Consider the following 71,710-nt stretch of genomic DNA (forward strand, 5'->3'; position numbering starts at 1 on the left):
GTCAGTTTGATTCTTAGTCGGCCTAAAGGACCTCGAAGGGGACAGGGTACTCTTGCCCCCCGACAACCGCGGCACAACACCAACAGGACGTCCGAGTCAAGCCCCGAGGCACCACACTTCTACACTTGCACAGAAACCCGCACGACCGCGTGAAGACTCGCGGGGAAGGGAATGCGGAAGAACGCACGCCGGGAGGGCTACACATGCCGCAGGAACGGGAGGGGCTGACGTGGGGATGGCGGCAGTGCAGACAGGAAGATAAAACGGGGCGTCGACTCCGGAAGGGGTTGGCTCGACACCGAATTCCCGGGCAACACGTGCGCGCCCTGCGACCTTACGCCGGCGCGAACCATAGAGACGGGGACTCCTAGAGGGGCACGGCGCACTTCCGGGAGCGGGGTTTCCGGGCTTCCGGGAGCGTGCGTCTGGCTTGTGGCCGCGGTCCCCGGGGCTCAGGGGGCCGCTCCCGCACGCGGGGTCGGCTCCTGGCCTCCGTGCCGCAAGAGTGAGGCCCCTCGGGCTGTCCGGGCGGCCGCGAACCATAGAGAAGGGGACTCCTAGAGGGGCGCGGCGCAGTTCCGGGAGCGCGGTTTCCGGGCTTCCGGGAGCGTGCACCTGTCCTGTGGCCGCGGTCCCCGGGGCTCAGGGGCCGCTCCCGCACGCGGGGTCGGCTCCTGGGCCTACGTGCCGCAGCCGTGAGACCTCGCGGGCAGTCCGGGCGGCCGGGCTGGTCTCTGGTGGACTCCCCACCCCCGGGCCCGCCTTGGCGGCTAGGGTCTGCGGCGCCGTCGCGAAGCGGAGGACTCCGGAGTGTAAGGAGGGTGGCTGTCCTGCAATCCGGTGGGTCCCTAACCTTACAGAAAACGGCTTTTCTCCAACCCCTGGGGTCGGAAGTGTTTCGGAACCCGAGTTTGGGGGGTTTTATTTAAAAGCATGGTGCTTGTGTGGTGTTTTGAATGCCTAGCTCCCCAGGAGTCCAGGGCGGCCCGTGTACACGCGTATTAGTAGTTGTGTCACGAAACATGACTGTTCACACTAAGACTATAAGCTTCATGTCATTTCAGCACAGGTTTTGTTACTGAACAAATCTGTTACCCTGAGTATGGCCTTCCAATGACTTAAGGGAAATACTGTTGGTTTTCAGAGCATGGAGGGAGTTCACGATTGTGGAAAAGGGGTTGTGGACCTGTTGTAGTTACTGTTTTCACTGCTGTGTTTGTGTAATCAGATTTGTTTATCACACAGCATAAAGTAAACAATTCCCGAACGAGGTTTGAGAAAGTGTTACAGTTAATGCATTTCATTCGTCTTCTTTCCAGCGTAGTTATTGACGACTTATACGTATCAGGCAAGATTGGCACCGCCTAGAGTGCGGTGTAGAGAACAAATAACGCACTGCTCACATTATCGTGGGGGTAACAAGTAGCAAGTAAGTGTATGACGTCAGGTGGTGGTGGGTGTCACAAAGAGCAATGTAGTAAGGGTCAGAGGGTGGTAGTGGTTGGAGAGCTACTTTATATAGGGCGCTCTAGAAATGTCTCTTTCAGGAAAAGATTTTTGAGCATGCTGTCATGAAAAGAAGGAATGTCCCATGCTAATATCTGGATAAGAGCATTCTGAGCAGGTGGAATGCATTGACAAGTCTAAAATTGAAGAGGATTTCACTGGAGTAGAGTGAGCACAGGAAGCGTTGGTAGGAAAAAGGTTGCTCTTAATTTCTAAAATAGTCTCATAAATTTTCATTAGCAAGAATGTCAGATCCTCAAATCATCTATATCACTGTTAGCAAAATTTCAAAAACCTCTTCTGTTGTGTTTTTCTTTAAGTGTCCTGGGCAGCCTTTAATAGTACGTAAAGATTTTCTTTTTTAACTGGTGGCAATTTTTCATTTTGATGCTGGTCTCTATTTTGTGATGGGGACTCTCCTTGGGGTGTAAAGCCATCTACAGGTACCCTTGCCCTGAGAGAAAATGGCTGCAGGTCTCATCATCCAGGATGGAGAACAAGAAAGAACCTGGGATAGTAAAGGTGGAGGAAGATAACTTTTTTGTGCAAGAAATTGACTTGCAGAAGAACAGCCAGTCCCCTTAGGAGGCCTTCTGCCAGCGCCTCAGGCAGTTCTACCAGGAGACACCTGGGCCCTGAGAGGCTCTTCGAAGACTGCGAGAGCTTTGCCGACGCTGGCTGCGGCCCGAGACGCACAGCAAGGAGCAGATCGTGGAGCTGCTGGTGCTGGAGCAGTTCCTGACCATCCTGCCCGAGGAGCTGCGGGCCTGGGTGCGGGAGCAGCATCCACTGAATGGAGATGAGGCTGTGTCTTCGTTGGACGATTTGGAGAGAGAGTTTGATGATCCGGGATTCCGGGTGGGAAGAGGTGTTCTGTGGTGGCAGTGTGCAGCATCTACTGGTAGGGTTCATAGGAAAGCAGTGAGGGCAGCCGTGAGCTTTTGTCCCCGTCATGTTTCATAGTTTCTGTTGGTTCCTTTTTCTGTCTCATCTCTCCTTCTTCTTCTTTTTTTTTTTTTTAAAGATTTTTTATTCATTTATTCGACAGAGATAGAGACAGCCAGCGAGAGAGAGAACACAAGCGGGGGAGTGGGAGAGGAAGAAGCAGGCTCATAGCGGAGGAGCCTGATGTGGGGCTCGATCCCATAACGCCGGGATCACGCCCTGAGCCGAAGGCAGACACTTAACCGCTGTGCCACCCAGGTGCCCCTCATCTCTCCTTCTAAACCTGTTGAGTCCTTTTTCCCTGTCCTGTCTCTCCATGGGAAGTGTTTCCTAAGGTTTTACTTCTAGTTCTCACAATAGCGTCTTCCCAAGCCCTATGGTCCCTCCTTGTCTCCAGGGCACATCCCAAGCAGAGGGACAGGAAGTGCTCTGGGAGGAGGTGATGTCCCTGGGAGCTGCACCCTGGTCACCAAGTTATCAGCTCCAGCACATGGAGACCCTGCTCCAGCACGCCTCTCTGGAGTCTCATTCTGTACAAGAGAGAGGTGAAGAGAAAGAGTAGGAACCGATCTGGGAAGGTGGGTTAGGATAGCAGGCTCCTGCTTGGCCAATCAAAGCCATCCTTTACAGCTTAATCATGAGTGTGTCTACCCTGACCCTCACCTGAAATGCTCACTGTCTCATCTGCCTCTCTCTTTACAAAGTACAACCTTTATTCTTGGCCTCTTAAGCAAAAGGTTTTTATTTTATTTGTTTTTCACATACCCATCTTTGCTTTTTATTAAAGCACCGAATGATCACATCATCTTATTGCTTCTCCTTTACCATCTCCTTTACAGTTGTCTCCCCAGTGTCTTGCCCTACCGTCTGTCTCTTTAAGTTTTCTCGACCCATCAGGGATGAAGCCACCTTTAAAACCTTTCATGTTGACTGCATTTCTCCTATCTTTCCCCACATTAAATTCCCTCCTCTTTTCACACTGGTACCTTCCCCTACGTGTTGCTCCAGTGTACATTTGGTACGTTTTCCTTTCCACATTCTCTACATGTCAAAGGTGCTTCCCATTTACAAAGCTACCCCCTCCTTACATCCCCATCTCCTTCACAGTCTGCCAGAAAATAGCAGTAAAGTGACCAGAGCAGCCAAGAAATCAGTCCTTTTCCACTATTTCCTTTGAGTGCAGGTGGAATGCTCATTTTAATGAGTTTGATGGGACATTTATCTCCCTCAGGCCAAATTTCACTAAAACTGTGTTTTTCTATTGAATTCATAAAGGAATTCTGATCTTAGTTAATATAAGGTAATTACTGGTTTATACTGAATCTGCAAGCAATGTCCTATTTGGGGGAAGATTAAGACAAAGAATTTTCTTTCCAACCAATAGAATAAATACACTTTTGCCTTTCCCCTGTAACTGTATTTGAATGCAGTTTGAAGTACTCTTTATACACTTAGGTTTTTAACAAACGCTTTAATAATTTGTGCCCTTTTCATGGTAAAGATTGTTCCCATTATTCCCTTAATGAATACAACATAGGTTATTTATTCCAGAATATGTCTGTTTCACCTTTCCTCTCTAGCACTTTCCTTCCTTAATTGAGCTGAAGAAATATTTATCGATTGTTGGGGGGACATGACTAAAAAAGAGAAAAATGGTCCCTTGGGGTGTAATAGTCTATCAGTTCAAACAGGTGACATTTCCATTTTATTTACTTCTATATATGTCTAAAATTTTCCATAATAAAAAGCTTAAAAAGAAAGTGACATTTGAATGATCCATTTCCTATTTTAGATAGTGAGACCAAGCCTGAGACTGGGAAATTGGCTGGAAAGCAGGAAGTATCCAAGGGGTTGGAATCACAGAAGATGGTACTCTGTAGAATCTGCAGAGGCAGGAACATTTTCCGGAGGACCCATTTTGGAGACCTTCATGAACGCAAGGACAGGTTTGGCAGGCATCAAGGAAATTCAGAGGAAGGACAGCAACACAGGTGTGATCAGTGTGGGAAAAGCTTCAGGCACAGCGTCAGGCTAATTGGACATCAGAGAAGCCACACAAGGGAAAAGCCCTTCAGTGTCAAGAGTGTGGGAGAGCCTTTGCTCAAAACAGCTCTTTTTAAGCACCTCATAAATCACACCGGTGGAAAACTATCAGTGTCATCAGTGTGGTAAAAGTTTTAGTCGAGGCTCAGTCTTTATCAAACATCAGAGAAATCACACGGGGGAGGAACCATATGAGGGCAGTGACTGTGGTAAAACCTTCAGTAACAACACCGGCCTTGCTCGGCATCAGAGATATGACAGCTTAGTAAAACGTTACCAGTGCACTGACTGTGGGAAGCTTTCAGGGAAAGTTCAGACCTCACTCAACATCAGCAAATTCATGCAGGAGAGGAGCCCTATGAGTGTGATGAATGTGGACAAGCCTTCAGTGGAAGTTCTGACCTTAACAGATATCACAGAATTCACACTGGGGAGAAACCCTATGAGTGTGACGAGTGTGGGAAGGCCTTCCTTCTGAGCTCATATCTCACTGAGCTCCAGAGAATCCACAACAAAGAAAAACTGTACGTGTGTAGTAAGTGTGGAAAATCCTTTAAACAGAGGTCAGGTCTCTTTCAACAACAAAAAAACCCCCACAACTAATCAAAACTGCATTGCTTAAAATGTAAAAATGTTAGTAAAAATGTTGAGCAGCATTTGTTCCTGGCAGAATTTAGATGAGCTGGGTGAGACTCTTGGTATCTGTCACTTTCCCAATCTCCTGACATCACAGTATCCACAGATTACATTTCCCTCTTTCAGAATGAGCCAACCCCATTATCTGTTTCAGGGCCTGAAGGCTGGCTAATTAGAAGTGCAAAGCCTCAGAATGGCCACTTTCATCCTACTCACAATGAAAGTACACACAAGCGTACTATCCACTACACACTATGTGACCTTTTAGGCAAGTCACCCATGCTTTCTGGGCATCTGTGAATTATGGGATTAAAATACATAATATCTCAAAGGTCCCTTCCACCTCTAAAATTAAGTGGTTTTTTGTGAATACCAGCAACCCTCTATATTTAATTACTAAACATTCAAAGAGTGTCCTCCACAAATTTGTCCCAGGATTTCCAATGTTACTTTCCTTTACTGTCCTGCAGCAGCTCTGTCGTATTGGTCTCATTTTGCCTGGCCACCCCAAGTACACTCCAGCTTCCATGTCTTTGTCTTCCATTCTTCACCCCTCATGCCCTGAATGCCCTGTCTTCCTTTGTTGAAGAAGTTTTACATATGTCCGACTGTAACCCCATTTAGAATAAAGCTTTCTGAGTGTTGAGCCTCCCAGAGGTTGCATCACAGTGCTCATAATGTGCCACTAAAAATGGCGTGGCTTAAAGATTAATGACCCTGTTGAGTATCTACCCTTAAGATCATGACGTGAGCCAAAGGCGGACACTCAACTGACTGAGCCAATCAGGAGTCCCTAAAGGATATTTTTTAGAGAAAAAATTCCTCTAGATTCCTACCTTCCCAGTTTGAGAATTACTTTCACTTATTTACATTGTCTATTTGGAGAGATTTTTATACACACACACAGGGAGAGAGAGAACATAATTTTAGATGTGTTTCAAATTTTTCTGATCTGTGCTATTTTATCAATCACCCTTATTTAAATAAAACACTCTGTATTTCTATATTATCACCTTAGGGCTTGTATAATAATTTTAGGTTTCTTTTGACTTTAAAATGTATATATCTCCACCTCTGTCTATTTGAGAAACATTTCTGGAATAGCTGGGTAAGAAGATTATCATATATATGTATCTAAGTATTACTAGTAGCTCTATTTTTGTCTAATGGACACTGTGTTAAACTCGCAACAAAAGAAATGGCCCCTTTAAGACCCACATGCAAGGAGTCCTAGCTAAAGGATCCTTCAGGGCTAAGGAAGCTACCTAATCAGGAAACCTGGATTTAAGTGCCGGCTCTGCTGACCTCAGTCATGGAATATGCGTGTATTCAGCTTAGGAGATATACCAAAGAGTTTCCCCAAAATAATGTTACCAATTTACACTCTCATCAACAGCCTATGAAAGTTCTCATTGCTCCATAATCCTTGCTAACATGTGGCTCTGTGAATCCTTTTTTTTTTTTTTTTTAATCTACGAATGGGCACTTGGGCTTCTTCCATAGCCTGGCTGTTGTAAATAATGCTGCAATAAACATAACGGTGCCTGTATCTTTTCAAATTAATATTTTTGTTTTCTTTTCACAGATACCCAAATGTGGAATTACTGCATCATAAGGTAATTCTGTTAATTTTTTGAGAAACTTCCATACTGTTTTCCACAGTGGTGGCACCAGTTTACGTCCCCACCAACAATTCACGGAGGGTTCCTCTTCCTCCACATCCTCACCAGCACTTGCTATATCTTGTCTTTTTGGTGTTGGCCCAGAGTGTGTGTGAAGTGATGTTGTGGTTTTGATCTGCATTTTCCTGATGATGAGTGATGTTGAGCGTCTTTTCACGTGTCGGCCATCTGTGTGTCTTCTGTGGAAAAATGTCTATTCATGTTTTCTGCCCATTTTTAATTGGATTATTTGGGGGTCTTTGGTGCTGAGTTGTATAAATTCTTTATCTATTTTGGATATTAACCCCTTATTGGATATGTCACTTGCAAATATATTCTCCCATTCAGTATTTTGCTATTTTGTTGATGTTTTCCTTTGCTGTGCAAAAGCTGTTAATTTTGGTGTGGTCTTGATAGTTTAATTTTGCTTTTGTTTCCCTTGCCTAGGGAGATATATCTAGAAAAATGTTGCTGGCTCCAGTGTCAAGAAATTACTGCCTGTGTTTTCACCTAGGAGTTCTGTGGTATTGGCTCTCACATTTAGGTCTTTAATCCATTAGCTTATTTTTGTGTATGGTGTAAGAAAGTGGTCCGGTTTCATTCTTTTGCATGTAGCTGTTCAATTTTCCCAGCACCATTCATTGAAGAGACTGTCTTTTCCCCATTGGATATTCTTGTCTCCTTTGTCCAAGGTTACCTGACTACGTATGTGTGGGTTTATTTCTGGGTTGTGTGTTCTGTTCCACTGATGTATGTGTCTGTTTTGTGCTGGCACCATAACATTCTGATTACTAGAAGTTTGTAGTATACTTTGAAATCTGGGATTGTGATACCTCCAGCTTTGTTCTTTTTCAAGATTGCTTTGGCTATTCAAGGTCTTTTGTGGTTCCATACAAATTTTAGTATTATTTGTTCTAGTTTTGAGAAAAATGTTGTTGCTATTTTGATAGAGATTGCATTAAATCAGTAGATTGCACTGAGTAGTACGGACATTTTAACGATATTGGTTCTTCCAATCCATGAGCATGGGATAGCTTTGCGTTTGCTTGTGTCATCTTCAATTTCTTCCATCACTGTTTCATATTTTTTGGAGTATACTATGAATCCATTTTGACAGGGATTTCAGCACTGGGGTTGTGGTTGCTTAAGAAATACATAATGACCTGTCATATTGACAAAATACAAAAGTCTGAGAACATAAGTTGGGGAGGCTGTTTGAAAACAGGCACTCTCACTTTGCTGTTGAGAGTACAAAATAATACAATGCTTGCAAAGATGCTTCCTTTTCTCTCTATTCCCTCCTTTTTCTTCATTGTTCATTGTAGCATTATTTGTTTAAACAAAATATTGAAAACAATCCGAATACCCATTCCTTACAGACTGGTTGGAAAAATTATAGTACGGCCACGTGTTGGAGTACTATGCCACTGCAAGCAAGCAAGCAAGCAAGCAATAAATAAATAAATAAATAAATAAATAAATAAGGGATATTTCCATGAACAGATAATTTCCAGGTGTTTTTTTTTTTTTTAAAGATTTTATTTATTTATTTATTTGACAGAGAAAGAGACAGCCAGCGAGAGAGGGAACACAAGCAGGGGGAGTGAGAGAAGAAGAAGCAGGTTCCCAGCGGAGCAGGGAGCCCAATGCGGGGCTCCATCCCAGGACCCTGGGATCAGGCCCTGAGCCAAAGGCAGAAGCTTAACGACTGAGCCACCCACGCACCCCATCCAGGTTATTTTAGTAGGTGATAAAGCAAGGTTCAAAAGAATGTATATAATATGGTAATTCATAGTGTTAAAGAAGGTAAGTGCTTATTTTTGTAAGAGAAAAGAGAGTAGAGAAGAGAGGAAGGAAGGGAAAGAGGAAGGAAAGACAGGATAAATTAAAACTAATGAAAATGGGGCATGATTATACAGTTGACACTTGAACAATGCAGGGGTTGGAGTACTGACCCCCATGCAGTCAAAAATCTATGTATAACTATTGACTCTCCCAAACTTAACCACTAACAGCCTACTCTTGACTGGAAGTCTTACCAATAACATAATTAGTAGATTTACACATACTTTGTATGTTGTATGTATAATATACTATATTCTTATAGTACAGTAAGCAAGAGAAAATAAAATGTTAAGGAAAATACATTTATAGAACTGTCCTGTATTTATTGAAAAGATCTGTGTATATGTGAACCCGCACAGTTCAGACCCATGTTGTTCAAGGGTCAACTGTAAAGGGTTAGGGATGGAAGCGGAGCTCTGGATATATCCTTTTATATCACTTACATTTTGAACTAAGTGTTTTTGTATGTTCAGAAAGGAAATGAAAAGGGATGAAAGGAAAACAAACCCTGAAGTAGAAAAACAAACAAATAGATGATCCTAACTGTTTATCAAGTTTATAACATAACTATAAAGAGAAAAGAATTCAAGTTAGTGTACGTATACAGTGCTCTGTATTCCCCCAATGGGATGTATTTCAAGAACCAATAATCCAAGCAAGCGGAGAAATTGTGAGCTCCACACAGCAGGTGTCTTGGTGCCGGTGATACCGGCGCAGTAAATTTGAAACCACTTTGTTTATACTGTAAGACAGCAAATTGAATGAACACACGGATGCTATTGCGAACCAGGTTTTCTGTGGGGAAAAACAGAAAGGAAAAGGAAAAACAAACGTGCAATGGTGAAAATGAAAAAAAAAAAACAACACAAAAACGAAACAAACAAAAAACTATGTGGATTTGTATTTGAACTGGAGACATTGTATAAAATCCTGCAGAAAATATAATCATCGGTAGGGCCTAGAAGTATTGATATGTCCCAGTGCCAGTGAGCTTCTCTGTTGGTTTCTGTGTCCCATTCTCCAGGGAAAGGAATCAGAGCTTCATGGAACAATGGTAGATTCTAGGTCTAGAGCAGGACAAGTATAAAAGGAGCCTGGAATGTCTTGTGCAATTAGGTAAAATGCACAAAAACTGTTTGGTGGATGACAACTAACAAACGCGGGAGTAATGCAAGTCCGTTTTCTCATTTGTTTAATGGGGATAATTGCACCTAGCCTACAGGGTTGCTGTTTAGAATGAATGAGTTAATACGTGCACAGCTCTAAGCGGGCTGTTATTACATTTGCCCCCCTGGGGGACAGCCTGCCTCCCCGCGCATCACTCCACTGGAGAGGAGATTCCGCGAGGCGATCACAGAGGCGTGAGACCTCCGGGCTTGCTAGAAGGAACGCGGCCGGAAGCGCTGTCCCCGGGAGGCGGTCCGCGTGACGCACTTCCGGCCTTTGTAGCCGGTCTCTCCTCACGCTACGGTTGTCAAGGACTCGGAGGTGGTGCGGTGTGGCCGGGTGGCCTCTCGTCCCACGGATGCCCGGTGAGCTTCGGAGTCGGGCTCCGCCGAAGGCCTTCGAAGGGGCCGGTGTGGGATGCGGGGCGGCGGCCCGGACCCGCCCCCGCCCCGGGGTCTCTTCCCAGCCCGTCCACCGCCTGTCCCGGGGCCCCGGCCGCTCGGCGCTCTCCCCGTCGGCCTCCTCGGATGTTTTCCCGCGTCCGGCGGGCTCTGCTGGGGACCCCTTGAAGCGATGAGCGGGGGGCGTTTCATAATCCGCCGCAGCATCTCGTAGTCTGGTCTACCGACGGCAGAGGCTCTTGCCTGGTGTCCATTTTCCTTTTTGTAGCGAGTGTTTAAATAGCAGTTGTTATGTTCCAGGCAGGCGTTGTTGAAAGCACTTCCCAAATATTAACTAAGTCACTTCTCATAACTCTAGGAAGTAGGCACTGGTGTTATGTAAGCTCCCCCGCTCTTCCCCCTTTTTTAACATCGAGGGGAAAAAATGAGGTCAAGTACCTTTCCCGGCGTCATGCAGCTGCTGTCATCAGGGTGCGAATCCAGGCTGTCTGGCTCGAGTCTGTTTGCTGCCCTGACTCTGCATTAGCGTTACAGCCACAACCCGGGAGGTTACTTCTCTCTCTCGAATCTGATATGCACCTTTTGGACCTCAGTAGTCTTGGGCTTCTAGTTAGGATTTAAGATTGGAGAAGAATAGATCTGAAGAGGTGTGTATTTTTGAGAGTATGTCTGCAAACTTGGTGAAACCGCTATTTTATTTGTGTGTTCACCTGTGTAGTGCACGTTTCCGCACCCTTTCACCCACGTTGGGCTTTGGGCAGCAGAGAACATGACCTTGTCCCCAGGGGTAGGTAGCAGCGATTGACTAAGCCATCTTAAACCAAAAATTGCACATTATCTCTTTAGAACGTGGTTAATTTGCAAGCTTATTATGTGCCAGGCTTTGTGCAAAACCAGTTTATCTGCATTATCATTTACTACCTGTGACAACTTCGCAAAGTAGCTGTCCTCGTTTTGTACATGAGACAGGGTCAGAAAAATCAATCAGGTAACTTGCCCAGGATCACACTGTTAGTAAGTCAGGATTCACAACTAGACCTGCTACCTCATACTATTCTACTTATTGCAGATAAATAGGAAAGATAAGAGCTATGTTGTGTGTGTGTGTGTCTGCGAGCGCGCACACCCGTGCCTGAGATTGAAGATGGACAGAGAAGGTCTGAAAGAATCCATTCTAATTTTTAACAGTGCCTGCTTCTGTTGAAGGACTTCTTTATTCTGTACATTTTGGATTTTTTTTTTTTTTAATGTGAGAAGTAACCACAGGATAGATTGTGACTGAGGGTAAAAGGTGGGGCTCATGATATAAGAGCTGGAAGGAGAAAAAGGGTGGATGGAACAGATAAGGAAGACCTCAGAGGATGTGAGAGTCAAATCAAGGTGCAAAGATTGGGTGGGGTTTGGTTAAGTGTAGAAGGCAAGATCGTAGGCATGGAACACGATGAGGAAAGCCTGATGAAACAATAGTGAGAAGAAAAGCCTAAGTGAAGCCGCAGTTTTAGCATGTGGAATAGAGGAAAACAAGAGTGGACCCCACAATTGAAGCTAGAGTTGTGACTGGTCTTGAGCCAGGCTTGGGAGTGTGGGGATGCGTCCAGTAAGTACTGGGGGGCCTTAGATGGTGACATCGGAGGGGAGAGCGTGGGGATACGTTATGATAAAGACACATTTGTATTGCGTGCTGCTTGGTCTTCACCTACATGCCTGTCCTTGGTAAAGAGCATTTTTCCTTGAGAGTCATAGTAGATTTGGGGGTATTGAGCTTTCTGGGGCTCTAGGAAACCAGCTTTAAAATGCAGATTTTTTTTTTAAGCGTGAGAGATTATTATGCTAATTATATACCTGGCAGGTACAGATGATCCCCAACGACAAAGGATGATTTTTCAACTTAACAATGATGGGAAAGTGATTCACGTTTAGTACTACAAATTCTGAGTTTTGATCTTTTCTTGAGAAAAAATTATGAGAAACAACTGATAAACATACAGCCATTCTGTTTCTCACTTTCAGTACAATATTCAGTAAAGTACATGAGATTTTCAACACTTGATTACAAAATAGGATTTGTGTTAGACAATTTTGCCCGACTGTGGCTAATGTAAGCATTCGGAGCACATGGAGGTGAGGCTGAGCTAGGATGTTTGGTGGGTTCGGTGGGTTCAGTGCACTTTCAAAGTGTGATATTTTCAATTTTGATGGGTTTATGAGGACATAACCCCATTGTAAGTTGAAGAAGACCTGTGCAATGGGGTGGTGAACCTAAAAGAGATTAAATACTGTTTGTGACCAGGAGGGCAGGGTTATAAAACATTTGGGAAGCGTTTTAGAGGCACTGGGTTCAAAGAGGAGCTACAATGTGCTGCTGTGAGGCAGTGGGATTTTAGGCCACCAGACAGAAGCAAAATGAGGAGAGGAAAGCAAAAGGGAGCCTAGGCTGTACAGATAATAGAGAGGATTGATCGTAGTAAAACTGAGTTAAAGATTTGAAACACCATATAGCAGAAATGATTTTTTATGAGCAGAGCTCAAAGCTTTAGCTGCATTTTCTGTGAATAGAAAATCTTTGAGTTAAAACGAGAGTGGAGGGCAACAAATAAGAAAAAGACATTTTTCAGGGCCTAGAAAGTTGACAAAGCAGGAGGGCACAAGTAGCTGTTTAATCCTTTGAATGCATGCTCTGTTACTTGAGTGACTGAGAGCACACATTCTTCATTGCCCTATTTGATATTTGCACCCAGAACTGCCTCACCCTAGAGCAAACTCTGCAGACCGTACTTTATGCCCCCATCATTGCTGCCTGGATTATGAGATAGCTTCTCTTCCTGCTTCCACTTCTTAAAGTCTGTTGTCACAGTGGCCAGTTATACTTTTATAGTAAAACTTTAATTTTACTTTTTAAGTAAAATTTGGCCACCCCTCTGCTGAAAACCTCTGATGGCTCTCCACATGTCTTAGACTAGAGCAGAGTCCTTACAGTGGTATCTCAGTCTGTTCCCAACCTGGCTTTATCTCCCATCACTGTACCTTTCACTTTCTCTTTTGTAGCCACATCGTTTGTCCAACTGGCCGTTCCTGGAAGAATCCAGGCATGCTCCTACCTCCAAGGACTCAACCTTCCCTTTGCACGGAACAGTCCGTCTCCAGATAGTCACATGACTGCTGCTCACGTCCCTCAGGTTTCTGCTCAAACTTTACCTTCTCAACAAGGTAAAGATCCCTGAGTCCTCCATACAGAGACCTTTCTTTCCCCTGCTCCCTATCTCCTTTACCTTCATTTTTCTCTGTAGGATTTATCACTGTTTGACATCTGTTTCATTACTGTCTGTGCCTGTCGGCTCCTTCCTTCGTCCTGTTCCCTTCTTCTGCGGACGTACAGGAGAGAGAGGGGTGGTGGTTGCGACTGAATTCTGAAGTCGATTTGCTGGGTTGGAAATGCAGCGTCATCGCTTACTGTGTGTGAGACCTTGGGCAAACGACTGAAACTCTTTGGGCCTCGGTTTTCTCATCTGTTAATATGTGTGTGATAACAAAACCTTGCGGTTTTTTCAAGGAGTCTGTGAGTTAATATATGTAAAATATCTAGTACGGTGCCTGGTACCTTAAAAGCAATATAAATGTCAGCTGTTATTGATATTGTGATTAGAATGTAAATTCCATTAAAGTAGGGACTTTGTTTTGTTGGCCACTTATCTCTAGTGCCTAGAACAGTACCTGGAATATAGTAGGCTCTGAATAAGTATTTGCTAAATGAATGAGTGGTGTGTGAGAAGGTTTGAAAGAAAAAGATAATATGGAACTCAAAGTGATAGGGAGTCAGCACCAAGAAAAGTTGGGGGGGAAATAAGAGCTCAGAGATCCTGTCCTTGGAGGGAAAAACCCTCTTGACTCTTCCTGGGGGTGGCGACTGTAGAGGTCAACGAAGTCACAAGTGTTAGAGATTTGTGGGGGGATAATGTTCACAGGTTACCCAGAAGGATGCTTCCCCACCCCAGTGGTTTTCCCTGCTTGGTAAGTATAACTGATAGTGGCAATATGGATTGAACGTTCTTGTAGTGTGAGCCGTGTCCAGTCATAACTTAGATACACTGTCCTTAGTTTTTTTCTTATTTTTCAGTGCATGCCAATACCTAAGAATAGTGTTGGGTTACACTTATGGTGAATTATAATCATTTTACTTAGATTTGGAACATTTATAAGGCTATAGGTCATGGCTCATGTGGATCTTGAAGTCTGTGTGGTGGACTATGACCAGGGTTTTTTGCTTTGGGGTTTAAAAAAAAAAAGCAGGATTTTAAAAACAGTAGTATGTGTCACATAATTCAGGATTCATAGTGTTTTGTGAAATTATTATTATTTCCGTTACTTTGTGTGTGTATCTCATGCATACATACATTCATGTGCACGTGTATGTGCGTGTTCTGGGTCTCAGTATAAAATGTTTCTTTCTCTTTTTTTTCGTTATAAAATATTTCTTAGGGTCCTGGTCAAAATCACTAGGCTACATAATATTCTTTCAGAAAATTGCTTTCATGGGGACACCTGGGTGGCTCAGTCGGTTAAGCATCTGCCTTCACCTCAGGTCATGATCCCGGAGTCCTGGGATCAAGTCCTGAGTCAGGCTCCCTGCTCAGCAGGGAGTCCACTTCTCCCTCTCCCTCTCCTTCTGAGTGTTCTCTCTCTCTCTCTCTCTCAAATAACTAACTAACTAACTAACTAAATAAATAAATCTTAAAAAGAAAAGAAAATTGCTTTCATTACTTACTATCCTGGTTAAAATTTTATCGTAAGCTTTAAGTGGTCATAGACACTTGTCTCTTTATGAGCACTAATTTTATTTTACACACAGTTGCCCACTCTCCATCCTCAAGGGGATTAAAAATTAAACAATTTCCAAGAAATTAAAGGACAAGAAACAGCTCAAAGGGGGCGCCTGGGTGGCTCAGCCGTAAGCGTCTGCCTTCCGCTCAGGTTATGATCCCAGGGTCCTGGGATCAGGCTCCCTGCTCAGCGGGAAGCCTGCTTCTCCCTCTCATACTCCCCTTGCTTGTGTTCCCTTTCTCGCTGTCTCTCTGTCAAATAAATAAATAAATCTTAAAAAAAAAAGAAAAGAAAAGAAACAGCTCAAAGTCTACCTCTGTTTTAAAATATCAGAATCAATATTTCTTTCATTTTAATACCTCTGACTCAAGACCAGTTCAGTTGGCTACTTTCTGATTCTTTTGCCATAGTGTTTTGATCACTAGGATCCATTTTGTTTCCCTTTTCTCCTATTCTTGGCGTCCTCTATGACCACTTGGCACCAAAATGCTCGTTTACCTCCATTCAGCTGAAAATTTACTCTGAGTCTCCTCTTTCAATTCAAATGGAAACCCTGTGTGTTTCAGCTGATTTATTTGAGCTTAATTCATTCAGGATGATCCAAATGGTCCCTTCTTTTGATAAAACTCTGTGTGTGTGTCTGTGTGTCTGTCTGTGTGTGTATGTGTCTGTGTTGGGACCGGGGTTGGTGGGGAGAGGTGTTTTTTTCCTGCTTTCCTTCCAGTGTCACCTGCATCAGAATTTGCTTAGTCCTTAGCATTACTCGTGCATTCAGTGTTCTTCACTAGACAGTGACTGCTTTTGTTACACAGACTCCCCGTGCCTACCAGCAGAAAAGATTTTCTACATTTTAGTATTTTTTTCTCTGCAATTATTTTTTAGATTTTGGGATTTCCAGGAGAAAAGCTCAAAGAGGAATCATCAAGAATAGACTCTTTTTCTGAAGAGTTAAGCCTAAGATGGCCACAGCCTTGGCCCTTCAGACTTCAGAGATGCAGGAAGGACTTCAGACAATAAAGGTAGAAGAGGAAGAGGGGGATTGTGCCTGTGGGCAGGAATCTGGCCTGTCGAGAGATAACCCTCATACCAGAGAGATCTTTCGTAGACGCTTCCGGCAGTTCTGCTACCAGGAGACTCCCGGGCCCCGCGAGGCGCTGAGCCAGCTCCGGGAGCTCTGCCGTCAGTGGCTGCGGCCCGAGACCCACAGCAAGGAGCAGATCGTGGAGCTGCTGGTGCTGGAGCAGTTCCTGACCATCCTGCCCGAGGAGCTGCAGGCCTGGGTGCGGGAGCACCGCCCAGTGAGTGGGGAGGACGCGGTGACTGCGCTGGAGGATCTGGAGAGGGAGCTGGATGAGCCGGGAGAGCAGGTGGAAGATGGGAGAACGGAGGTTTGTACCTGCAGGAGCAAGGGTGAGGTTTCAGTGCAGCAAGAGGAAGAGGAGGAGGATTTCTTTGTGCCTCACATGGTCTATTGTGGGCTGTCCATCTCTCTGCCTCTTGTCGCCAGTTTCTTGGTGGTATTTTTCCTATACAGTGGACCTGGGAAGGCCGCCTTACAATGTGTCTCTGATATTTGATTTGTGACTGTCCTTAATTTCCACCAGGTCCCAACCTATGCTTGTGAACAGGGAGAGTTTGCGAAGGAGAAAGCAACTCGGGGAGCAGCCCAGGAGTTGTCAGGTGGCCCGCTCCAGCCGTTGGAAGAGCTGCCTCCGAGCAGTTCGCGAGAGCTGTGCCCGGTTCAGGAGATCGGTGAGGATCAGAATTGCCTCGGGAGGCCTCCCTCACTCCCTGAGTGTCCATCCGTTCAGCACATCTGTTCAGTGTGTGCTGTGCGTCAGGCCATGTGTTTGGTCCTGGGGATTCCGTGACAAGCAAGGTAGACATGCTCCCTGCCCTCAGGAAGCTCGCAGCTTGGCAGGAGAGGCAGACAGCACACGAGCAGTTACAGTTCAGTGTGTCTTCTCCCTGAGGGCAAAGTAAAAGTAAACAGAAACTGTGGTTATTCGTCCCCTGCCACCCACTCTCCCGGCTGGTTTTTCCCTTTTTCCTTTGGAAACGTAATATTCACGTGATCCACAAATTATTTCAGGTCATGAGGCTGGGACTTGGAACGTGGAGTTAGCCCCACAGAGGGAGCTTTGTAAAGAAATGAGATCTCTTGTGGAAGTACCTGAAAAACTGAATGGTGATATTACTCAGATGCCTGAACGTGGAGACGACTGTGACCACGAGGGCAGATTGGAAAGGCAGCGGGCAAGCTCTTCCGTGGAGAGACCCTATATCTGTGGTGAATGTGGGAAGAGCTTCACCCAAAATTCCATCCTTATCGAGCACCAGAGAACCCACACGGGGGAGAAGCCCTACGAGTGCGATGAGTGTGGGCGGGCCTTCGGGCAGCGGTCAGGCCTGTTCCAGCACCAGAGACTCCACACCGGGGAGAAGCGCTACCAGTGCAGCACCTGCGGCAAAGCCTTCAGTCAGAACGCCGGGCTCTTCCATCACCTCAGGATCCACACGGGGGAGAAGCCCTTCCAGTGCGGTCAGTGCAGTAAGAGCTTTAGTCGACGTTCTGTCCTCATTAAGCATCAGAGAATTCACACTGGGGAGAGGCCTTACGAATGTGAGGAATGCGGCAAGAACTTCATTTACCACTGCAACCTCATTCAGCATCGGAAGATCCACCCCGTGCTGGGTCCAGCCGGCCCCTTGGAACAGGTAGGGCAACATTTCCCGACGTCAGGCCACTAGCGCGGTCGCAGGGTAGGCTCTTACTTTGTCCCTGAAGCAAGGTAATGGTAAAAAATAGTTTAATCCTCTTGAGGAGGAAGCTCCAAGGAGAGCCAGTGATATTGTCCGTACTTTTATGCTGAGAGAAGCATAATATCTTAAGTACATCTGTCAGGATCTGACAAGTCAACAACACCCACACTTTGCAATACTGAGTCTTGTTGTGTAGACTTTATCAACATAGTCTCCAGTCTCACACGCTCCTGTGCAAAAAGTTTTCTAGGTGTACTTCAGGAGAACTTCATCCTGGTTTTAAGAAACTTTTAAAAGAGGTTTTTAAAAATTATATGCTGTGTGAAATTATGTTAAATGAGTATTTAAAAACTAATTTAAAAATAATTGCAGTAAAACCTGTAATGTAAACGATTCGACTCTTTTCTGTTTTCATAAAATATCATTTGCTTTTTGACCTACAACGGGGGGCAGATGAATCCTCCCATAAATACACAAAAGGCTTTTCCCTATAGGAGAACTCTGTAGAGTTCCAGTAACTCGGCCTCCGGTTAGGATCCAAGGAATTGAAGCAACCATGTGTTACTAGTAGCTCAGTGGCTAGACGTAGCTGATACTGCTCCAGATTTTAAATTTGTGCGGACCAAGAAACTTAGCTAAAAATCTGATATCTCACTTCCGATCTTTGTTATGAAAATATAGGCCTCTTTGCATTTTTCCTGTGACTTACAAGTGTTTGCAGTTTTTGCTTTCTTTCTTTAACCTTAGTTATGGAGAATTTCAAACACATACAAAAAGAGAAAAGTATGATCAGTCTTCCATGTTGATTGTTTTTTATAAGCTCCAGGCTTCTCAGCATTACCTGCTGATTACCACCAAGGTCATGCATAAAAAAACTTCTTTCCCTTAGCAGTTATTGAGTGTTTCCTTTATACTTAAGCCCAGGACACACACAAAGGAAAATCTCTGGAGATGACAATCTGTATCTGAGTACCAAATACACAGCAGATCACTCAACAATAATAGAAACACTGTAAGGGACCTTAGAGATCACTTCTCTGTCCCCTTACATGATTGATGCAGAAATGGAGGCTCTGGGAAGTAGCTGTAAGGTCATACGGACAGCTGGTTAATGGAGCTGGAGCTGGAGCTAGAACCCTGTCTTCTAGCTCCTTGTGCTCTTTCTACTAAGCCACTGGAGGCATTTTATCTCCAAACAGAAATTACTAGCATATGGAACTTAGAAGATTTAGAAGGCACTGAGCTTTTGCTTTTTAGCTCAACAAAGCCTCCCATCTGTGTGTTTCAATAAATGCACAGCTCCTCTGTTCAGTTTACAGTGGAGTTCCAGGAAAGACTCACCACTTACCCCTCATTTGGGGCATTTTATTTTTAAGTAATCTCTACACCCAATGTGGGGCTCAAACTCACAACCCCAAGATCAAGAGCTGCGTGCTCCACTGACTGAGCCAGCCAGGCAACCCAATTATTTTTAACCTTTAAATTTTAACTTACTTAGAGGGACTTTTCAAGAAGGGTAACTCGTTCTTCATCCGACTCAAGTATCAGAACAACATTAAAAAGGGAGCCTATCTTTTCCCTTATAGGTAGCCATTTCTCTAGTATCTTACATATCTTCAGTGTTTCTTTATGTAAATACAAGAAAACGTGAATACATATCACCTTATTTCCTCTATTACCCAGAAAGATGGCCTCCCGTTTGCACTGTGCTACCCCTTGCCGTGTTTGCCAAACAGTACAGTCCTTAGAGTAACAGAGCTTCCTTGTTCTGTTTACAAGTGGACAGTATTTCATCTGTTGGGGCTCCACAGTTTTTAACACATTCCCGTAGATGTACAATCTCTATTTTAAAAGGTCGCAAATTGTTTCATTCTTCTCCCAAATGTGGTTCAAGCCAAATTCTGTTTAAAAACAACAGCTTCCACATGAGCTAGGAAACAGGGTTTGGGCAACTAGAGTTGTACCTAATTCTTCTGCAGAGAAATGCAGAAGTGATGGCGGTGGTTTTCAGTCTTGTGTATTTGGCTCTATTATGTATCCTAGTCATAATATTTCAAACCATTTCTGTCGCCATTTGTGGCTAATTGTAGGTCTTATCAAAACTCTTACATTTTCTCAACAGTGTATTTTACTGTGTGTTGAGGTTAAATTATTTCCAAAAGAAATACATATGGATTTTAAAGTGAAGTTAAGGAAAATATAGTAGACAAGTTTGAAATAAAAATCAGCTTCTCCAGTAATTACATACTCCATGTAGTAATATAATACATATGCTATTATAACCTGAGTTCGTAAGTACCTCAGACGCCGCTGCATATGCCGGAGCAGCATGTTTGGGTAATTCGATTATATCAGCTCTTAAAAGATTTAAAATATGAACAGATCAGGATTTTAAAGGCTGTATTTCTAATGGACTGTTTTTACACCTACAGTTGAAGATTGGATGTTTGGTTTGTTTTGTGCTTGTCTTTTTGTTTTGTTTTGTTCACAGCTTCTCAAAAATTCTAAATTTTCTCAACAACTGGTGAAATACCAAGAAACAAAAGCTGTCATATATGCTGTAGAGACATACACCACTTAGAATGCAGTGATGGTTGACATCATTAAATGACTTACAGTTCACCAAACTACTTGTTCTCTGATACTAATTGTTCTAATTCGCTTATGCTAATTCTCTTATCTAGGGTGCACATTTGTCATTACTTGATCACTGATGTTTGCCGTAGCCTGTGGATAATGGCCTGTAGGGCCGCACACTGTTTCTGTCTCAGTTGTCTCCCTTTTACATTCCTACGTTACCCTCACTTCTCTCTTTTCTGTGTCTACCCTGGCTCTTCTTATTCAACCCATGAAGTCTCTGGCATTGATCTCCTTTCAGGTGATCCGTAAACCAGTAGCCATCCCTCCCTATGCCTTTGAAAGTCCAATCTGAAAGAGTAGTCAATTTTATGGCTGAGCAAGGTGTAAGAAATACTGATTCATATCCAGTTATGGTTCTTGGGGGATGGTCCAGCACCGCTCTGAGGACTGTTAGGAGATTGGACACTGTATGTCAAGAAATGGCTGAGAATTTTGCAACCAGAATTTGTCTAGGGCTGTGGGTATAAGAGCCCTGAAGACACTATTTCACTGTAATTTTTATTTGAAGGTCAGGACTCAAGGAGAACCAAGTCTCTGTCCACATTTTATATTTGGAAATGACTCCTGTTTTCTATATCTGACAATACTTTTCCTTTAAAAAACATAATTTATAGTAGAACATTGTTTTATATTTTTCCTATAAGACAAAAGTTATTTCTGAGGATATTTTAAAATACAAGTATATCTAAAGTCCAGGCCCCTGGGTGGCTCAGTCAGTTAAGCATCTGCCTTCAGCTCAGGCCATGATCCCAGGGTCCTGGGATGAGCCCCATGTTGGGCTCCCTCCTCAACTGGGATTTTGCTTCTCCCCGCCCCCCCCAACTCATGCTTGCTCATTTCTCAAATAAATAAAATCTTAAATATGTTTTCTTTTCTTTTCTTTTTTTAAAAGATTTTATTTATTTATTTGACAGATCCAGCGAGAGAGGGAGCATAAGCAGGGGGAGTGGGAGAGGAAGAAGCAGGCTCCCAGTGGAGCAGGGACACCAATGAGGGGCCTGATCCCAGGACTCCGGGATCAACCCTGAGCTGAAGGCAGACGCTTAACGACTGAACCACACAGGCGCCCCTTAAATATGTTTTCTTTTAATTTTTTTAAATTTTGTTTATTAGAGTACAAACAGAGCAGAGGCTGAGGGAGAAGCAGACTCCCCACTGAGCAGGGAGCCCCGATGTGGGGCTCGATCCCAGGACCCTGGAATCATGACCCTAGCCGAAGGCAGGCACCCAACTCACTGAGCCTCCCAGGTGTCCCTAAATAAATAAAATCTTAAAAAAATAGTATATCTAAAGTCAAAATTATAAAATATGAAGTACTTTCTCAGGAGCAGTTTTGAAATATAAAATCTATACTAGTATACGTGTGTGTCGGTTAAATGTTGAGTTAGAAGTTGGGAGAAAAGTAGATTATTTGTAGAAGGACATGGAGGATAGAGGAAGGTGTTTTAGGCAGAGGGAACAGGGTGAGGAAGGCCCAACTAAGGTATGCTCAAGAGCCAGGCGTTTTCCAGTTTGGCCAGGTCATGGAGCTCCTGCAAGGAAGCGCAGGAGTGGGGGCCAGGTTGAGAGGGCCTTGAACACTTTGCTGTGCGTTTGGTCTTTGTTTGGTAAGCATAATGGGGTCACTGAAAGTATTTTGTTGTGCTATAGGGGCTTTTTAACACAGAATCAGAGATGTTACCCTTAGGAAGAAATTTTGAGTGTACCCATTTCATACCTACCTGAGAAAAGTGAAGCCCTAAGTGGTTAAATACTTGTAGTGATCTTTTTTTTTTTTTTTTTTTTTAAAGAATTTATTTATGTGTGAGAGAGAGATAGTGAGAAAGAGCCCGAGGGGGTGGGGAGAGGGAGAAGCTCAATCCCAGGACCCTGGGATCATGACCTGATCTGAAGGCAGATGCTTCACCGACTAAGCCACTCAGGCCCCCCTGTAGTGATCTATTTTTTAATCGCATTAAAATTTTTAAAAACAAAACTATGAAAGTTTCATAGACACTTAGACTTGGAGCCTGGGACACGTTTTAGGCGTCTGCAAATAGCAACAGCAGCAACAAAATGGGAGGGAAAGAGAAAGGGGAAGAACAAAATGTGAGAACATGAAAAGGACTTCGGCAAAATTACACATTAAAACTGGATGAGACCAAAGAGAAAGTAAAAGAAGAAGACGTGGAGACAGTGTTGCCAAGAAATGTGCTTTATCTTTATACTAGCTGTTATTAGAGATCCCTCTGTGTCTCAGTTGGTGCACGTGTCTTAGCAGTGAAAACAGCCACTGCTCTTTGTTCCTCACCCATTTCAGTGCTTTACATAAAAAAGAGAAGGAGGAGAAGAGCACAGTGTATAAATTACTGATTTTTGTTTTTAGGTCCCTGTGGACCCACACCCAGTTTGCCATGCGAACGTCTCCGCTCTATGATGAAGCCACTGTTTTCTGAATGTACACCTGTGTTAGAATCACCTGCGCTGTTTGAACTCCAGTTTCCTGGGCACTACCCCAGACTGGCTGAATGTCTCTGAGGGCAGGACCTGGGAATCTGCATTTTAGCTAGCTTATCAGTGGTTGTCAGACATAAGGTACCTAACCATATATAATTTATTGCCCAGTCTGGGACACTTGAGAATGAAAGGGTATTAATAATTACACCCAGACAAGAGGCGGAACAGGATGGGTGGTCTTTCCACTTCCGACTTTCCCAGCTGAGGAGATAGAAGATGAGAGAATCAGAAAGAATACAGTGTTCTCATGAAAGCTCAGGTAGAACATCTATGAAGGAGGCTGTGGGAGATGGCGGTGTAGCCACCACCTGCCTGGTTTGAAATAATTCTTATTAACACATCTGTTGGGTTAGGTAAGAAAGGGTGGGTATGCCTACAAAACCACACTCCCCCTAAAAAGATCCCCCCAAAACAACAACGATAAAAACAGTTAAGATAGCTAGTTACCGAACGTGAACCTGTTGAGGTCATGGTTTACCAGACAAGGTGGATGACCTCTCAGAAGTGTAAGGAGCATCTCGGTGAATAGGGACTGATGGACTAGTGTGGGATGCTCATTTGTAAACTGGAGGAGAAGTGGGAGTATAGGGCACCAGCGGAGAACCTTGCGGGAATGAGGCAGAGGGTGAGCCAGCTTAAGCAAGATGAATGGGGACCGGATCCTGTGCCAGGTAGCTTCGTAAGTTACCATAACTGACGCACGTACTTCACTGGCTGCGGAACCAGAGCCGTGTTCCGGCCGCAGCTGATCCTGCCGCCATGTCCCCAGCACTGCGTGCCCTTGGCTTTCTGCTGACGTGGTACAGTGGGGGATCTCTAAGTGGTTCCGGTACCCAAAGGACAAGCCCTGAGACGGTGGAGAGCAAGCCCGCGTGCCGCTTTGCTCGGGGTGGTGCTGATTATTGCTTCGGACCCTGGGGGCCCATGGACAGTGGGCTCTGCACAAAGGGGATCTGCAGGGACCCTGCGGGCTGGGACCGCGGACGACCAGAGTCTTGGGGGAACGGAAGGCAGCGCAGCATTCCGTGAGAGCGGACAGGTGTCCTCGGTCGGGCAGAGAGCTGGGGGCCCAGGCAGAGTGGCCGCTGGCCACCTGGGGGACCGCTTGCCGGAGGCATTCCCAGGCCGCGGCGCTGGCGAGGGCCCCACGCCGGAGGTGCGAGCCCAGCCACCACTGAGATGACGGGTCCTCTAGGCTTCCTAGAGAGGCGGCGAGGAGCCGGCGGAGGCGCGCCCCGGCGTCGTGATGTACTTCCGGGCTGCCGTCGCGTGCCGGGCTCGGCGCTTCTCCCTCGCGTGGGTCCCCTGGGTCGGCGCTCGCGTGCACGAGCGGGGCGCGGGTTTGCGGACGCTGTGTGGCCGCGGCCTTGAGGCCGGCGGGTGGTTTTCTGTTCCGTGGGCGGGTCTCCTGGGGTGATGGCCCACGGTCTTGCATATTGTGCGGTGAAGGCTTGGTGCCCTCAGGTACGATGACGGGGTCCGCGCCGACTGTTGCGGGCCGGAGCGACGTGCCGGGGGCGCTTCTGTGGCAAAGGAAACGGAAGCCAGCCCGTCCCTCAAGCACACACTTGTACGTGCCGCTCGCCGTGGCTCTGGAACGGGGACGCGCCAGATGACAGGGGCGCTGTGCCTTCCAGTGTGGGGAGGACGGCGGGTGAACTATCGCAAAGCAGCGTGAGGGCCTCGAGGAAGTAAAACGTCGCACACTCGAGGGCCTTTGGAGGTGCGGGGTGGCGAGTTCGAGGCCAGACCCCGAGCAGGAGACAGTAAGCGGAACGAATAGGAAGCCACTGGCACGGACGGCGTGTGACGGAGCAGAAAACTGCCGCGGGGGACGTGGGTGTGGTGTGGCCGGGGCGGAGGGGGAAGTACGCAATGACTGGACTGCTCCAAGAACGCAGACGTCAAAAGGCAGTGGCGTCTCCATTTCTAATGTAACAGCTCGTACCCAGACTGTGGGCACACTGCCCTGCGGAAGAGCCCGCGCCCCGGGCTTCCGCCCTCGCAGCTCTGCTCGGCCACCTCAGTAGAGTTCGTCGGCGTGCCGGCACCCCGTGAGCTGCGGCATGGCCCCGTGGGTGGGAAGGGCCGCTCCGCAGAGAGCGGACAGCTGTCTAAGCAGGGCAGTAACGTAATCCTGCTAGGCTTCTGGGACCATTCTGGGAGCAGCGTGGTGGAGGAATGGGAAGGGAGCAAGCCCGGAGGCAGGAGGGAAGAGACGTGCAGCTGTCGCAGAAAGAGCCAGTACTCTAAGTTGGCGAGAGTAAGGCGGTGGCTGTGGAGATGAAGAGGGGTGGAGTGGAATTACGTGGGAAAGGTAGATGTACTGTGCTTGATGACCAAGGACTAAAAAGTGCTGAGCACACTGCCTGGCATATACTAAGCATTACAAAACTTTTAAAAGAATATATAGTCAGGGAGGGGCCCCTGGGTGGCTCAGTAGTTTGAGCCTTTGAGCGTCCAACTTGATTTCGGCTCAGATCGTGATCTCAGGGTGGTGGGATCCAGCCCCGTGAAGGGCTCCACGCTCAGCGTGGCATCAGCTTGTCACTTACCCTCTGCTCCTCCCCTGCTCTCTCTCTCAAATAAATAAAATCTTTAAAAAATAAAATATATTCAGAGATAGGTTTTTGGATTAGATGATTAGGTGAATGAATGTCCCCCCCCCCTTTTTTAAAGTAGACTCCATGCCCAGCATGGATCCCAGTACAGGGCTTGAGATCACAATCCTGAGATAAAGACCTGAGCTGAGATCGAGAGTCAGATGCTTAACTGACTGAGCCACCCAGGTGCTCCATACATGTGCCATTAAAAAAAAAAAAAAAAAGGGTCCAAAAAAAGAAAGAAATGGATAATTTTGGAGGAGGCATTGATTATAACGGGGGAAATGAGTTAATTTTTAGTGGTGTTGAGATGCTTTTAAGACGTATAAGCAGAAGTGTCTACTACACCATTGGACTATAATGGTCTGGAGCTCCAAAGCAAGATTGGGATAAGAGAATCAGATTTAGGAGTTCTTAGGTGACAGCATCTCAGTTCTCAGATGCTACTGAATGGACAATGTTGCCCAGAATGAATGTGGAATGAGAAGGAGGCTGGGTCTCAACTTAGGATAACCAGACATTCTTGGCAAGGTGAAGAAGAGCCATAAAGTAGACTTAGGAATGAGCTATTTGACAAGCCCTTATTTAATACTTCCTGAGCGCTAGGCATTGGTCTAAGCACTTTACAAAAACCAACTCATGGAAAACAGCCAGAAGACTGTAGTTCTTACCAGACTGAGAGTGGCTAGCAGCGTGAGGTGCTGCAGAGGCATCTGGGAAGCAAAGGACTGAAAAATACTCACTGGGTTTGTGTACAAAGCGGGCCTTGGTTAATTGACTTGGGACCCCTGACTCAAATGTGGGACACATTGACTGACACGCACACTGTTTTTTTCTGAAACTAAAAATGCTTTTGAAAGTATCTGGCACAATTCTTGGCACAGAGAAGTTGATTTGTAACTATAACTGACTTAATCTGTGGCAGGCAATTTAAGCAGGCAAAGCTGTTTGCTTTGTTTTTATTCATTATCTGAGTATTTCACATTATCTGAATTTGTCACTGAATTTTCTAGATCTAAAAGCCACTAGTATTGTTCTTTAATCCTAAAGTAACTGAATTGTTTTTTCCTTAATTTTCTGACATTATTCTAATGACATTTTGTGCTTGTTTTATCTTTTACAGAGCATGTTTACCTTCAAATCATTGGCCTGACCACAGCGATTCACCCTAAGTATGTTCTTAGTTTGGCGTTAATCTCTTAACAGTAATGTGTTATGTGTTACCTCCCCCTACTGTTGTAGTGAGCCAGTCTTCCGAGCAGTTTGCTTAGAAATGGATTCAGTCAAGCCCTTTTGGGCTGCAAACAGAAGGAATGTCAACTAGTTACAGAATTTAGCTTGCACAGAATTGGTGCTTCTGACGGGAGTTCTTCAGACAAAACTTAAGGCAGTTCTGCTGGGAGGATTCCCTTCAGCTTCTGAAGTCCAGCTTTAGGCTCTCTGCGGTCAGTGGCTGTGGCCGGAGACCCACAGCAAGGAGCAGATCCTGGAGCTGCCGGTGCTGGAGCAGTTCCTGACTGTCCTGCCCGAGGAGCTGCAGGCCCGGGTGTGGGAGCAGCCCAGAGTATAGGGAGGAGGCTGTTCCTGGATTGGAGGGCTTGTCGAGGAAGCTGGATAATCTCTGAGGAAAGGTGAGATAAGAAAGAAATGATCTATCATCAGAAGGCGGGTATTCTCTCCAGAGAGAAGAGAGTTGAGATCTCTCAGGAGAAGTGAGGGAAATGGCCAAGATATACTGGCCAGAGTTGCATTCCTCTCCCTGTCCTTTTATTCCCTGCCATTGCAGGTCAAGGGAAACTCTGCTTTCTGTCCAGCGGTTCTATGTTCTCCATTAATGTTGGGATCGAAGCTCTAAAACTCTCAGCATGTGTCACCCTGGTCAAATTTATGTCATTGTCCCTGCGTCCTAGTCCTCCTACAGGGACAGGAAGGGCCCAGGGGCAGACAGCTTATCTGGCGGCAGGAGAGGACTCACTAGGGGTCCAGCTCCCACCAAAACAGGTGGGCTCAATTCTGAACCTTGGGAGCTGCCCCCTGTTTAGGAGAAAGGTGAAGAGATTCCATTCCCCCCGGGGGGGGGGGGGGATAGGAAATGTCTTCTTGTATTTTTCCAAATGAACCTCATCACTAAAATTTTTGCCTACCTTTCCCTTGATCTTTTGTTCCACATTTAACCTGTTCCTCTAAGCACACCATTTTAACCTTATGCTTCTTCCTTCACTTCTTTGTACTAAAATTTTTGAAAATCCTTCTCCTATTAAATGGTTTAGTTTCTTCATTCTAACTCAATTCTACCAACTTCCCTGACCCTGACCTCTTATCCTAAAGGCAGGAGAACAACTTCTACATTGAAACCAATGGAAAATGATTCAAAAGCCACGTGCAGTAGAGAAAATTTTAAATGTACATTTAAAAAAAATTAGTATAGGAAACAAAACTTACTATTTTTATGTGCTTGTTGGAGAAGCACACGTATATGCCCAAATATAATCGTACTGAACATATCAACTGCCACTGCTTTTAAATTTAGTATTACGTTCTGGACATATTTCCGAGTTACATGTAACCCATATATATAGCGGACATAGGTTTCATTGTGTGGGTATCAAATAGTTTTTTATTTTTTTGCTTTTGATCAGGTCTTTATTCAGAATTTGCTGTCCAAAATGAGTCAATAGTTATGGAACAAACAAATTCAAGTTTATGCAGCCGGCTTCTTGTCTTCTGTGGTGGGTTTCTTTCCTACAGGCTTCTTCTCAGCTTGCTGGTTTCTTGGTAGCTGTGGCTTTTTTTTTCCCCACCAGAGGTTTCTTCTGCTCCTGAACACCAACAGCCTTCTTTCCTTTCTTCCCTACCACAGGCTTCTTTTCTTTTTCTTTCTTTCTTTTTTTTTTAAAGATTTCATTTATTTATTTGTCAGAGAGAGAAAGAGCCCAAGCAGGGGGAGTGGCAGGTAGAGGGAGAAGCAGGCTCCCAGCTGAGCAAGGAGCCAGAAGGCAGATGCTTAACTGACTGAGCCACCCAGGCGGCTCTCTACCACAGGCTTCTTGCCCAGAACCCCCTTCTCATCCGATTTGGCTTCTTAGGCTGCTGCTGCCTTATCCATCCGGAGCTTGTGATTCTTGGCCTGGTGAAGAATGGCGTTCAGCACGTGGTCTTCACGTTCAGGTTTAGCTTCAGTGTGATTCCAGGCTTTTAAGTTGGTTTCTGTCTCTTTCTTTCTTTCTTTCTTTCTTTCTTTCTTTCTTTCTTTCTTTCTTTCTTTCTTTCTTTCCCTCTTTCTCTCTCTCTCTTTCTCTTTCTTTCTCCCTTTCTCCCTTTCTTTTTTTTTTAAGATTTATTTATTTGAGAGGGAGAGGGAGGTGTGGATAGGCAGAGGGAGAGAATCTTCAAACAGACTCCCTGCTGAGTGCAGAGCCCAACACAGGGCTTGATCCCAGGACCCTGAGATCATGTCCTGAGCCCAGACCAAGAGTCAGCCGCTTAACTGAGCCACCCAGGCTATAAGTTTCTTAAAATGCAAAACAGCCTCCTTGTCTTCTTGTAGCCTTCAACTTTGTCTTCAGCCAACAAAGGAAGTTCAGGAACTTCTTCAATACGTGACCTATAGACATGGCCAGCGCTGGAAAGGCTCATGCAGCCAGGGCAGAGCAGATGGCATATCGCTTCTGTGTTGTTTTGGTTGGTGCAAATGTGCGGCCCCCACGACACATATTTGCAAAAGTACCCTGGCCACAATAGCAAGTCCCATCACCTCGTACTCTAGGAATTCGAGCCACGGCTTGGCCAGTACCCCAAGACTGAGCACTGGTTTGACAGTCTGCTAATTCACTGACAGCATAGAGTCATCTGTTGTTTTTGCACAAGTTGGTGTGAACAGAGTTTACAATATCAGGTCAAATGGGAGCCTTGAACACAGCAAGCAAAGTACCATTTTTGCCAGATGACTACCCCTTTTCAGAGTACACATATATCAGTGGATGAGCACACACCATGGCGGGGAGAAGAAAGGGCCAGGCTCTTCTCAACCTGGCGGCTCCTACAGGAAAAGCCCAAATTGTCTTTTAACTAGGAGGGTTTGTAAGTTGCTTCCTTTTTCTTTTTCTTTTTTTTTTTTTTTTTTTTTTTACACACTACCAACTAAAAGCCCCAAATTCTTATCTTTTTTATTTTTTTTATTTTTTTTTTTTTTTTTTTTTTTAAAAGATTTATTTATTTATTTATTTGACAGACATAGAGACGGCCAGCGAGAGAGGGAACACAAGCAGGGGGAGTGGGAGAGGAAGAAGCAGGCTCCCATCGGAGAAGCCTGATGTGGGGCTCGATCCCAGAACGCCAGGATCACGCCCTGAGCCGAAGGCAGACGCTTAACAACTGAGCCACCCAGGCGCCCCCTTTTTTATTTTTTTTAAAGATTTTATTTATTTATTTGACAGAGAGAGACAGCCAGCGAGAGAGGGAACACAAGCCGGGGGGGGGGGGGGGTGGGAGAGGAAGAAGCAGGCTCTCAGTGAAGGAGCCTGATGTGGGGCTCGAACCCAGAACGCTGGGATCACGCCCTGAGCCGAAGACAGACACTCAACCACTGTGCCACCCAGGTGCCCCTCTTTTTTTATGTTTTATTATTATGTTTTATGAAAGAGTACAAATCTATATAAAAGAATTGTATAATGAATCTCCATGAACCTGCCACCCAGTTTCAACATTATCAAATCATGACCATCTTGTCCATTTATAACTCTACTCACTTCCATATTATTTTTTCCATATAATTTTGAAATATATCTCAGATATATTCTTTCAAATGTAAATATCTATATAGCTCAAAAGATGAATTCTTAGAGGCATGACTTTAAGGAATTTCTTTAATGTAACCATAATAGTATTATCACACCTAAAAAAATTAGCAAAAATCCCTTAATACCACGTTTCTAGTTGTTTCAAAGATATCATGGATTTTTAAATCTTGTTTTGGCTTGTATGTTTGAGTTGGGAATCCCAAGAAGAAAACACATTTTGATCGGTTGATATGTCTCTTAACTTTCTTTTAATATATAGGCCCCTCTTCCTTCTTATCTCCCCACTTGCAGTTAACTAAAAACATCAGGTTGGGGGGGGTGCCTGGGGGGCTCAAGTGTTTGAGTGTCTTCCTCCGGGTCAGGTCATGATCTCCAGGTCCTGAGATCAAGCCTTGTGTCGGGCTCCCAGCTTGGTTTGGGGGTAAGTCTGCTTCTCCCTCTCTCTCTGCTGCTCCCCACTGTCTGTGCTCTGTCTCTCCCTCTCTCAAATGAATAAATTAAAAATCTTTTAAAAAAAAAATCAGTTTGGGGGCACCCGGCTGCCTCAGTCAGAGGAGCCTGTGACTCGGTCTCAGGGTCATGAGTTCAAGCCCCACCTTGTGGGTAGACATTACTTAAAATAAATAAATTAATTAATTAATTAATTAAAAAAAACTAAGCACACAGGTTGTTTGTCAGATAGAGTCCCATAGTGAGGACTTTGCCATCTGCATCTGGTGCTGTAGTTTAATGTCTTCTGTCCTCTCCGTTTTCTATAAATTGCAGTAAACTGGGGGCTTGATCAAAATCGAGTTTAAGGTTTGGGAACAAGGGAAGTTTAACTTGGCAAGGTGGTGTGTTCTATCAGGAGCTTACAACATCTGGTTGTCTCTTTTTCTGTGATGTTACAGCTCGTGATCCTCAGTACCTACATCTGTGAATCCATTAGCGGTTCCAGAATGTCGATATTCTTACTGTGTTGTCCTTCATTTAACAAAGCTAGAATATTTATATAAAGAGATACTTCCCCTATATTCTTACTTGGTTACCCAGTGGTTCTTACAGAAGAAGCAAGATGATTGATTAACTCCCTCCCCACTACCTGTTTTTTGGTTTTTTTAAGATTTTATTTGATAGCACACAAGTGGTGTGGAGGGGCAGAGGGAGAGGGAGAAGCAGACTCCCTGCTGAGCAGGGAGCCGGATGCAGCACTGGATCCCAGGATCCTGGGATCATGACCTAAGCCGAGGGCAGATGCTTAACCAGCTGAGGCACCCAGGTGCCCCTCCCACTACCTATTTTTAAAAATCAGTTTCAAAACAATGAATTCATTTTGCTGTCATTGTCTAAAACAGTGGCCAATTGTTATTAATAATAGTATTTAGAACTCATGGATTTAAATATATTTCATATTTTTCAATCCATTGTACTTAGCTATCCATATTGAAGCTCATTGGTCTCATCTTTGGGTAGTAGGAGCCTGTTGAGTTTGACTCCTCTATTTATGATGAGTCTAGGCATTCCGATAGCTTTCTTGCCGTCTGGTATAACAAGAGGTACAGACTCAGCTTCTGATTCCTTCCCACTCCTGGAATCAGTCATTTTTCCAAGACCCCTTGATTCTGTTTAGTGGGAAACAGTATGTCAAGACCAAAAATAAGGTACTAGGAGTGTTCGTTGCTTTATTGGACGTAGTTCCTAGGCCTTTTCAGTACTCAAAGCTAAGAAAAAATTTAAGATAAACTATGTATTGTGAATTCATATTGATAGTTCCAGTTCAAATTCAGTATTTCAGGGGCTTAATCTGTCTTTCATCTGTATCTCCTTTTGGAAAATTCTCAAAAGACATCAGGAATGGTAGAGTATCAAACACTCATTTGCTTTATCCCACATTATATACACAATAGCCTCAATTAAAATGCTGGCATTACCATCAGCTAGTATGATTATTATAAACAGCTTCATGCTTGTGCCTGTGTTTTCCCATTCTTTTTGTTATAGATCTTTGGGTACATACAAAAAAAATTACTGTTCTAAGGACACTGGAAATAATTCATCTTTTGTGTACTTATGCCACCAACAGGTACACATTTAAAATCAGTTTGTTTCACTTCTTGTTCAGTGTTTAGGGATTATTTTATTTTATATTTTAAATGTTTCATTTTTAAAAATTATATGAAATATAAAATTTTACATATGAAATCTATAAAATATTTTCAAGGAGTTCTCTTCCTGTTCCTTCTCTTCCCTCTCTTCCCCATAGGTAAGCTTTTCTTCCTCTTTACTTTTATGGTTTATCCTTTTATTATTTATTTATCATAAGCACATGTATACATTCGTACCCCTCACCTTTAAAAATAACACAGTATAATTTAAGTCATAAACTCAAAACACATCTATCTTACATAAAACATTTTGTTTCCTTTAGCATGTACTTTTTTTTAAGATTTTATTTGAGAGAGAGCAAGAGTGAGAGAGCACAGGTGGGGGGAGGGGCAGAGGGAGAGGCAGAAGCAGGCTCCCTGCCAACCAGGGAGCCCGACGTGGGACTCGATCCCGGGACCCTGAGATCGTGACCCGAGCTGAAGGCAGACGCTGAACCAGCTGAACCACCCAGGCACCCCTAGCATGTACTTTTAATGAGTGCTTGTTCAATGAACAAGTAATTGAGTAAGGTATGTGTGAGTGGGTGAATGATGCTGAAATGTTCAGTCTCCTCTTTCAGATGATTTAGTTGAAATGGAGAATGAGAAGATGCTTCCAAAGTAGATGAAATCTGAAGAGATAACATGCCAACAGAGACACATTGTCAGATTAGATGGAGGTGTTCCTCAGCGCTTTGATACGTAGAACTGCAGAAATATCAGAGAAGACTAGAAAGATATCCATGATGGCCTAAGTGTGATGAATGTGGAATGAGTTCCATCCTCATTCAGCATCCGAGCTACACACTGAGGAGAAATGCTATGAATGTGATGAATGTGGAAAAGCTTTTGGTGAAGAGTGGAGGCTTCGCTGAAGAGAGTTCACACTGAATTAGACCACAGATGTGGTGGATATGGGACAATATGCAAACACTGGACTAGTTCATCACAGAGAAGGCACCCTGGAGAGAGACCTTATAATAGAAGTGACTTCACACCAGTGAGAAGTGTTACCATCTGAACAACTGTGGGAGAGCTAACAGTTGGAACACAGAGCTTTTCCACTGTGTCAGAATTGTGTTGGAGGAAAACTTTTAGTGTAATCAATGTAGTAAACATTTTCCTGGATGTTTCATTCCTTATTCAATATCAGAAAACTCACTCGAGAGAATGTGGGAAGTTGATAAATATGGATGGAAAGGATGTGAATAGTAAACACTAAACTTTTAGCTAACACTAAAACCTTCTAAGTGTCCAGCGTCTGAGACTGGCAAAGGCAGAATCTCGTCATACCAGACCTCTCGGTGGTCTTTGATGGGAACTGACCCTTCAGAATGTCCCTCAAAACCTGGTCAGATTCAACAAAGCAAGCCAGTTACTTTTTCCTTAACAGCCTCTTCAAAACAAGCTACATTATTTTAGTGATTCAAAGTGCTGCCTATGGACCACCACTTCAGATTTCCAGATGTTTAATAGTTGTTCCTAAATGCAGTTCTTACGAAGGCTTGGACTGTTGTTTAAGTTTTTTTAGTGACAATTTAAGCTGTGTACAAAATACAAATAGGAATATTACTAGTTAATGTATTTTAAATGTTGCTGCAGTGATTTCTCAAGTCAAAAAAAACTTGTTCAGCATTTTTTAGTGACAACACGGTGAATCCTTGGGCCTTCCATTCCTATCTAAGTTATGATGTATGACACATAGCCCCCAGCCAAGACCTCAAACGAGAAATATGCATCTTCTTTTTAAATAGAGGTATATTAATTTGCATTAGGAAAACAAACAGACCCAAGTTAATCTTCAAGGGAGAATAAGCAAACTCAAATGCCCAGGGGACAAGCAGGTAATATAAATAAATAAAGCAATCCTAGAGTCAAAAACAAGGAAAAAACTAAAACCATGATTTTATTTACATTGCATTAAGTTCAAGGAAATTGACAGGATTCTCTATTGATTTTGAGTTCTTAAGGAGAAAGGTGATCAGATTAATTGTTCATTGTGACCACCGTAAACATGATCTTTTCATACATTTGAGTATAGTACAGTTGACCCTTTAACACTATGGGGGTTGGGGCACTGACCCCCTTCATGGTCAAAAATCTGATTATAACTTGACTTAACTACTGATAGCCTACTGTTGGCCAGAAGACGACTGATAACAGTTAATTAACACATATTCTGTATGTTACATGCATCATATACTGTATGTAAAGAAAAAAAATTTTTAGGATTTTTTTTTTTTTTTTAAGTAATGTCTACCCTCAATGTTGGGCTTAAACTCATGACCCTGAGATCAAGAGTCACACATTCTACTGAATGAGCCAGCCAGGTTCCCCAAGAAAATGTAAAGAAAATGATAAAAAATACATTTACGGGTGGCCCCTGGGTGGTTCAGTCAGTTAAGCGTTGACTCTTGATTTCAGCTCTGGTCATGATCTCAGGGTTGTGGAATCGACCCCTGGGCAGGGCCTCGCTCAGCATGGAGTCTGTCTCTTTCTCTCTGCTCCTCCCCCACTCACTCCCTCACTCTCTCTCAAGTAAATAAAATCTTTAAAAAAAAGAACAGAACATTTATGGTACTGTACTGTATGGGGAAAAGTCCATGTATAAATGACTTGCATAATTCAAGCCCTTTGTTCAAGGATCCAATGTGTTCAGTAGTTCATCAGTTAGATGCAAATTGGTTGTTTTTTTAAAAAACAACTTGTTGTGAACCTGGAACTCAGAAACATTAGGCATTTTACCTTTTAAGTAACATTTTGTAGAACTATTTGTAGAAGTATTTGAGTTGCTTAGAGCCAAACCCTGGGGACTCTTTGTTAAGCCCTCCCCTCCCCCTTTCCTTACAGCTCTCATTGCCTCCGCATTGGTCTATAAACAGGCTTTGTCTCCTCTCCACCTTTGGTGCGGGGACTGAGAGGCAGTCCTGGCTGAGACATTCATGCCCTGGCAAGGTGGCAACCACGGAATTTCGTTGCTAACCCATCAGTTTCTTGTTCTTTTGGGGAGGTCAAGGCCAGGCCCCCACTTGGCTTGAAGGGACATTTTCAGAATTTTCTTCCTGTCACTGGGGTGTCTCTGCCTCTCATATTTCCCTAATAAACTCCTCAACTTAAAAAAAAAAATGTAGCATGTCCTCAACACCTTCTTCTGGTTCTAAGTCAAGAAATGAATTACAAATTTAAGATTCCTTGTAGACTATACCATCTAATCTAAGGAAATTTAATATCCTCAGGGAATACTCCAACCAAGCTGTTTTTGTAACATATTGCTGCAAAAAATTTACCCGAAAACAATGGCTTAGAATAACCATCCCATGATGTTTTGGGCCAGGAATTTGGGGACGACTCAGCTGGAAGTTTCTTCCATTACATGTGGCATCTTCTAGTGACACTTGGTGTTCATCTGGCAGCTGGATTTGCCTGGAAAGTCCAAGAGAGCTGCACTGCCATGCCCAGTGCCTTGTGGCTGGGGCCGCTAGAAGGGTGGGCTCAGGGCCTCCTTGTGTGATCTTTCCAGCAGGGCAGTCAGACTGTTTCTGTGATGGCTAAGGGCTCCAAGAGCAATTGTTTCAAAAGACAAAAAGTGAAAACTGCTGCTCTCTAAAGGCTCAAGCTGGGAAATTCAAGCAGCATCACTTTTGCCGTATTTTATCAGAGCAGTGATGAAACCCACTCGACTCAAGGGGAAGTGACATAGACCCCCACCTCCTGATGGGAAAAGTGCTGAAGAATTTGTAGCCATTTTTAATTTTCCAAAACAAAGCCTGGGAGATAATAATAAAGTTCTTTTTGGATTCCCTTTTCCTAAATAATTGTTTGACTTTTTTCTCCTTTCTTGCCTCCTTTTCAACTTCCCTCAATACACCCAACATGATTATGAGCTAATCAAGTGTATTTATAGGTTTATTTCTTATACACAAAGTAACAGTAATCTTCTGACATTACAGTTTCACCATGTCTTTCTTGAGTCCTGGATCTCAAAGTCTGCTGTATCCCTACATCCGAGTTTCCCCCGTGTTCTTGGGCCCGCCCCGTGTCTGTGCTTGGATGCTCTTTCCTGTGGCTGCATCGCCCCTGTGGCCCAGGCGGACTGCTTTGCCCATATTCTGGTGCTGGCTGACTCCTTCACTGTCAGCCTCTTGTAGAGAGCCACGCACTGTGGGGCCGACACTACCAAGGACATTACAGAATGGAAAACTACGGGCCCGTATTTCCCACGAGCAGAGATGCAAAACCCCCAATAAAACACTGGCAAGTTGATCCTAAGTGGCACCTACTCCAGGTGTGCCAGGCCTCGCCCACCATGGGGCGGGGGCAGCGGGGCGGGGGGCGGGGGGCAAAGCCTCGGACAGAGAGCTGCGACACCTGCCAACTCGCCCGTCTAACTTCCGCGGCCTCGCCCCCTCCCTACGGCTGCGGCGGAAGTGCGCGAGCGCCGACCCAGCTCGCTTCCGGCCTTTGTGGGGCGCTGTCGGCGGTGTAAGCTCCGGACCGCTTGGACGCTGCGGCCTTTCGTACCCCAGGCGGGACCCGCGTGCTGGCCTCCCCGGGCCGCGGGGGAGCGAGCGTGCCGCCCTGTCCCGCTCTCGGAGGGCCGTGGGACGCGGCGTGAAGGAGCGGGGGAAGGAGCGGAGGCAGCGCAGGAGGGGCTGGAGTCCTGCGGCGGCTGCGTTGCTGACCGCAGGGTTTCCGCCGGACGTGCGGCCGTTCCAGGAGAAAGGAGACCGATCGAGGATGTCTCCACGTTTTATGGTTATTTATTAGCTCTAAATGTTGGATGTACTCCCTTTGAATGCCCTTTATTCTAGGACTCAATGCAGGTGCTTCCTGCCAGGCCGTGCTGTTCGTTTGTAAAATCCTCAGGCCGCTTCACACCTTTTAATCTTTCTCTTTAGATTAGTCTGTTCTTAAGTCTTTTGTAATCGGAGTATTTCCTTGAGTATCGTAAATTAACCTGGAGGTGGCTTGCAAAGCACAGAAGTAAATGTTTAGAATTCTCAGTTTTTGCTTATGGATGTAGCTTGTGTTGAAAGTGACGGCTTCTCCCTCAGGTCCACCCAGGGAGAACTTAACAGGGAATCTTCCTTGCAGCACTGATAAAGCTTTTGCACAGCTATGATGGCATCTGCTTGGGCTCTCCAGGCCCACGAGGACCAGGATGAGCTTTTGGAAGTAAAGATCGAGGAAGAGGAGAAGGAGGAGTATAAGGACACCACCAGGCAGGATCAGAGCCTGCGGAAGAACAACACCCGCAGCAGGGAGGTCTTCCGACAGTACTTCCGGCAGTTCTGCTACCAGGAGACATCTGGACCCCGCGAGGCGCTGAGCCGGCTCCGGGAGCTGTGCCGACGCTGGCTGCAGCCCGAGACCCACAGCAAGGAGCAGATCGTGGAGCTGCTGGTGCTGGAGCAGTTCCTGACCATCCTGCCCGAGGAGCTGCAGGCCTGGGTGCGGGAGCAGCACCCGGAGAGCGGGGAGGAGGTGGTGACTGTGCTGGAGGATTTAGAGAAAGAGCTGGATGAGCCTGGAGAACAGGTGAGAAAAAGAGATCGCTTTATGATTGAGAAAAGGAGAATTATGGATTTCTAGGCCAGAGTGTGTACAGCTTTGTTTCACAAAGTGTGTTCTTGACACTTCGGTGCATCAGGCCTAGCCTCATGGAAAGTTGGTTAATGTAGTCCTAACTTATTTATAGCTTTTTTGTGGAAGGATCACTTATTTCTGAACCATGCCTCCAGAGTTCTGTTTGATGAAATGCTGCTCAAAAACATGAGTAAGATTTCTAAGAGCAAATGTTAGAGAGATCATGGTAACTGGGGTGGGCAGCAGTCTCTTGAAAGGGACATGCTTCTGTTGCACAACAATGTATCCACTTCCCTGCCTCCGTTAAAGGACTAAACAATGTAGAAATCAAAGTCACCACCTTGGAGGAGTGGGAGGTAGGAGCAGAGTGGAAGGTTAGGAGGGAGGGGCCAGGCAGGGATGGGACTACTGGGAGTAGGAGAAAGCTGGTAAGTTGGACAGGTGAGCTGTGTGAGTAGAGGGGTTGAGAACAGAGTCCAGGACTTTGAATATCACCTCTGGAGTTGAGATTTTATTCTGTAGATACAAGCTTCTCAGGTTTTCTGTTTGAGTCATAATGAGCTTCTCTAACCCCAAGATGTAACCGAAGTATGTAGGACCTTGTTCTGTTCTCTTTTGTTTCAACACTGTTAAAAGACAATGGTTCTCACCCAGTGGCAATTTTGTGCCCTACAGGCATCTGGCAATGACTTGGGACATTTTTGGTTGTCATATGGGAGGGGTGCTACTGGCATCTAGTGGCTAATGGGCTAGTGAGACTGCTGCCCACCCACTGCTGCCCACCCAATATCCTACAGTGTGTAGGATAGCTGCATACAACAAAGGATTATCTGACCCAACTTGTCAGTAGAGTCAAGGCTGGGAAGTCTTGCTAAGAAGAATATAAAACAGGGAAATGATAAAACAAGAAGTGCAGCCCAGGGGCGCCTGGGTAGCGCAGTCGTTAAGTGTCTGCCTTTGGCTCAGGGCATGATCCCGGGGTCCTGGGATCGAGCCCCACATCGGGCTCCTCTGCTGGGAGCCTGCTTCTTCCTCTCCCACTCCCCCTGCTTGTGTTCCCTCTCTCGCTGCCTGTCTCTATCTCTGTCAAATAAATAAATAAAAAATCTTAAAAAAAAAAAAAAAGTGCAGCCCAACACTGGGGCATGAAGGAGGGGAGGAGCCTGTGGCAGAAAGATATGACTCTGAGAGAGTTGTGACGGTGAGACTACAAAGGATGAACCATGTCGTAGATAAGTATTAATTGGAAACGATGACAGAAGAGTGAATAGAAAAGGAAGGATGAAGGGAAAACTCTATACTGAGCAATCTCTTCTAGGCTGAGCACTGGGGACTTCTGGCTTGAGAGACTAGCGTGATCCAGGTGCTTCTAACAGAGTTCAAAGGTGTAGGGGAAGGTGGATTGGGGAAAAGTTCATTGGTTCAGGAGACATTTACTGAATGTGGATTTTTGTACCAGGCACCATTCTAAGCACTGGAAACGTAGCCGTGAACAAAGCGCAGAAGTTGCTTCTGTCTCATCGATAGATTCTAGTCAAATGAGAGGAGGAAGACAGTAAACGGGGGTGCTGAGTCACTGGAGAGTTTTGAACAGAAGAGAGGTTTAACCTGACCTAAATTTTAAAAATAATCACTCCAGCCACTCTGTTGGCAGAGTTGTTCATTGGGGCTGGTGGTCGGGGTGCGGGAGGCTGAGGGGTCAAAGACAGAAGCAGGGAGACAGGTTCAGCACCAATCCAGGCAGCAGGTGCTCGCGGCTGGGACCAGAGCAGTAGCGTGGAAGTGGTGACAGGCGATTGGATCCTGCCTCTTCTGGAGGTAGCACTTAGTTTGTTTTTCTGTAGGATGTGGGATATGAGAGAAAGTGAGTTTAGGATTCGGCTAAGGTTTTTGTTCTGAGCGTCACGACTTGTGGATCCATCAGTCATGGAGATGGTAAAGGCTGGGAGAGAGGAAGGTTTGGAGTCAGGACTGGGATCAAGGGTTACTAGGTTTTTGGACATGTTGATTTTGAGATTCCTATTAGAATCCACCTGGAAAAGTTGAGCAGGCAACTGGGTATAACAAGCTGGATTTGGTGGAGGGATCTGTGCTAGAAATGCAAAATTGGCACTTGTCAGAATATGGATGATATTTAAGGCTATGAGACGAAGGGAGGTCATCAGGGCAGTGGAAACGGAGAAGGAGTGGCCAGGGAGACAGGAAGAGAACCAGAAGAAAGAAGGGGATTCTCAAGTGCGGGCAGAAGTAGTGTGGTTTTAAACATGTTGAGTTTGTTTTGCCAACCAGCCCCTTCCCTCAAAGCACACTAGGGGCAGCTAAGGGAATTTACACTTGATTTCTGAGGCCTTGCCAGAGATGTGCGGATAGAAGGCACAGCCCACTGTACTGGCCTTTTCCTCCCTCCACATTCAAAGTTGAAACATCTTTTTCTGTCCATCTCAGCATCCTGCTGATTTTGGCTCTTATGGCCAAATTTTGGCTCTTAACCTCTTCTGGGCAGAGGTTACCCAATGCACCTGTGTTGGAATAGAGGCAGTGTGCACTGATTTGTTATTTACAGAATGTAGGCACTGGAGGGGATTGGGGAGCAGTTTGAGGGCCTGGTGTAGCTGTGCCCCCCGCCAGGGGCTTTGTGCGCACGGTGCCATGTAGTCCAAGTAACCAGCCCCAGCTCACAGAGCTCCTGGACTAAGACACAGACTAAGGAACGAGAGTGGTCCCAGATCCCTGCGTTTCACACCCCACTGGGGAGCCCTGTTATTTTTAAATACAAGGGGAATGATTCCGTGCAGGCATGGAAGCTACAGAGTGGCTTAAACTGCTAAATAAATGAGTTCGTTGCAGGAGCAGGGGTCAGGGGTGCAGGAAGGGATGGGGCTGAAGGCAAGAGTGGAGAGAAAAAGGCCTCTTCCTCTAAGTGGAAGTAAGTGTGTGTGGGGGGGGGGGTGGAGGGAGAGATGAAATGAAGGGTGGGTGATCTCTCATGTGACCATGACCTTGGACAAGGAGAAAACAAGGTCATCTCCTGGAAGGAGGTGGGGTGGGAGCCTGGAAGGGCACAGTCTGTAGGGAACAGCTTCTGGAGCCTATGTGGAAGAGATTTCCCCTCCTTTCGCCTCCCCCTGTCGTTCCTTTGTTTTCTTCTGCCTTTCTCCGAGCATAAATGAGGTGAAGGTGGTACAACCACGCATTGTTTAGCTGTGAAGACCAGGAGAAAGGAAGGTTTCTCAGAGGAGGTGCCGTGAGGAGGGATACAGCAGGCTGGTGTCTGGAAGGAAGTTGATGCATCAGAGAGCTGGGTGTCACTGCCATGGATCGTGTACTCTTATGTGCTGTTCACAGACTGTGTGTGTGAGCTGTGTCTCGTTTGCCACAGGTCTCAGTCCACACTGAGGAACAGGACCAGCCCTTGCAGGAGGTGGCCCCTATGGGAACAGAACAGGAGCCCAGCATGTCCCTCCCCCCTCTGATGGCGCAGCTCAAGTGTGAGTCTCCGGAACCTGAAGTCCAGCTGGGGGAGCAAGGTACGGAAGACAGAGCCGTCTTGGGAGGAAGGGGAGGACGGGCTGGCCCTGGACAACGGGCTGGCCCAGGACACCAGGCCTCTGGGGCATGCTGTGCTGTTTGTGATCATTAGAGTCAGGAAGTCTCTCCTGCACAGACTCTCAGCCGCTTTGGTTTGTCATTCTTCAGTTCTTGTTTTATCTTTATATTTAAATATTTTTCCTGAATTCTTGCACTGTTTTATTTGATTTAGTCCTTCTGATAGTTATTTTAGTCCTTGTACTGATTTCACTGCTTTTTAGTCCCATTTAATTTAGTCCTTCTGATAGTTATTTTCCCTTGTACTGATTTCACTGCTTTTTCTACTAGTGTCTTCACTTTGGCTGTATCCTTCCTCCTTCAGTTAAGAAGCCTCTGCCCCACGATGTCTATAGTTATCAGACAGTTCAGGAACAAATGTATATGTGTGTGTACGCTTACAAAGAGAAGGCACAACAAAGCAAATGTGGCAGAATGTTATAAGTTGGTGAATGGGTGAAAGACCCCATATCTTTTTTATCTCTACTTTGTCTATATTTATTCTTTTCCATTTAATTTTTTAAAATAGGTAAAAATTCATATAATTAAAAAACAAAAATTTAAAGTTATCCAGTGAAAAGTTTTCATTCCCCTCCGTTCCCTCAGCTGTCTGGTCTCCTCCAGCCCTGAAGTAGGTTGTCACTGTTTTCAGTTCTTGTGTGTCCTTCTCTTTAGAGATATATATGTTTTTCATATTCAAACAAATACCTTTTCTTCTCGTTATCACTAGGATGGTAAAAGCTTGCATTTTTTATTTCTTAACAGCAGGTTAATAGTAAAATGTGTGGATGAACCACACAGTTAATTTATCGATCCCCCAAGTTGTCCCCAGTGTTTTACTGTCACAGGTGGGGCTGTGGTGAATGGGTGTGAGTACGTTTGCAGTATAAATTCCTGCATGTGGAATTACTAGGCCAAAGGTTAAATCCATTTGTAATTTCGATGGATATTGTCACGTTGCCCTCTGTAAAGCCGGGGTTAGTTTACGCTCCCACTGAGAACGTGTGACACCCTTTCATGAACACGGTGTCACATCATACTGATGGGCAGGATGATGGGTGAAAATTGTGTCTCGATATTGTTTAAATTTGCTTTTCCCTTACTTTGAGGTGGAACATCTTACGTTTAAGAGCTATTGTATTTCCTTTCCTGGAGGCAGTCAGCTTTTCTTTTGCCCAGTTTCTATTGGGTTATTGGTCTTTTGCATGACAATTTTTGGAGGACTTTATGTATTATGTCTGTCCTGTGTTCTAATGCCATTTCATAGTCCTGCAGAAACTCTAGGTTCTTATGTATTTTTCACCGAATAATCTTATGTTGTAAACTAGTTGATTTGGCGATCCATTGTAGTTTCAGGTGTTGAGACTGGAAATGAATACAGGAATTTAAAGCAGGAAGTTTCTGAAGAAGTGGAACCATATGGGAACGTGTCTAGATTTGAAAGCCAAGTGTCCTGGCCTGCTCGGTGCAGAACAGCTGATGAATCTGAAGCAAAAACAGAACAGTCTTCTGGGCACTCCAGGGAAGGTGAACAATCTATGGGTGATGAAAACAGAGTCAATCTGACTGAACAGCAGAGGGTCTGTCTGGGAGAAAAACCTCACGAGTGCGAGGAGTGTGGGAAAGCCTTTAGTCAGCACTCGCGCCTCGTGGAACATCAGAGAGTCCACACTGCAGACAGGCCCTACAAATGTGAGGAATGTGGAAAAACTTTCCGTGGGAGAACTGTGCTTATTCGGCACAAAATAATACACACTGGAGAGAAGCCATATAAATGTAACGAGTGTGGCAAAGCCTTTGGCCGGTGGTCAGCTCTGAACCAACATCAGAGACTTCACACAGGAGAGAAGCACTACCACTGTAATGAGTGTGGCAAAGCCTTTAGCCAGAAAGCAGGCCTCTTCCACCATCTCAAGATCCACACACGAGACAAACCGTACCACTGTACTCAGTGTAATAAAAGTTTTAGTCGGCGCTCGACACTTACTCAGCACCAAGGCGTTCACACTGGGGCGAAGCCCTACGAGTGCAGCGAGTGTGGAAAAGCCTTTGTTTATAACTCATCCCTTGTTTCCCACCAGGAGATCCACCACAAAGAAAAGTGCCATCAGTGTAAAGAATGTGGGAAATCCTTCAGTCAGAGTGGCCTTGTTCAGCATCAGAGGATCCATACTGGGAAGAAATCTTACAAGTGTGACGTATGTGGAAAAGCCTTTATTCAGAGGACGAGTCTTACAGAACATCAGCGAATTCACACTGGGGAAAGACCGTATAAATGTGATAAGTGCGGGAAGGCTTTCACTCAAAGATCAGTCCTCACGGAACATCAGAGAATCCACACTGGAGAGAGGCCCTACAAGTGCGATGAGTGTGGGAATGCCTTCCGAGGAATCACCAGCCTCATTCAGCATCAGAGAATCCACACTGGGGAGAAACCCTACCAATGTGATGAATGTGGCAAAGCCTTCAGACAGAGGTCAGATCTTAGTAAACACCAGAGAATCCATACTAGAGGTGGTCCCTGTGAATGTAAAGTGTGGGGAATTGTTCAGGCAGACCTCAGCTCTTACTCAACATCAGACCGACCACAGAGGAGAAAAACCTGTTTCTCTGTGATGACTACAGGGAAGCTGTGTCACAGAATGCAGGCTGCAGAGAAATCCTAGCTTTGAAGTCATTTAGGGCAAAACGCCAGTCACTGTTGCTATGAGGAAACCTCAGATATTTTATAAAGAATTCCCTGTGTGCTGCCCGTTCTCTCAGGTGCTGTGGAGATCAAGAAACAGAACACCAAAGTCCTCTTCTCCGAAGTTTACAGTCTAGTTTGGGATAGCTAAGATCCACGTGTGAGGTTAGGTAAGACTGCAGCAGGACGGGAGGACTGATGATGCGAGTCCTGTGTCTTGGAAGTGGCACGTTGCGCACAGTAAGTGCTGTCCATCCGGGAGGACGGACCACCGATGCCTCGGGGTCAGGAAAGCTCTTAGTGACCATAAGGGTTGGATGGGCAGAATTGGAAGGCAAAATGGAAACCATTTAGGGTAAAGGAAATGCAGGCAGAGGTAAGAATGCTCGTGGTTTGGAAGCATCCGGGCCAGCCTGAGGTGGAGAGGCAGTTCGGAGTCCATTCAGATGGGAGTACGCTGGCAGCAGAGCTTAGGGACAGACTGTGGGAGGGCGAGAGTGCCTCTTAGAAAACGCTTTTCTGACTTCATTCCTGAAATAGCGCTGTAACTTGAAATTACCATCCGTTGTAAAGGTGAGGACGCTGTTGCACACGGAGATGGTGACGTAGCTGCAGTGTCACAAGGGAAGGACCAGGCACCGAAGTGTAGGTCTCCACCTTCAAGTCCTGTCTGTTGTGGGGATTCCTCCACTTCGCTGAACATCAGAGTCGCGTGTGGAGCTTGTTTAAAATGCCCACGTCCTACTCACAGACATTCTGCTTCATTAAGTCTGGGGTAGGGGCCGAGAATCTTCATTTTTGTCGCCGGTCGCCTGATTCTGCAACTCGAGAAACACTGCCTTGACTCCCAGCTGCCTTCATGGTTGCCTGTGGCGTGCGGACGCATGAACCCAGTCCTGTAACCAGGGACCGCTGCTGGTTTATGGCATAAGGGAAGCCCGACAGAGGACAGGTGCCACCAGTACTTTAGAATGAACAGGGAACCTGACCACTGTCCACCTGCAAGGGCTTGAGGATGGCCTTTCCACCTCTTCAAATTTAAGGGTGTCAAAATAGGAGACCTACATTTGAAGGCTCCCTGGGTCATCTGAGCACGAGGCTGTGTGTCCAGTTAGGGGAGGGTGCTAGTGTTCTCTGTTTGGCTCATAACCTCTTTTTCCCCAATTACATAGTTCGCATGTTCTGAATTCCCTAATAACTCCTCTTCAGAACTGGTTTACAATTTTTTGGTTTGTATACCTTCTTGAGCACATAAAAGAGCCAAAGATTAGTGACTCTGTCCCTTGGGACTTGTGGAAACACAGGTGAACCAGTAACTGGTTGACTTTACTCCTGTTTTACTGAGTAGCCAGTTTGGTCCTGGATGAGGGCCTGTGATGATTGCGGATAAGTTGGCAGCCACAGAGAGGCACACATGGCTCCTGGTCTGTTTATCTTTTTATTCTCGGAGACTATTTTTAACCTTCACTGAGCTGTCCTCTGATTTCCTTCCCTTGCTACCTTGCCAGGGCAGACTATAATTTCTGGGACTACCTCCCCACCCCGCCTCATCCCATACAACTCCAGGATCCTCTCCATCCCTCGCTTCTAGCCGGTTAGTGGGTTTGAAGTGCTGAGACAGAAAGGGGAGGGGAGAAACAGGTGTAATTACCGTTCTTTACTCCTAACTGCCATTGTATCCAGCCCTGTGTCTGTATCCCATCTCTTTCCTGCTCCTATAATGTACTCTGCCCCCTGTCCCTACGGCCCCTCTCTCTTGCCCCTCTACTGTAGCCCTATTCAGAACATAAGAGTATCATCACTGGTTTGGAACCAGAAGAGTCCCTGGAGAAAGAGCTATGTAGCTTCTAAGCTGTAAGTGTGAGCACATTTTCCCATAAAAATACTAATGGTATTAGTACTATAATTTAGGCATATTATGACATAATGTGTCAGATTTGCTTTTGGGATTGGAATTCACATGATCATGGGAAAACATCCTGAGTTCACAACAGAGGAAAGCAAACGAACATTTGAAAACTCAATCACACATTGAGGACTCTATTAGTTGTTTATCCTCAGACCAACATGGGAGCTACATACATGAGACATTGAGGCAGCGAGGGTTGGGTAAATAATTTTTTACATCCAAAGGACAGTTTATTGCCCCGAGTGAGCCTGAGAGCTCTGAGCTGTGTGTGTTCCTGTTCCCTTCCCCAGCTCACCCTGCCTTGCCTTTCTCACTCTCGCAAGCTCCTCGCAGCTTAGTGATGAGAACCCGTATGAGCATGTCCTCTTCACCAGCTCATGCTATTTGTGCTCGTCACCTGATCTGCTTTCAGACATGGTATCCAAACAAGTACTCTTCAGAGTCCCTTAGCCTCTCTTGAATCCTCCTGCTCACTGGAACACGATTTTTATTTTAAACTTGCTTTCTGTTCACAGTGCTCTTACAGGTTATGCAGTTCATCTTCCGTTTAACGTGTTCTCAACACAGACGCGTTCCTCCACTTGCCTCTAACGCCTTTAATTGCCTAATATAAAGTAGCCATAGACAGAGACCCAGAACAGCAGGATGTGCTGTATCCTATATAATACACAGTTCATAACTTGTTTAAAAATAAAGATGGGAGTTTTGTTCTGGTTGTTTCTTGTGCTTAAATATAGTTGCAGTACCAAGAAAGGGTGGGGTGTTGTGGAATTTCCAGGTAGGCATCAAAGTTGTCAAACTATCCAGGATAAGGAGAAAATAGAGTATGATAACTGGAGCTAAATTGGCAACACAGAAGTAGAAGGCGCTGAGGGGAAAGTGGAGGACATGGTTAGATATGAAATTGGGGAGTGCGGCAAACAGAGTGATGAAGTGATGAAGTCCAGAGTGCATCTTTATGGATAAAAGGTAGATGTGGCCTAACAGGGACAGGATCCAGGAAATCAGGATCCTTTGAAGCAGCTTACCCTTGTGGATTTTGAAACCATCAACAATAACAGGCAGTAGGATGGAAAGGAAAAATGTGAAATTGAAGCAAGTCCAAGGTAGAAATAACGTCAGTCAAGAGTTGTAACATAACAGCCAGGTTGAGAAACTGGTGTTAACACTCAAATCACGAAGCAGTGGCTTAGAAATAAAGTTAAGGATGATAGTGAGATTGACTGGCTTCTCTTTTCTAATCGATTCAAGATAAACAAGATACTGAGTGTTTTACGACAAAAAGCTCCTGGAGAGGTTGGGGGAGAATCAAATTCCTAACGCAATAAAAAGTGAAGGGGGCTTTGAATAAAGAGTAACCTGACAAACAGAGGTTGCAGGGGATGTAATAGAAGGGGACTGCAAAGGGAAGGAAGCTGCCCCCCCTTCCAAAAAAACCCCAGTTGTTTGAAGGGGTTGCTGGAATTTTAAGTGTGAGGTAGAAGCTGAGGAAACAATGGGATTGAGCAGGGCTCTGAATTGAGAAATGTCAGTTGTGGGGTAAGGCCAGCAGTGGAGAGCAGGTCCACACTCCTGTACTCTGAACAGAAGTAGCCTCTTGTTATGTCCCATAGATTATTCATTATAGAGTTCTTACAGTCAAAACAGAGCCCTTATTGGCTGTCTTTGGGAGTCGAGAACAGGATATGTCTTACTAAAACATCTTATTAAGGGCCTGGCATTACTAAGCGCTTTATTTTATTTTTAGCTGGAGAAACAAATCAGTTTTGAATTGAAGCTGCCTGAGGTCACAAAGTTAGTATGTGGTGGAGCCAAGCTTTGAACCCAGGCAACCCAAATCTAGAGCCCACGCTTACTGTTTATTTCAGTTGAAGGAACCCTGTGTTGCAGTGGTAATCAATGTCTTGAGTAATTATCTGTGGAAGCTTTTCTACTCCTGTCATTCTCAGAGATACTGCAGAAATCCCGGAGTCCTAGGTCCAGGCACCCAAGGTAATGATATCACCACCCTCTCTGCACACCAAATCCTGGATCAGATTTGGCCAGTGTAACATGAACTTAATGCTTGTTGCCTACACTAAGGAGGGTGTCCACAGGAGACATTCCACTAAAAATGGGCTCTTTATAGGAAAGTATCACCCTCTGTTAGGACAGAATATGGGATTTTTGTCAGTCTTCATTAATACAAATCGTAAAGATGTAGATGTTCCATTATGGATCTATCCAATACGCATATGGATCTATTCTTGATCAGGGTTTTATATTGGTAGCTAACACCACTTCTAGGATTAAAAGAAATGGGTAATTATATAAAAATAGTTCTTTCAGGTACCTCTCCTGATTCCATAAGCCCAAAATTTGAGCAACAAGCTGCCCTATTCAACTTAGGGATAATCATTTGATAACCTTGAATTAGATATTCTCAACTTTCATCCTTTCACATGAAATGAAAAGTTCTCAGATCACAGTCCCTCTAGCAGTTCATTTGATTGGAATTTCTTTGGATCCTCTCTCACGCCAAATGGCCTTGCACATTTTTATACATGTATAGTATTTTTTATATCTATAAAGTACGTATGAATATATTTTATAAAACTATGTGTTGTACATAGGCTTCATTTGATACATGTAATTTGGTTCTGACCCAGCCGGCCGTGATGAGTGAACTCAGTTGAGGGGCCCTTGGCTCACACTGTAAGACCATCATTACGAGCCAGAGGTCTTCCCGATTTCATGGAAACCACTGACTTCACCCACAGTTGCAGGTCTGAAAGCCCGTCGGGCAGGGCCCCCAGAGCTGCCCCCCAGCACGGCCGAAGGTGACTTCGGGGGCGGCATGTTGTGCGCGTCACCGCAGCGCACGCGGCTGCTCCTGGGTGTCCCGAGGACGACCTCTACGGGGACGTCATTTGTCACCTGTGACTTACGGTTAGATCCTGACCGGCTCTTCGGGCTTGAGAGCATGTTTTACCTCATGAGCGGGCGCCTCCGTCGTGCCTGCTTCAGTGGTGGTGGTCTCGTCATTTCACACGCGCTAAAAAGGTGGCAGTTTCTGTAGTCAGGCCGAGTTCTGGCAAGTGACGTGCCTCCCCCAGGGAAAGCGGCGACAGAAGCGGCCAGACTGGGCGTCGGGGCGGGGCGGTAGCTGGGTTATGCGTACAGGGCTTCGCGCCGGTGAGGTGCTCGTAGCCCCGCGGGCGCCGCCGCCGCAGCTGCGCCGCGGCTCCTCAGCGCGGAGGGCGCAGCCGTCGTTCGCGCGCCTTGTCCCGGCAGCGTGGGCCCCACGCACGTCGGCCGCCGCCGGGAGGCTCTGCGGGGCGGGGACGCCGCCAGGCAACCACCGAGAGGACAGAGCCTCCCGATTCCTAGAGGAGACCGGCCGGCTCCGCGGCGGGGGCTGCCGCCGGCCCGGAAGCACGAGCGCCGGAGCCCGGGCGCGCACCTGTGCGGGGGCGGGGCGCAGCCTCTCCCGCACCCTGGGACTCCGGGGGGTCAGGGGTAGGGTCCGACGACGGAGAGTCGCGAGGGAGTCAAGGGTGGCTTCCAAGTTTTGAGTTGTATTAGGATTCCTGGGCTTTTGAGAGAAGGAAGGTCTGGGGTCCCGGTTTTGTAAAAGGAAAGTGGGGTTGGTGGGGGAGGTGGTCTGACTCCCGACCCTCCCTGCAGTAGATGAGGCGACGCTGGAGTGCAAGAAAAGGCTTAGAAGCCACTTACTGCTGTGACTTAGCAAATGATAGCTCTGTACCACAGTATCATTCAACTGTCAGTGGGATTATAATAGTACCTATTTGTAGTCACTTTTAAGTAAATATTAGCTGTTATTTTCTCATTTCTGATATTACTTTCTCTCCTGTTTATTCGGGATTCTCTGAAGGGGAGAACCCAAGGGAAGAGGGTCATGGTCTTCCAAGTTTTATTAACAAACGTTTCGGAAGTAAAACATTTTAGCACGGGGTGCTGGCTAATAATTTGCAGAGGCCCTCCCACTCCCCTAAGTCGTTTAGCTTCCTGTCAAAGTTCCTTTTTCTTTCAGTGCCTTGTCCGGGTAGTGAGTTCTTGGGTAAAAGAGCTAAACAAAAGTTAGAGTTTCTGTTAACAGTGTTATTTTATGCCCCAGGAAGAAGACTAGCTACAAGGAAATACTTCTGAAAAACTCGTGTGAACCCCAGGCTGGAGTGAATCTTCTCCTGAGTGCTCTCATTCCAGAATGGCGGGCCTCCTGTGGGAAGGTCCCTAATAGTGACTGATGGCAGAGGGAGAGGGCTGTGCCTGGGACCACGCTGGCAAAGAAGTCATGGATAGTCCTTCAGACTTCAAGTTGCTACTACAGGAGATAGCTACCTGGGCCTCCCAGGACTGTCAGAAGACTCAGAGAGCTTTGCCTACAGTTGCTGAGACCACAGACACACCGAGGAGCAGGTGCTGAAGCAGGTCCTGACACCTCGCTGGGTTGCTGCAGACTCAGGGATGATACCCAGAATGTGAAGAAGAGGCATCACTTATGCTAGAGAAGTTGGAGACAGCTTGGAGGAGAAGCCACCAGGTGGGAAGGGTTGGGATATCACTTATGTTATGGCTTGAGTGGTGGAAGCCCTTTGGAATAGCAGAGAAGGCAGCAAAACTGAACTTTAGGATCCATGTCTCCGCAGCCAAAACCCAGCACCACCCTCATGGGCTTTAATTCCCCTTGGGATTCATGTGCACCTCCAGAAAGTTCTTCAATATTGCGCTGTTGTTTGGGCGTTTTTACGGAGAGTTTAACTTCTAATTCAGTTATCCAAGACCAGCTTCATCCCATTGCCTTTAGGGTCCAGCCTAAAGGATAGAACAGGAAATGCTTATGGCAGAGAGAGTACTTTGGAATCCAGGGTTTCAAGTGCAGCCTGTTAAGACCCTGTCATAGTTTGACTTTTGAGCATTATTGCCGTTTGAAATGGAAAGCCAATGAGAAAGGGTGTCTGCAGAGAAAGGAGATCCTTGAAAGGAAGCTTTTTAGAATTCTCAGTAATGTCCTTTCCCTCGAAAACTTACCCCTACCCATCATCTCCTTCTCATTATCTGCCCAATTCTTGAGGTAGAAACTCTCAGTCATATTTGCGAGGGGTTTTGTTTGGTTTGTTTGGACCTGTTCAACTAATTTAACTTCACCGTGCTGCTTTTTTCCTATGTTTTAGTCCTGAACATTACTGAAAAAGTTATTTTCCCCACTTTAGTTTTTCCATATCAAAACTGTATTTTGAAACTGTTCTAGTTGTTGCTTCAAGTTAACTTTTATCATATACCACTGTTCACTGACTCAGTAAATGTTTGTGGAGCATTCTGCTTGTCTATAGTAGTGGCCTAGGTACATTTCAGTTGGTATAACTGGTCCTTTTAACTCACACTAATAAATTAAAATTTCTCTTGATTTCTTGATACTCCATTTTTCATCTCTGGATTCAAACTGATCTCCCCTTTTTTGATTATACCTTCCTAATTCTTTGTCACATTTTGTGAGAAAATCTTCCATGTTCTTCCAGACTTTCTGCCCAGCTGTCTTCTCCTCACCCAAACTGGAACCTTGCGTGCCTTTTTGGGCACTTCGCCAAATTGAGATGACAGTTCAGATACATTTAGAAAAGGCACACACTTTAGATAAAACTGGGTTTTATTTTTATCACTGTTCTTCATCTTAAGTCTCAGCAGAAGAGACAACTGACATTTGAATTGTCTGTGCATTTTTTTTTAGATGGTGTTACTGAGAATGAAAATAAGGACTTGTCTCCAACATAAAACAATTCTGAAGATGCTACATCTTCTGGTGGGATCTCTGTAGAACTTTAACATCTGTGCAGTAAGTGTAGGAAAAGCTTTAGTCGCTGTTGAGTGTTCACTCAGCATTAGGGATTCCAGATGCCAAAGAGAATCTCTTTAAGAACAAGTTTGGAAAGGCTTTTGTTTAGAGTGGGTCCCTCCTTTCCCACCAGGAGATCCACCACCTGGAAAAATGCTCAGTGTAAGGAATGTGGGGAAGCTTTTGGTTATACATCAGGGAATCACATAAACGAGAGACTGCAGAGATGTGATGACTCTGAGGAGGCCTTCCTCAGCACAGAAACCTCACAGAACCTTACAAGAAGTAAAGAGGAACGCCTTCACCCACGAGTCAGGATTGACAGTGCACCGGAGCGTCTACACAGGAGAGAAATCTAATAAATGTGATGATGTGGAAATGCTTTGCATGGAATCACCAGCTTTATTCAGCATTGGAGAATTCACACTACGGGGAAATGCAGATAGCGTGATGAGTATGGAAGTCTTCAGACAGTGGTTAGACCTTGGTAAATATCAGTGAATCCACATCAGACAAGTTCTTATAAATGAGAGGATCGCGGGAAGTTGACTGGACAGAGACCAAGTCTCCACAACAGAATCTCCACAATATTGGAAAATTAATTTAATTAATGTAAATGGGTGAGTTGTATGGGGAATGGGTATTCTTAATTGCCCAATTTAGCCAGTAAAAACATTCAGTGAATGCCTCAGGTCAAGAAAAGGAAAGGTCAGCAGTTCTTTGCTTTCTAGAGGAGTCTATAGCTGTAAGCAACAAGGACGTTTGAAGTAAGTTGCGTCCCTGCATCCCAGGACTTGTGATACTGTCTCCTGGATGACTGTGCACACATGTTACTCCCAGGCCTGCTCTAATCTCGTAGCTTTAATTCATTCAACAAGAGTAGATTATTGTCTACTATTACATTTTATTTTCTTTATGACCTAAATAGGTTTGTGTCTGTATCCCAGGACACAAAAATCACATTTATAAAGTTTCAGTACATGTAGTGAACCACATCATTAATTTGTTGGACACTTTCCTAAATTTGAGACTGCTTTTTTTTTTTAAGATTTTACTTATTCATTTGACAGAGCAGGGGGAGTGGCAGGCAGAGGGAGAGGGAGAAGCAGGCTCCCCACAGAGCCAGGGGAGCCCAATGTGGGACTGGATCCCAGGACCCCAGGATCATGACCTGAGCTGAAGGCAGTCGCTTAACCAAGTGAGCCACCCAAGCACCCCTTGAGACTGCTTCTGTGTTCTCCAGCATAAGGTCATGTAAGTGTCCTTCAGAGAATATGTGTTTTCCAGCTTTGGTTTGATTGTTTTTTCTTAGTGAAAGATAATTAACATACAGTCTATTGACAGATAATGATGGAGATATTTTCCCTTATGGATAACACATAATATAATGTTGTGAAGGCTAATACTTTAAGTAACGTGCTTATTATCTTTTTTAGTTCTATAACAGGCAAAAGAGGAAAGAATCTTTAGAAGCTCTTCAGCAAGTTGTTAATATAGCCCAATCTCTATGAGAGAGAATGAGGCTTATGTGATTTATAGTAGGTCACTAAATACAAGAAACATAGATTTTAAGACTTTGCAATGATGATTTCAGAACTCGGAGTGCATTTGTTGTATATTCCTAAACTTTTTTGAATAGGTGTTACGGGAGGCGCCTGGGTGGCTCAGCCAGTTAAGCATCCTACTCTTGATTTTGGCTCAGGTCGTAATCTCAAGGGTGATAAGATCAAGCCCCACGTCAAGCTCAGTGCTGGGCGTGTAACCTGCTTAAGATTCTCTCTCTGTTGGGGCGCCTGGGTGGCTCAGTCGTTAAGCGTCTGCCTTCGGCTCAGGGCGTGATCCCGGCATTCTGGGATTGAGCCCCACATCAGGCTCCTATGCTGGGAGCCTGCTTCTTCCTCTCCCACTCCCCCTGCCTGTGTTCCCTCTCTCACTGGCTCTCTCTCTCTGTCAAATAAATAAATAAAATCTTTAAAAAAAAAAAAAAAGATTCTCTCTTTCTCTCTCTGCCCCTCCCCCCATGTGTGCTCTCTCTCCCTTTCTCTTTTAAAAAAAAAAAAAAATGATAGGTATTACAGTAATTTTAGAAGATGAACTGCATTCAGGGCACCTGGGTAAGCTCAATCAGTTCAGCGTCTGCCTTCTGCTTAAGTCATGATACCAGGGTCCTGGGATCGAGCCCTGCATGGGGCTCCCTGGCTCATCAGGGAGTCGGCTTCCTCTCCCTCTGCTCCCCACCTCCACTCATGCTCTCGCTCGCTCCTTCAAATAAAAAAAAAAGAATGCCTGCATTCTGTGAAAGGCCTTTATAGCATCTATAGAAATCACGTTTTTTCCCTTTAACTTTGTTATTACCTTGTATTATGTGAAAGGATTTTCTAATAATGAACCAATCTTTCATTCCTGCAATAAGTCCTACTTAATCATGGTGTATTCTTTCCTCGATATGTTAATGAGTTTGACTATTCATATTTTATTTAGTACATTTTTCTTCAATGTTTATATGAAATTGGTCTGTAATACTTTTTTTTTTTAGTACTATATTTTCCAGATTTAGGTTTCAGCATTTTAATTGCATCATAAAAGTAATTACATTTTTGTTCATTTTTAACACTCTAGAACAATTTATAGAGCACTGGAATTAGCTGGTCTTTGAATGTTGAATTTTTTTTTTTTTAAGACTTTACTTGCTTATTTAAGAGAGAGCATGAGAGGGGGGAGAGTCAGAGGACAGGCAGACTCCCTGCTGAACAGGGATCCCGATGGGGACTTGATCCCAGGACTCCAGGATCATGACCTGAGCTGAAGGCAGTCGCTTACGCAGCTGAGCCACCCAGGTGCCCCTGAAGGTTGAATCCTGATGTAAAACCATCTGGGCTGGGTGCTTCCTGTGGGATAGTTCCTTGGTAACTTTTTCTGTTTCTTCTACAAAACCAGTCTGTGTAGGTGCTCTATTTATAATGAGGGTCAATTCCAGTAATATATTATTTGCCTAGAACATTATCCATTTCATCTAGATTTTTAAAGTTGTTTGCCTTGAATCTGCAATATAATCAGCTATGATTTTTAAAACAGCTTTACTGAGGGAAATCGATATACAGTAAACTGCAGAGGTATACAGTTGTACTTGAGTTTTAACATGTGTACGCCTGTGAAATAATCCGCACAATCAGTATAATGAACATATCGATCACCCACAAATGTTAACGTGTGTGCCTAGATAATTCCTCCCTCCCACACTTCTTTGCACCCTGCCCTCATCTCTGGGCAGTGTCTGCTCTGCTTTCTGTTGCTATAGGTTTAGTGTGCATGTTCTAGAATTAGAGATGAATGCAACAGTGTCTGTTCCCTCCTTTCTGGTCCGGCTTCTTTCATGCAGCATAGTTACTTGGAGGCTCGTCCGTGTTGTTGCATGTATCAGTAATCCTTCTTTTTCTTGTTGAGTATTCCATTGTATGGACGCACCACAGTTTGTTTCTACATTTACCTAGTGATAGACATTTGGGTTCTTTTCATTTGGGGGCGTTTAAAAATGAAGTTGGTATGGACATTTGGGTACGAGTCTTCGTGTCGACATACGCTTTCATTTCTCTTCAGTAAATACCTAAGAGTGGGATGGTTGGGTCTACCTGCTCAGAATACTTTTAACTTTTAAAGAAACTCAAATTGTTTTCCAGTATTTGTTCTCTTTCACATCCCTACCAGCAGTGTATGAGCTATCCTCGCTACACGTTCTTGCCAAGACTTGGTAAGGTCAGTCTTTCATTTTAGACCGCCTAATAGGTGTAGCATAGTGTAATTTTAATTTTCATTTCCTAGTGACTAATGATACTGAGCATCTTTTCTTGGGATTAGTTGTCATTCCTATAAAGCCTTTTGCTGAAGTATCTTTTCAAGACTTTGCCCACTTTTTTCCTTGGGCTAAACTTACATATTCTGGATACCAGTCCTTTATCAGTGCAGTGATGTATGAATACTTCTTCCAGTTTGCAGGCTGTCTTCACTCTCGTAATAGTGTGCTTTGAAGAGCAGAATTTTAAATGTCATGAAGTACATTTTTTTTAATGGTCATGTTGGTGATATGGCTGAGAAATCTTTCCTAACCCAAGGTTACAAAAAATGTTTTAAATTGCTTTTATGTGCTATGTAATTTTTAGGTTTTTCCTCCACTGAATTGCCTTCAAATGTTTGCTGAAACTTGTTCATATTCGTGTGAGTCTATTTCTGGACTTTGTTCAAATGATCTATTTGTCTACCTTTATTACACTAGTACCATTTTCTTTTGATACTAATATCTTTACAGTAGTTCTTGAAATAGGGTGCATTAGCCCTTCAGCCTTTTCAAAATACCATTTCCAGATGAATTTTGGAAACAGTTGGTCAATTTCTACCAAAAAGTCTGGGATTTTATTTGGATTGCATTGAATCTATAAATCAATTTGGGGAGAATTGACATCCTAAGAATACTGAGTATTCTAACACATGAACATGGCATATTTCTCCATTTATTTAGATCTTTTTGAATTTAACTCAGCAGCATTCAGTGTATAGGGTATACATATAATCAGGTCTTAGTTTGTAGCTTAACTGAAAAATCTTTTTTTTTTATTAGTTTCATTCACATTTATCATTATGATTGGACATATTTTATCCCAACTGTCAACTTATTTTTTTAATGTTTATTATGTTTGCTATATTTCTTTCTTTTTTTTTTTTTTTAAAGATTTTATTTATTTATTCGACAGAGATAGAGACAGCCAGCGAGAGAGGGAACACAAGCAGGGGGAGTGGGAGAGGAAGAAGCAGGCTCCCAGCGGAGGAGCCTGATGTGGGGCTCGATCCCAGAATGCCAGGATCACGCCCTGAGCTGAAGGCAGACGCTTAACCGCTGTGCCACCCAGGCGCCCCTGCTATATTTATTTCTTGTATATATTTTGCTCTTTAGAAATATTCTTGGTATTAGAAAAATATGTAATTCTATTACAATGATAACATTTGTATTTATAACATTTTTAATGTCCTTAGTCACCTATTTTCTTATCCAGCCTTTTACTATTGACTTTGTCAGTTTTTGTTTCCTTCACCTCCAGTCCATTGCCTCTACAACAGTGAGCTTATTCTCCTTTCTCCCATTTTTTTTTTCAGTTTACTTATTTTTTTTAGTAATCTCTGTGCGCAGTGTGGGGCTCGAACTCACTACACCAAGATCAAGAGTCTTACGCTCTTCTGACGGAGCCAGCCAGGCACCCCTCCTTTCTCCCATTTTTAAGATGTATTATTTCTACTTTGTTACAATATACAGTGTTTACATATTTATCTTCCACCCTTGTTGCCACTTTTGTTTTAATTTTAGATCTACAATAACATATTAAAATATTCTTGATAATTTTGGAGTTTTCCAAGTCATGTGGTTGAATAAACCCTGTTTCCAGGTGACTTCTGCAGTAAGACTCATAGACACAGAAATCCCAAAGTTCTTCTAGATCTCAAACTATTTTTCTAGTCTTGATACTTGAAGGACAGCTGAGCTGAACATTAAATTCTTGAGTTACACTTAAAAAAAAATGTTCCGGGGGCGCCTGGGTAGCGCAGTCGTTAAAGCGTCTGCCTTCGGCTCAGGGCGTGATCCTGGCGTGCCGGGATCGAGTCCCACATCAGGCTCCTCTGCTGTGAGCCTGCTTCTTCCTCTACCACTCCCCCTGCTGTGTTCCCTCTCTCGCTGGCTGTCTCTCTCTGTCAAATAAATAAATAAAATCTTTAAAAAAATAAAAAAAATAAAAAATAAAAATAAAAAAAAATGTTCCTTTTCGAAACGCGGGGACTGAACTCAATGACCCTGAGATCAAGACCTGAGCTGAGATAGTCGGATGCTTAATGGACTGAGCCACCTACGTGCCCCTTGGGTCACACTTTTTTTTTTTTTTTTAAGATTTTGTTTATTTATTTGTCAGAGAGAGAGTACAAACAGGGGGAGCAGCAGGCAGAGGGAGAAGGAGAAGCAGGCTCCCCACTGAGCAAGGAGCCCAATGCAGGACTCAGATTCCAGGACCCTGGGATCATGACCTGAGGTAAAGGCAGATGCTTAACCAACTGAGGCACCCAGGCGCCCCAGGTCACACATTTCTTCATAGAATTTTAAAAAGTAAAATTCCCCTATAGTTTCGCTTTGTATGGTGTTTTTGAGAAAGCTGATATCAGTCTAATTATTTAGTCCCTTTAAGTTATTTAATGTTTTCCCCTAGAGGCCTAGAGGACATTTTTTCTTTATCTTGGAAATCAAATAGATTTACCAGCCACAGTCTCTGAATTTCCTATTCCAGAATAATCTTCCCAGGTATCCTGTGAGCCCTTTGTATATTCAGGTCTTGTTTTCAGTGTTTTAACAATATGAAGTTTTCTTGGATTATGGGTTTTAATATTAATTTTGTTTCATTTTATTTTTCAGGGACTTCATTGGCCCAGCTTCCATGTCAGTCACTCCTTCACAAATGCTTTCCACTTTCTTCTTTCCTTTCACTTTCACTCTCTTTGTCTTCCTGCCTTTCCTGGCTCAGTGCTCCTTTTACTGTTACCTATAGGGTTTTCTTCCCTAAGCATCTTTTAATATAGCGTTTGTTTCTGAGGTGATTCTCTTCCAGTTCAATCAGCTCCCCTTTCATTTCCTCGTAGTTTTTTGATCCATCTTTGTTTTTAATTTTTGAGTTTCTGATTAAAAGTGTTTTTTATATTCCCAATGCTTGAGATGTTCAGTTTACTTTGCAATACTGTTTCATTTTTCTTTTTCTCAAAGAATTTTTGGGGGAGTGGGCTAGGTGATTCTTACAAGTCGAGGTACGTTGGTTCTGATTTTCTGTTTCCATGTAGTACCTTTTCCTAGACTTTTCCATGTTTTTTTCTATTTATATACTTAGGGTGTGTACTGGATTCCTTATTCAGTGGTCCCTTCTGTCAGTGTAACAACATCCAGTTTCTTTAGTGGATGATTTTATGCGGACTCTGATTACTGGTTTTGAGATTCTTTGTGTGTATATATCTTGCAGGAATCTAAAAATTTTCCTCTTTCACTCTGTATCCCTTTCACTACATGTTTCCCAAAAAGTGCTGCTTTTTTCTTCTTTACTCCTCTCCCTGCCAAAGTATGTTTTCTGAAGACTGCTACCTTGAATTACATACTCTTTTAAGCCCCTTGCTGTTGTCTGTTTTCTCATCTCCCAGTATATTTTTCCTAATTTTCACACTTAGGATAGATTCTCTCCTTCTGGTGGTGATTTTAGACCAATTCTTAGGGCCACTGCTATCCCCCCCTTCTCTCTTCTAGGACTTTCTCAGACTGTCCATTTCCCATCACAGAGGCTTGCCATAGGGGTATTCTGGTGTTTTCTCACTTTGTATTCCAGGTAACTTAAAGTTGAGGCATTTCTGTTTTCTGGTAGTTGGAAGGCATAGTGTGTGTGTGGTGTGTCTTGTTCTACACTGTTTTTGGAGGGTGTTTGGCAACACAGGTCAAAGCAATTGTCATTATCCTCCATCAGTAGGTTTTCCAAAAAATGAAATGGAAGCATTTAGAAGAGAAAATACGCGAATTCACTCATAATGGGAGTACTGTTTCACAATCCTTTTGTTTCAGTATTCCCTTTTTGTATGTGTAACTGTCATTTGTAAAGTTTTCATTTTATAGGTCACATTCAAAATAATTTAGAGAATGTTGTACCAGATAATGTCCTAAATCCCTCCAAACTTGTACCCTGTGTTCTGAACCCTCAGTCTTTACACTTTATTGCTCAGCTTCCTTCTGGCATATCCATCTCAAAGAAGCACTGTTTTGTCAATCAACTTTGATAGGTGCATTGTGCTGGGTCAGGCATTTGTTAAATGCAAAAGCCAGAGAGAAAAACATGACCTTCTAACCTCCAGGGCACTTACTAATTGGGAAGAGAGCACTTTAAACCTCAAGAATACCTGTGGAGCTACTGCCATCCTGTAGAAATGACCAACTATCCCTCACTCCATATATCCCTTCATGATACAATTTCTTCACTAGTCTGTAGGCATGAAGGAAATCCATGACCTGGAGCCCTGATATTTTATTCAGTAGTTTCTTTCTACTGTTTTTACCCTGCAAAGTAGAATAATGATGTCTCTGTCTCATCATAAGAGCCTTCCTTTGTTTGGAGGAAAGGACAGTAATGCATGGGCAATGCTGTCAGCCATAACAGAAGAGGTAGAGTGGTGATACATCATTAGACTTCATGCTAAAAATGAGGTAACTTAAATTTTTTTAAAGATCTTATTTATTTATTTGTCAGAGAGAGAGCAAGAGCCCAAACAGGGGGAGTGGCAGGCAGAACGGGAGAAGCAGGCTTCCCACTGAGCAAGGAGCCCAATGTGGGACCCCATCCCAGGACCTGGGATCATGACCTGAGCCAAAGGCAGTCACTTAACTGACTGAGCCACCCAGGCATCCCTTAGATTTCTTTTTTAAAAAGTCCTTTTAAATTTTTTTTAAAAAGATTTATTTTGGGGGGGGAGTGCAGAAGGAGAGGGAGAAGCAGACTCCTGGCTGAGCTGGGAGCCGAATGCAGGCTTGATCCCAGGACTCTGAGATCATGACCTAGGCCCAAGGCAGATGCTTAAAAGACTGAGCCACCCAGGCTCCCCAAAATATTTTTAATTCCTAAAGATTATTCGTTTATGTATTTGAGAGCACTAATGTGCGTGTATGGGATGGGGGGAGGGGGCGGAGGGAGAGGGAAAAGCTGACTCTGCACTGTCCGGGGCTTGATCCAAGGACCTGAGATCATGACCCCAGCTGAAACCAAGTTGGAGGCTCAACCAGCTGAGCCACCCAGGCACCCTGGTGACTTAGATTTCATATGGACTAGGAGATTTGAAAGGTCAGGGAAAAGGGGCTGCTTGGACTGGATGGGGGCTAGGAGTTGCCATGAGATGCAAATGGGAAAATACTGTATGAACAAGGTCTTTCGAAGTGTTTTCAAATATCTCAAATAGGCTTGGTTCAAATCAGTACTTCTCAACCAGGGTGATTTTGTCCCCCTGGAAACATTCGACCACGTCAAGAGACTTGTGGTTTCAAAGCTGGCAGGGAGGTGGGGGGGTCAGTGGGGAGGAGCAGGTTAGTAGGTGGGCGGGGAGAGGGAGGAGCTACTGGAATGGAAGTCACCTCTGGGCGGAGGTCAGGGGTGCCGCTACAGCTACAAATGCGCAGGACAGCCTCTCACAACCATTTTGTTCAGCCCACCATGTCAGTAGTGCTGAAGGTGAAAGACTTGTTGAAATGAAGGAGACTGGCAAGAAATGGAAGTGGGAAATACACATTTTCTTTATTGAATTCTGGTACATTTCTAGCTTTTTAAATGCTCTACCCGATTCCTTAGGCCGCATTCTCTTGACCAGGAAATTAAGGACTGAAACTGTCATCCTCCAACTCATGTCCCCACCATTACTGAACTTAATACCCCGCCAGGTTTTTATGTGGGAAGTCCGTTTTCCCAGTAGGGTGTATCAACAACAACAGAAAGAGGGAGGAGAAAGGAGAAGATGCAGGAGAAGAGGAGGAAAAAGAATCAACAGTTCTGCCCACTTATACTTCCTACAAGCAAGACCGTTCCTTTGGATCTTGGATGTTCACTGGCAGCAGAGATAGTCCCATTGGAGCAGCTGCCTGTGTGGCTTAGTGCCCGCCCCTGGCAGGTGCATCTGGAAGTACCTGTTTCTTAGATCCTCAAACTGCCTTTGGATTGCTGGGGGACGACCTAGTGTTTTTCTAAGCACATCACGGGGCACTGATCGCTTCAGGAGTCCTGGATGCCTGACGATACAGGTTAGTCCTTCAGACACCTCCCGCCCTGATGCTGCTTTCTGAGGTCAGAGACTAGCTCTCTGTACTGAGAAGACTCTTTCAGTACTGTGTAAGGGAAACCAGTCCGCTTACCACGTAGCTTTCCTCCTTCAACTTCATCCTGGGCCCTGAGAGGACAGAGGAGTATCAGGCCTAAGTAGGGGCAAGGCACTATCTTTATCTAGCAAATACTCACGAAAGCACTTACTTATGCCAGGCCCATATATAACAAGTCTGGTCAAGTCGGCAAACAACCCTGTGGGGAAAGTGTCAGAATTTTACGGACAAAGGAAGGTGAGTCCACGCGCATAACCACCACCAGGACTGGGGCTCGGCCCGCGGAGCGAAAAGGGTGCGGAGTGCCGGCTTCCGCAGGAGGGAGGGAAGGTGGGCCGGGAGAACGCGACCACGTGGCCTCTAGGCCCAGCCAGCCCGGCCCTTCCAGCGGCTCAGAGCAGCCACCGAGTTTGGGGGCCTTCCTGCGATCCTAGAGCGGCCCCGGAAGTGCATCCGGCCAACGGAAGTCCCCTCTCGGCGGGGGCGGGGCATCGCGCAAGCTCCTCTAGGTGGCGCCGGACAGCAGGTAGGGCTGGGAGCTGCAGCGGGACACGCAGTGGAGGTTCCGGGCCGAGGGGCCGGGGGCCGGGGGGGCCGGGGGGAGGGGCGAGGAGACCTACGTCGCGCGTCCTTCCCGACGGCCCGGGCCCGGACCGGCTTCTCCGAGGGTACTCGGGTCCCCTCAGGGAGGGCTGTCTGAACTGCCGTGTGTACGTCTACGGCTCTTACCGCCCCACGTGCTGTATAATCCACTCTGTTTTCGTCTGTTGTTCGTCTTAACCCCCAGCTTGCTTCTGGCCTAACGTTAGTAGGAGCTCCTCCAGGGCAGACGTTTGTGTCTGTTCTGTTGAACTCGTGAGTAACAATTGCTGACGGCCCAGAACTGCCTGGCGGGAGTTAACGATACGTGTTGGCTGTTGCAGGTTTGTTCACTGCAGCATCCGAGGGGCCTAAAACAGGCCTGGCACATAGTTGGAACTCAGTTTTTCTTGAATGAATGAATGAATGAATGAATGAATGAATGACGGACTAATGACTTATGACGAAGGAAACAGATTTTCTGTCATTAGCTAAGCTGTGTCAGTAAATGCTTCTGAGTAGGGCACTGAGGGCTCTGGAGAAAGAGAATCCTAGCAGAGAGAGGCTTCTAGGGCAACGGGGGGGGGGGGGGAGGATAGCAATTTTTTAAAAAGTATATTGTAGTTAGCAAATAACCGCATGGCTAGCAGTGACAGAAAGTGCTAATGTCATCATTATGGTTCTCACCAGTAGGCGCTCTGCTTTATTTTATAATGCTAATTGATACCTGACATCCAGTTTCAGCAAAATGACCAGGTTACATTGGATTTTTCAGTGAATACAGAGCCAAAAAAACACAGCACTCAGTTCCCTGGCAATAATGGAGGTAGAAATTAAAATGTGAAATGTTTGTGATCTCATTGAGAACGCTGTGGTATTCATGCTTCACTCTTAGGTTGTTTTTGTTTGTTGGGTATTTTTGCTGGTTGGTTGTTTTTGCTTTTGTGTAAGTCGATGGGACTTACTTGGATATAAGCTATGGGATATTTGCTGTTGGACATGGAATGAGACAAATGGGATTAACAATTTTTGTTTTCTGACATTTTAGCAACTCAGTTTTCATGCTCTTCACATTGTTACAGTGTTATTAGCCAAAGAATTCTACATACTTAAAGTCTTTAATCACTTAACACATCTTTTAGAGATGGAAGCCTTAATTATACAGAATTATTGCTCGGACATAATTTTTCTATTCACAGGAATAAATCCAGTTACTCTGAGGCATCCACTAAATAATTTGAGGGTTTTAAAAAAATACATACCAACTGAATTGAACATATTCAAATAAGGAAGTATAAGTTAGCCCAAGACTCACTCAATTATTAATGTCATTTAAAATTTACTATCTGCAAAATTGTATTTATTTGGGGGCCTGGATATCAGTGTTTTACTTTCTATCTCTGTATGGGTAAAACCTCATGTAAAAGGTGGCTTTTGGGGCAGAAGACATATCCTTGTTGGTGCCCCTTGTGGTTTTGTTTATTCTGAGTGTCTAAGTCTGACTATACACGCATATGTATCTCATACTTCGGAGCATCTTTTATGGATTTTCTTTTTAGATTCATTTATTGCCTTTCAGTTTTATGGTGATACAACTTTGTATACATAACTTTTAAAAAAAAAAATTATTTCCCTTGGGGCACCTGGGTGGCTCAGTTAAGTGTCTGCCTTGGGCTCAGGTCATGGTCTCAGGGTCCTGGGATTGAGCCCTGCGTCAGGCTACCCCCTGCCCAGCCGGGAGTGTGCTTCTCCCTCTCCCTGTGCCTCTCCCCTCCACTCGTGCTCTCTCCCCCCAACTCTTAAATAAATAAATAAATAAATAAAATCTCTTTAAAAATTCTATTTCCCTCCAAATACACGCATATATAGGTATAGGAGGCCAGCACTCATAATGACCGCCTTTTAAGTCTTGCCCTGCTTTTATCCCTTGAAGGGCAGCCATCTTGCTCATTTAGTACCTATCTGCCTTTTTTATCCCCTTTTCCTCTTTACTTCCTCCTCTATCCAGTTATTCCTAAATGATAGTCCTCACTGCAGATCATAACTGCTTTTTTCCCTTCAGTTATTTGGCCTTAAGTAGTGAAAGTCATGTGATTTTTGGAGTTGGAGACCTACATTTAAATAAAAAACTTTAGTTTCTTCCTTTTTTCTTGCATATGCCAGTGAACTATTCTGAACTTGAATTTCCTCATTTGCAGATTATAATCCCAAAATTGGTAATTTGTAGGAATTAGATTATCAATATAAGTACCATAAATATAAGCCCAGCACAGTGCTTGCCACATAGAGGATATTCAGTAAATATTAGTACCTGTCTCTTCATCTTTTTTCCTTCCCATTAGATGTCTAACAGCACCCACACCTTTACCAATGGCCTTTTTTTTTTTTTTTTTTTTTTTACATGTTTACCTAAAGGCCACTTAAGTCAAATCCAGCTTTGGCTCACTACTTTCTAAAATAACCCAAATTTTCCAGATTCACCCTTTGAGTAGGTTGGGTTATAGCCCCTTTTAGTGTTCATTTAGGAACTACAAACTCCTTCCACATAATAGAGCATATGCAGTGGTGCTTGAACTGTCTGTGGTAGGTAGAGATGTTTCTTCAGAACATTGGCAGATCCCAATGCAATCTCTATCAAAGTACCGACAGCATTTTTCACAGAGCTAGAACAAACCTAAGATTTGTATGGAGTCACAAAAGACCCCAAATAGCCTTAGCAACCTTGAAAAAAAGAACAAAGCTGGAGGCATCACAATTCTGGACTTCAAGTTCTATTACAAAGATGTAGTAATCAAAGCAGTATAGTACTGGCACAAAAATAGACACACAGATCAATAGAACAGAATAGAAAACACAGAAGTGAAGCCACAACTATATGGTCAATTAATCTTTGACATAGGAGGAAAGAATATCCAGTGGGAAAAAGTCTCTTCAACAAATGGTGTTGGGAAAACTGGAAAGCAATGTGCAAAAGAATGAAACGGGATCGCCTTCTTACACCACACACAAAAATAAATTCAAAATGGGTTAAGGATCTAAATGGGAGACCTGAAACCATAAAAATCCTAGAAGAGAACACAGGCAGTAACCTCTTCAACATTGGCCATAGCAACTTCTTTCTAGATATGTCTCCTGAGGCGGGGGAAATAAAAGCAAAAATAAACTATTGGGACTTAATCAAAATAAAAAACTTCTGCACAGCAAAGGAAACAGTCTACAAAAGTAAAAGGCAACCTATGGGATGGGAGAAGATCTTTGCAAATGACATATCTGATAAAAGGCTAGTATCCAGAATATATAAAGAACTTCTACAACTCAACACCCCAAAACCAAATAATCCAGTTAAAAAATGGGCCAGAAGACATGACCCAGACATTTTTTCAAAGAAGACATCCTGATAGCTAACAGGCACATGAAAAGACATTCAACATCACTCACCATCAGGGAAATGCAAATCAAGACTACAATGAGATATCACCTCACATCAGTAAGAATGGCTAAAATCAACAGCACAAGAAACAGCAGGTGTTGGAGAGGATGTGGAGAAAGGGGAATCCTCTTGCACTGCTGGTGGGAATGTAAACTGGTACAGCCACTCTGGAGAACCGTATGGAGTTTCCTCAAAAAGATAAAAATAGAACTACCCTATAATCTAGCAATTGCACTGCTAGGTATTTACCCAAAGAATACAAAAATACTAATTCAGAGGACACGGGCACCCCGATGTTTATAACAGCATTATCTACAATAGCCAGACTGTGAAAACAGCACATGTCCATTAACTGAAGAATGGATAAGGAAGATACACACACTGGAATATTACTCAGACAGCAACAAAAAAACCTTGCCATTTGCAACAACATAGATGGAGCTATAGTGTCTTACGCTAAGAGAAGTAAGTCAGTCAGAGAAAGACAAATACCATACGATTTCACTTTTATATGGAATTTAAGAAACAAAGCAAATGAGCAAAGGGGGAAAAGAGAGGCAAACCAAGAAACAGACTCAACTATAGAGAACAAACTGATGGTTACCAGAGTTGGTGGTTGGGGAGGGATGGGTTAAATAGGTGATGAGGATTAAGGAGTGCACCTGTGATGAGCACTGGGTGTTATATGAAAGTGTTGAAACATTACATTGTACACACGAAACCAGTAGTACACTATGTTAACTAACTGGAATTTTAATAAAAACTTAAAAAGAAAAACACCAAAACACTGGCAGATCTCTATAGGTTAATCACAGAACAGACCCTTAGAATTTTGGAGCAGAGTCATGCCATTCTCTTCAAATAATTACTCTCCTTTTGAGAAACAGCTTTTGGCTTGCTACTGGACCTTAGTAGAGAATAAATGCTTGGCCATGGACCACTAAGCTACCATGTGACCTGATCGGCTCCTCATGAATTGGATGTTGTCTGATACACCAAGCCATAAAATTGAGTGTGCACAGCAGCTTCATTATTAAATGGAAGATACACACACACACACACACACACACACATACACATATACTCATAGAGAGAGAGTGTGTGTGGCTTGAGCAGGCTTGCAGACACAAATAAGTTGCATGAGGAAGTAACCCAGTACTGCAGGCCTTACTCTTGCTGCATTACTTCCTATCTGCCTGAACCTATGGCCCCATGGGGGAGTTCTCTATGACCAGTTGAATGAGGAAGAAAAAATCTTGGGCCTGGTTTACAGGTGATTCTGCATGACATCTACAAAAGTAGACTGTTGCAGCACTATAGGCCTACTCTGGGACAGTCCTGAAAGACAGTGATAAAATAAAATTCTCCCAGGAGACAGAACTTCAAGCATTGCACCTGGTTGTTCATTTTTTTTAGGGGAGAGGTGGCCAGAAGTATGAGTCTGTAACAATTCATGGGCTGTGCCTCTTGGTTTGGCTGAATGGTTAAGGTACCATTGGAAGGATTAGAATATTGGAAACAAGGAGGTCTGGGGGAAACTATGTGAATAGACCTCTCCAAATAAGCAAAAATGTGAAGTTTCATGTGTGCCATTGAATGTTTACCAAAGGGTGACCTCAGCAGAGGAGGATTTTATTAATTGGGTGGATAGGATGACCTGTTCTATGGCTATCAGTCAGCCTCTTTCCCCAGACACTCCTGTCACTACTTAGTAGGATCCTGAACAAAGTGGCTATGGATGCATGGTCGCACTTCCACTCGCCAAGGCCGTCCTAGTTAGAGCCACTGCTGAGTACCCAATCTGTCAACAGCAGAAACCAACACTAAACTCTCCGTATGCGTCATTTCTTAGTGTCGTCAGCCAGCTACTTGACTGAAGCACACTGGACTTCTTCCACCATGGAAGGGGAAGTGTTTTGTTCACACTAGAATACACACTTATTCTGGATATGGATTTGCCTTCCTGGCCTACAGTGAGTGCTTCTGCCAAAACTGCCTTCTGTGGGCTTACCACTTACCACGGTATTGGCCTTATCCACTCTCATGGTATTCTACACAGCGTCACTTCTGACCAAGGGACCCATTGCAGAGCCAATGAAGTGGGCGTTGGACCTGTATTCTTGGAGTCCACTAGTCTTACCATAGTCCCCATCATCCTAAAGCACTTGGGTTAATGAAATAGTTAAATGACCTTTTAAAGACTCAGTTATGGCACAGCTAAGTGGCCATACATTGCGGAGTTGGTACTGTCTTCCGGGATGCAGCGTATGCTCTAAGTCAACGTCTGCTATATCATGCTATTTCTCCCATAGCCAGGGTTCAAAAGTCCAGAAATCAAGGGGTAGAAATAGAAGTTACTTCACTCACTCTTAACCTCCACAAGAAATCCACTAGCAAAATTTTTATTTCCAGTACTGAGCTTACTTACCGCTGGTCTAGGGAGGAATGTTCCCCTAGATGTCACCACATGACACAACAAGGATTCCATTGAACTGGAAGTTGAGACTGATAGCAGACTGCTTTGGGCTCCATAATGCCTCTGAATCAACAAAGAGGAGGATCACTATCCTGGCTGGGGTGACTGATCACCCCAAGGGGAAAGTGGGTTGCTACTAGTACTACACTACCTGTATTTTAGTACAACACTGCCTGTGGTTAATGTCAGTGGACGGTTGTGACAACCCAGTGCAGGCCTCAGACTGCTAATGGCTCAGAGTCTGGGAATGAAGGCTTGGGTCACTCCACCAAGCAAAGAACCACAACCAGCTGAGGTGCTTGCTCAGTTAATGGGAATATGGAATGGATAGTGGAAGAAGGTTGTTATAAATAACAGTTATGACCATGAGACTAGTTGCAAAAAAAATAGGACAATAGTCATGACTGTTTCTTTATTGTTTTGATATGAATGTTTATATATATCAACCAGATTTTTTGTTTTCTTTCTCTCTTGTCCTCTTATCATTTAACATAAAATATGTCAATGATACTTAATTTTATACTTCAGTATTTAGATTAAGGGGTTTCAAAAGGAGTATGAATCAGGTAGGAGATGAATGAATATCAGCAAAGACAATTTTTTAAAGGTGGGGGAGGGGGAAGGTGAGGGAGAGGGACGTTGTATCCTCTCCTGAGAAAAGAGTTAGTGTGGTCATGGTTTTTTGGGGATTCTGGTATCATTTAGATGGAAGTACAGTTTTGTAACTATCTTTATTAGGCTATTAAGTGTGGTTAAGGAGATGTATATTGGTACCAAGTTGACATGGGGTGGATTGGGATGGCTTATGATGTGCCAACTTGGCCAAGCTGAACCACATTCCCCAGAATTCTCATTCTAGTATGTTGCAGTTAGGGTGGGCTGCAGGAAGTCTCCTGAGAGTTACTGGGCAGGAGGGAGGCTACAACCATTACTAGCGGACATACGTTGTTGCTAATCAGCTGGCTCACCTGGTTGGTGTGAGGCCGCACCTGGGCTTGCAGTTGTTCTCTTCCCCTGGATCTTCCTTGTGGTTGTTTGACACCTGATCCAGCTGTATGTGTTCAACTCCACAGTGAAGGGTTCCATTTCCACAGGATACCTTTGTCACAAAAGTCAGAGGCAACAGAAATGGACACGGGTACTAGATGGCTTGTGATCTTCCTTTCCTGACTACCTGCTTGTGGGCTCTGGGTCTCATGGAGACTGGTTAGCCAGCACCCCAAATGCATTGACAGACAGACAGATACATAGATGATAGGTAGGTACGGAGGTAGGTATCATTTGTTCTCTGGTTGAACTCTGACTGATACAGGGGAAAATAGGACTCTGAACCCAGAATCTTTGGCCCACACCCCTACTGTGGTGTTCTTTTCTTCCTTTTTTTCTTCTGGTCATTAAAATTTGTGGCTTTATTTGTCTTTCTTTGAAACACGTGGAAACGTGGGTTCTTTTTCAATTTCTTTGTTCCACTTCCACAGCAGGCAAAGTATTACCAGTGATTTTCAAAAATGAGTGTAAGCAAATCACCTGGGGTCTTGTTAAATGTAGGTTCAGCTTCTGTAGGTCTGGATCGTAATTTTTAATAATTTCCTAGGTGATGCCTGTAATATTACTTGTATTCATTTTCTCTTGCCACCTTAACAGATTACCACAAACTCAGTGGTTTAAATAATATAAATTTATTATTTCATACTTCTTTAAGTCAGAATTCCCAGTTAGCTGGTTTCTCTGGGGCACCTGGGTGGCTCAGTCAGTTAAGCATCTGCCTTTGGCTCAGGTCATGATCTTAGGGTCCTGGGATCAAGCCCCGAGTCAGCTCCCTGCTCAGATGCTTCTCCATCTCCCTCTGCTGCTCCTTCTGCTTGTGCTGGTGTCTCCCTGTCAAATAAATAAATAAATAAATAAAATATTCAAACAAACAACCCCTCAGCTGGTTTTTCTACTCCAGGTTCCACAAGGCCAGAATCCGATTGTTAGCCATTTGGGTTCTTCTTGGTAGGCACTTGGAAAGAATCCGATTCCATGCTCATTCAGGTTGTTGGTGGAATTCGGTTCAGAACTGAGTTGCCCAGATCCTTATGAAAGAAAGCGAAGATCTGAATCAATGGAGGTACACTGTGTTCAGGGATTAGAAGACACAAAACAGTAAAGATTTCAGTTCTCTACACTGATTTATAGGTTTAATATGGATCCTTTCAAAATCTCACCAGGAATTTTTATAGAATTTATTCTAAATTTTATATGGAAAAGAAAGGGACCTAGGAAAAACTAAAGTTTGAAAAGAATAAAGTGGGAGGAATCACTATGCCTGATGTTAGGGCTTACCGTCTATCTACAGTGATCAAGGAAAGGTAGTGCTGGAGACATGGAGTTCAGTACAACAGACTGGAGAACCCAGAAGCAGAGCCACACAAAAATGCCCAGCTGATTCTTCGCAGAGCTGCAGAAACAATTCAGCAGAGGAAAGGGAGTCTCTTCAGACAATGGTGCTGGTGCAGTTGGGCATCCACAGGCAAAACAATAAAAATAGCCTGAACTTCACACCTTGTACAAAAATCAGCTCAAAATGAATCATGGACTAAAATATAAGACCTAAACTATAAAGCTTTTAGAAGAAAAGATAGGAAATCATCAGGACCTAGATTTAGGCAAAGATTCTTAGAATTGATTTCAAAAGCATGGTTGATTAAAGGAAAAATTAATAATCTGGTCTTCATCAAAATTTGAAAGTGTTGCTCTGTGAAAGACTGTTAAGGATTAAAAGACAAGCTACAGATAGGGGGAGACATTTGCCAACCATCTCTCTAACAGAGGACTTGTGTCTAGAATATAGAAGAACTCATCAAATCTCAAGCAACAAACAATTCAGTTAGCTATGGGCAAAAGTCCCATACGGGCACTTGACCGAAGAACAGCCAACATCGGCAGGCACCATTCATGCTCCACATCACCTCTCAGGCACCCTCAGTTACAGGGTGAACGTTTTTCTCTTCGTTGCATGTTTTTCTCAAATTCTGTCAGATGAATTTAGACACCTTTCTCTTTTTAACAGAAATACCAAGGAGAGGACATTGTGTGACTGGCCGGCAGCTCAGGGAGCACAGGAGTAATGTGGACGAGTCCATCGAGAGGTGGCTTACCCGGAGCGAGGCTGGGGCGCGGGGCAGGGAGGGATCAGAGGCGTGAGAGACCAGCTCCACACCAGTAAGCCTGGATGTGCACGGACTTTCATTTTTAAGTGGCTGTCTACTCAGCCTCAAGGGA

At 44.4% G+C, this 71,710-nt stretch overlaps 1 protein-coding gene across 1 annotated transcript; it reads left to right on the forward strand.

Moving 5' to 3' along the window:
• The first annotated feature begins 399 nt into the window (after nt 1-399).
• On the forward strand, nt 400-47,429 carry LOC113248160 (uncharacterized). Its single transcript, XM_057304781.1, has 14 exons — nt 400-840; nt 6,716-6,746; nt 8,353-8,525; nt 13,250-13,411; nt 15,905-16,410; nt 16,627-16,774; nt 17,115-17,772; nt 24,863-25,184; nt 26,975-27,088; nt 36,535-36,590; nt 36,973-37,185; nt 37,552-37,984; nt 41,412-41,559; nt 42,968-47,429. The coding sequence occupies exons 5-14, from the start codon at nt 15,982-15,984 to the stop codon at nt 44,281-44,283; spliced, it is 3,837 nt and encodes a 1,278-aa protein (XP_057160764.1). The 5' UTR covers nt 400-840; nt 6,716-6,746; nt 8,353-8,525; nt 13,250-13,411; nt 15,905-15,981; the 3' UTR covers nt 44,284-47,429.
• Nucleotides 47,430-71,710: the final 24,281 nt, after the last annotated feature.

Source organism: Ursus arctos, unplaced genomic scaffold (assembly GCF_023065955.2).
Source record: "Ursus arctos isolate Adak ecotype North America unplaced genomic scaffold, UrsArc2.0 scaffold_31, whole genome shotgun sequence".
NCBI lineage: Eukaryota > Metazoa > Chordata > Mammalia > Carnivora > Ursidae > Ursus > Ursus arctos.

What these genes read in the sequence shown, in the direction of transcription:
- LOC113248160 (XM_057304781.1), top strand. Translation starts at nt 15,982, where the DNA reads ATGGCCACAGCCTTGGCCCTTCAGACTTCAGAGATGCAGGAAGGACTT. An exon ending in AGTACTCTAAGTTGGCGAGA is followed by an intron (nt 25,185 to 26,974) that starts GTAAGGCGGTGG and finishes CTCTGCGGTCAG; the next exon opens with TGGCTGTGGCCGGAGACCCA. An exon ending in TGGATGAGCCTGGAGAACAG is followed by an intron (nt 37,985 to 41,411) that starts GTGAGAAAAAGA and finishes CGTTTGCCACAG; the next exon opens with GTCTCAGTCCACACTGAGGA.